Here is a 71,516-nt window from a genome sequence, read left to right on the forward strand (position 1 = left end):
TAAATCTAGAAGAGATATGTCATCAGCGAGTGTGGTTTCACCGTTAAACGTTATAATCCAAGATTCACATTTCCATAGGAGAATTGATGAAAGAGGTCGTTGACATGATGATGGGGACCCCATCTACAGATCACACAGAGCTGTAAAAACTTTAGCCAGTGGACTCCAGACACCAACAGATGTCTACAGGGCAGCTCTATATGGATGAAGTATACAGATTTGAATGTCAGACCCTCTTCTTGGGGCCCCAGACCCAGCTAGAAATGGCCAGGATGACATGGCTTAGCACTAGTAGGACAAAAAAAGCCTTAGGGATTTTCATCAACGGTGAATTCAGGATGAATCAACATTGTTTGAGGTCACCCTTGGCCACTACCTAACAGTGGTTGTCAAGGTGATGAGATTATAGTGATTTTTTTCTTTTCTTAATTTTCAGAGTTGCTCTACTGTGCTTCTAAGCCTTTGATTGTTCACAAAGGTCACATTTGGTATCGGGGGTATCATTCTGCTCAACTCCAGGCTGATCAGACCCAATAGGGAGTGTTGGGTTCAGCAGGTACCACATTAAAATTTCAGTGGGGAGTGATCGGGAGGGGGCGTGGACTCGAAATCCTGCCCATGGGAGAGGAAAGACACCTGGGCATCCTGTCCCTGTTGTCAAATGTCCACAAGGCTGCTCCTTCAAGAGGGCTTACGTGTCACTGGCAATGCTTGGGAGAAGAACAGGATATTCAAGATGCTGGGTTTCAGCTCTAAGTACCATAGCCCTTCCCACTGAACCAGCAGTTCTCAAAGTGAGGACCATGGAACCCTAATGGGTCCCTGGGACCCTTTCAGGAATCTAGGAGGTCAAAACTATTTTCATAAAGAAAGTAATTTTGAGATAACCAACAAGGACCTACTGTATAGCACAGGGAACTCTACTCAATATTCTGTAATAACTTATATGGGAAAAGAATCTGAAAAAGTGTGGATATATGTATACGTATAACTGAATCTCTTTGCTATACACCTGAAACTAGTACAACATTGTAAATCAACTACACTCTAATATAAAATAAAAATTAAATTAAAATTTTAAAGTATGAAGACATAATTTGCCTTTTTACTGACATAATTTGCTTGGTACAAAAGCAGTGATGGGTAAAACTGCTGGTATCTCAGCATGAATCAGAGGGGGGGCATTAAAGTTTACTAGTAGCCATTGAATTCTTCACCCCCATATGCACCCAGAGTAAAAAAAAAATTTGCTAATTTTACTTAAGCATGTCTTTAAGGAAGCAATTAAAATGATTAATATGATTAAATCACATTTCTAATGTGCACGAATTTTTAATATTCTACATGACAAAATGAGCAGTATAATATCGTAATAATGTATAAAACACTTCTGCTGAATATTGCAGTATAGTGGTTGCCTCTGGGAAGAGCAATTGTGCTATTGCTTGCTTTGCCAGCTGAACTAGTTGTTTTTTTTTTTTTCATGGAACGCCACATTTACTTGAAACTATGGTAATTCAGACTTAAGGACTGGCAGACAATTTTGTGAAAATCAATGAAGTGAGCTTGTCACTTCAGAGAAATCAACTGACAGTATTTGTTGCCAATGATGAAACTGGAGCTTTTAAGTGAAAACTGGAATTTTAGAAAACTTGTAGTAGCCACCATGATCTTGACAGCCTCCCAATACTTAAAGTTTCCTGATGGGATCAGAGATGATATTAATGAATGTGATTTTTTGTTACATCGTATAATGAAATACATCAACCTTTGGAAGATCTACATAACTCTGTGAACCAGTATGTTCCTGAATGACTGATGCGTGTTATTTCAAAATCACGCATGGATAAAAGATCCATTCAGGTGCAAGACAGACCAATGGATTTTAATTTAATAGTGCATTAAAGTTCATTGATATGATTTCAGATTCCATATTGCAACTAACCTTTAGAAATTATCACTTAAGTTTTGTAGTAGTGTCAGAGAAGACTATCTAAAATTACCTAAAAAGACAATTAAAATACTCCTTCTTTTTCCAACTACATATCATGAGGCCACATGTTTTCCTTATACTTTAACCAAAACAACATATCTCAGCAGATTGAATGAAGAAGCAGATATGAGAATTCAAGTGTTTTCTATGAAGCCAGACACTAGAGAGATGGGTAAACATGCAATACAATGTTACCCTCCCCAATAATTTTTTTTTGGTTTGGAATATATATTAATGTTTTCATAAAAAGTGTTACTTATGTAGATATGTAATGAGTTTATTGTTGCTATTTATTTACCTTTTTATTGAGGTATAGTTAATTTACAATGTTGTGTTAGTTTCAAGTGTACAGCAAAGAGATTTAGTTATACATATATGTATTCTTTTTCAGTATTGTTGCTATTTTTGAGCAAATTACATATTTTAAATTTCTCAGTTTAATTTCTAACACGGTAAATATGGACAGATATAATCCACATAAACAAAAGTTCTTTGGCGTGCTTGATAGTTTTTAAGAACATCAAGAGATCTTGAGACCAAAAGAGGTTGAGAGCTGCTGCCCTATTTGTGCTGAACGATGGCAGAAAAACCACACAAAGGTTTAGGTGGCTGCCAAACTGAGGAAGCTTTGGGAGATCCAAAGGTCTGGGGCGTGCTGGGGCATTGCCTCTAGGGTAAAGAACAAGCTTTGCACCTTACATACCCTACCGCTAAGAACAGCACAGTACACGGTGGACCTCTTTGGATTTTTTTTTTTTTTTTTTTTTTGCGGTACGCGGGCCTCTCACTGTTGTGGCCTCTCCCGTTGTGGAGCACAGGCTCCGGACGCGCAGGCCCAGCGGCCATGGCTCACGGGCCCAGACGCTCCGCGGCATGTGGGATCTTCCCGGACCGGGGCACGAACCCGCGTCCCCTGCATCGGCAGGCGGACTCTCAACCACTGCGCCACCAGGGAAGCCCCCTCTTTGGATTTTGGAACATATATCACCTTTGGGGATTCTGTTCTGACTACTTCTCACATGACCTGGGGAGCTGCTCATTCTGAGTGGGGCTCAGAGCAAGAGGATATTCTTGTAGCAGGTCCAGGCAGTGGTGCAAGCCATTGTGCCATTCTGTCCCTAAGACCCATACAGTTTAATCATGCCAGAGACACCAAGGCGGATAAGGATGCTGTGTGAAGTCTCTGGAAGGCTCCAATGGAGGAGAATTTGCAGCACAAACCTTTAGGGTCCTGGAGCAAAGCCATGACTCCTGCCACAGAGAACCACCTGTCATTTGAAAACCATCTCCTGGTATGTTACCGTGCCCTGGTAGAGATTGTGCCTGATGATGGGTCACCAATGACCAGGCAACCTGAGGGCCCGTCATGATCTGGGCATTATCATACACACCAGTTGTAAGATCTAGGGAGAGGGTAGCAGTGATTCACTGTACAACAGCTTCAGGCCCAAAGAGGCCCAGAAGGTGCAAGTTAGTTACATGAACAGAAGGTCCCCACCTCTGTGGTCTCCATGTTCCTCTTTTAACTCATGCCTCTGTCCTCAAGGGAGCTGCCCTTGTTGGAGGCAAACCTCAGGCTTGGTTCACAAATGGGACAGCACAATGGTTGTTACTAACTTGAAATGGACAGAAGCTGCCTTAAAACCTCACTTAGAGGTGGTCCTAAGGGATAACGGTGAAGGGAAATGCTCCCAGCAGGCAGAGATGTGAGAGTACAGTTGGTCATCCACTGCCCATGGAAGGAAAAGTGGCTGGAGGTGTGGATATACATGGACTCCTGGGCAGCAACCTGGAAGGAACATGACTGGAAAATCAGAGGTAAGGATATTGGGGTAGATGAAGAGGGACCTGTCTGTGGGAGTGAGCATAAAGCCTGCAGTTCTTGATGTCTTATGTTAATGCCCAGCAGGGAAGGTGTGCACAGGGAGGCCTCCAACAAGCAAGGGGGCGTGATGTCTTTTCCTGCAGGTGTTTCCAGCGTCTCTCCTTTGGCCACACCGGTGCTGCTGCTGTGGGTGACAGGAATGGAGGCCACATGTGGGGTGGACATTTCTGAGGACCATCTCATAAGTCTGAGATGGAGCACGAGTTGCACACAGTGTGGCCAACTCAGTGGTGCATCCTTTGACCGACTTTCCTTCTTTTCCGATTTCACTGCTTCTTGTTCCTCTCTCTGCTCCCTGGGATCCCATTCGCAAATAACCTACCTGCAAGCAAAGGCTCTATAAGGTATCACCCTATTTAAAATTATCACCTCTTCCTGGCACTGCTAACCTCCCTTACTCAGCGCTGTGTCTTTTCTCCATATAACTTACTTATTTATCATGTCTACTGTTTATTATGAGACTCTCTCACTAAAATGTGAGCTTTATAAGAACAGGAACATCTGTTTGTTTTGTTCAGAGCTGTGTGTCCCCAGCGCCTAGAACACATGATAAAGTTGTTTGAATGAATGGCTAAGGGATTAGGGCTAATGGCATGTACATCAAGGGGCTGAATATTTAGACTGTGGTAGAGAACTCTGGACCTTAGCAAAGACAAGGGCTGGCTGTGGCTGCTTTGAAGATTGTGGTCAGGGCTTGGGTGTCTCAGGACTTGAGACGCAGCAGCAGGCTTGACTTGGACTGGGGGCAGGGCTGGTCCAAAGTTCAGAGCCCCGCGGAGCCAGAGCCTTTCCTGGCAGAGGTGCTATGTTTCAGCCCAAGTCTTTATTGTTGTCTAGTGACAACTCCCCCCACCACCACCCCCAGCAAGGCTGAATTGCCTGTGGTTACAGGCAGGGTCTTGGGTCAGACAGACCTGAGTTCAGAGCCCAGCCCTACTACTCTTAGCTGTGGGAACTTGAGCAAACTACCTCTCTAAGTTCAGTTTTCTTGTCTGCAACGATGTGTTAAGGCTGGTACCTATTTAGTTGGGTTGTTGTGAGACTTGAGCGGGGAATCCCATGTCAAGTGTTTAGTACAATAGAAAGTGCACACGAAGTATCAGTTGGCATTAAACGTTCCCCTATGTCACATGGCGGGGGCTGCAGCCCTAGGGCCTCCCTTCCTTCTGGTCAGAGTCAGATTTCCCTAAATAATGTTGCTTGTTCTTCTCTGCTGGGCCAAGGGCAGGAGAGAGATTCAGTATGGATGAAAAATGTCTGTTTGTCCACATGATGCAGAAAGATAAGGTGTTCTTGCAAACTGAGTTTAAAAAGTCCTGGCTCCAAGAGTTCTAAAAATGAGCACATAGATTTGGGCAGCCAGCTGGGTACATCTGCCAGCTTCCTGTTCAGAGTTTTGTGTCCACGAAACATAGGCTACTTCAGGTGAATCATGTGAGTTCCCAGTGATGCTTCCACCATGTGGTCCTCCCTCGTCTTACCCTGTAACCTCTGCCAGGAGCACCCTTCCTGCCACCCTACACCTGTCTCTACCTGCTGAATCTACCCATCCTACTGTTTGTCCTGCCTTTCTTATTTCATTTCTTTTCCTTTCCTTTCTTGGTTTTATAGAAGGCTTTCCCCACTAATTGTTCCACATTTAACACACACATTTAATTTAACAAAGCTAAAAGCTACTCAAAAATTTGTGTTCCTACAAGTAATAGACCTTCTTTTTTTTAAAACTCTGATCACTCCTTAGCAATTCCTTTGCTATTGTTTCCTGGTTCTTTGTTTTTATCTTTTTTATTTTCCTAACCCAACAAATTAGACATTCTCACAATTATTTTATACCACTGATGCTTATTTAATTTATCTCCATGTTCAAATATTCCTTTGGTCACTATTCCTACTTGAATCTTATACTTTCCTTCTGGGATTATTTTCCTTGTCCTTGAAGAATATCTTTTATAATTTCCTTATGTGAGGGTCTGTTGTAAATGTTTTCGTTTTTTATCTGAAAATGTATCTGACGCATACTCAAGCTTAACAGTTATTTTCTCTTTGCACGTTGAGATGTTATTCCACTGTCCTCTGGTTTCAATTGTTGCTATTAAGAAGTCAGCTGTCTGTCTACTTTATAGTTCGTCTTCTCTTCAGTGATTAGCAGTTTCGCTACTGTAGGTGTTGGGTGCAGATTTCTTTTTACTTATCACACATGGATTGGGGGAGCTTCCAGGATCTGAAGATTTTGTCTTTCATCAACTCTGGAAATTTTCCATTTAGACCTATTCAAGTCCTTGTTCCATCTTCTACATCTCTTAAGCTCTGTTTCCCATTTTCCATCACTTTGTTTCTCTGTGTTGCATTTTCCATAAGTTCTTCAGATATATTTCCAGCCCATGAGTTTTCTCTGTAGCTACGTTATTCTGCTGTTTAATCTGCCCATTGGATTGCTAGTTTTTTTTGAAGATTATATTCATCATTTATAGAAGTACTATCTTGTTTTTTTTTTCAAATTTTCCTAGTCATTTAAAATAGTCTCATTCCTCTTTTTAGGATCAAGTACAAGGTTGAAATGTTCCTTCTTCCAGGTTTCATGCAGCATGGTCTGGGGAGGAACTGGGCACCGAGCGGGGCTGAGGACGTGACCCAAACCAGCAGGTCAGCCTAGCCCTGGGTCCAGCCTCAGCCTGAGCTCAACCTTGGTCCTCAGCATTCCACATGTTTCTTCCCCTCCTCCCCAGTTCCACTGGGAAAGTCCAAACCTCCAGATATACTTCTCCTTACAAGACCATCGATTGACCTGGCTGGAGAACCTGAGTGTAAATCAACATCAGTCCAGGGGCCCGGTGGTAAAGCAGAGCCCATGTCTGTCTGAAGTGCTTAGCAATAAAGCAGAGGTGGTGAGTTTTTTGTTTTTTGTTTTTTTTTTTTTTTGTGGTACGCAGGCCTCTCACTGCTGTGGCCTCTCCCGTTGCGGAGCACAGGCTCTGGACGCGCAGGCTCAGCGGCCACGGCTCACGGGCCGAGCCGCTCCGCGGCATGTGGGATCTTCCCGGACCGGGGCACGAACCCGTGTCCCCTGCATCGGCAGGTGGACTCTCAACCACTGCGCCACCAGGGAAGCCCAGAGGTGGTGAGTTTTAAAAATGAATGATAATAAAAAAATAAAATAATCTCATTCCATATATATACCACTGATAACTAACTTTTATTTCTTTAGGCATAGGAAATATCCTTATTTTATATTATGTATACCATAATTCCAATATGCAAAGTTTTTGAAGGTTTGAGTCTATTATTTATTGCTATGTGTAATTCTCACTTAAAATGACTTGTTGTGATGGTTAATTTTATGTGTCAACTTGACTGGGCCATATGCCCAGGTATTTGGTTAAACATTATTCTGGGTGTGCCTGTGAGGATGTTTCTGAATGAGACTCACATTTGAATTGGTCGGCTGAGTGAAGCAGATTGCCCTCCCCAATGTGCGTGGGCCTCATTCAGTCCATTGAAGGTCTGAATGGAACAAAAGGACTGAGTAAGAGAGAATTTTCTGTCTCTCTCTGCCTGTCTTTGAGCTGGCATACTGATCGTATCCTGCCTTTGGACATGGACTCAGACTGTAACTTACACCATCAGCTCTGTGGGTTCTTAGGTCTTCAGACTTAGACTAGAAATACATCACCAGCATTCCTGAGTCTCCAGCCTGCCAACTGAGATCTTGGGACTTCTTAGCCTCCATAATCACGTGAGCCACTTCTTACAATAAATCATATATACATATCCTACTAGTTCTGTTTCTCTAGAGAACCCTGACTAATACACTTGTATCTTGCATTTTATGATTTTTTTTTTTTTTTTTGGCATATGAACTCATGTTCCTGTGAAACTTTTCTGTGGGGGTTCTTTGAGGCCTAAGTTTAAGGTGTTACTCCAGAGAGGATTTTCCTATTTGATTCTGCTGAGTACCTAGGGAACAACTATCTACTTTCTTTAAATTCTCCCATTGTTTTTGTTTTTTGTTTGTTTGTTTGTTGTGTTTTTGCCACACACGTGCTGTGAATTCCACCTCCAGGCCCATTTGGGGTCAGGCTGGTGGTTAGGAGAATTCAGGGGTGACGTTCCTTTTTCTTTCACTCAGTATCAAGGCTGAGCTTAGCAAGTTCTGCATCAGCTCCCTTCCAGAGGTTTTCCTCTCCTAGGTCATCCACTGTGGGTGTTATTTTTCATCATTTTGCTTTAAGTGGGAGCTACTGATTCTGCTTTTCACTTTGCTCAAGCTCTAGGTTTTGACCCATTAAACTGAAGTTCTTGGCCACGTGGGATCAGCAGGTACTACAGAGCAACCTCTGCTTATGCTCTCTGGGATCTCTTTGGATGTTTGATTTTGTTGTTTCTGGCCTCTGATAATTATCCTTAATTTCTTGCCACCTCTGCTAGGCATTTCTAAAGATGCTTTGAAATATTTTTATCCAGCTTTTTTTTTTTTTTTTAGTGGTTTGTTTCAGGAGAACTTTCCAGCACTTGCTATCTCCTGTATTGCCAGAAACGGAAGTCTAGCCTTCTTTCCTGTGCAATCAAACATGTGTCTCTCAGGACGCTGCTTATCAGCAGGAGACCACCCCCTGTGTCCATCCTACCCTGGCCTGCGGTTGGTCACCTGTGTTTGTGAACTACCTGCTCTCTGAGGGCGGGGCTGTGGTTTCCTCTCTTCCTCCTGAAGAGGTCTCTCTAAGGGTCGGTTGAATGGAGTTGAGAATGGAAGTGGGAGGTATCCACCTGCTGCCTGTGCTACCAGAACCTTCCACAAGAGGGCAGCCTCAGCTCAACTCCCTCCACCCCGCAGGGACGGGCAGGAGGGGCCCAGGTCCCTGTGGCTCCAAAACCTGTAACTTCGGATACCCCCTCTCCATTCCACAGGGCGGGGAGGTGAAGACAAGCAAGGATGAGGGAAGTGTCAAGCCAGGCCAGGTGAGTCTGAGATGGCGTCATGATGAGGAAGGGTCAGGACAGAACCAACCTCCTCTGGACTCAACTTCTTCAAGGGTTCTGTTTGGCCGACCAAATTAAGTGATCTGTTCCTTCGTTCACTCAACAGCATTTGTTCGGCAACAACTGTAGGCCCCACAGGGAGTGCAGTGGTGAATTAAACACCCTTGGGGCTTCTCCGGTGGCGCAGTGGTTGAGAATCCGCCTGCCAATGCAGAGGACACGGGTTCGAGCCCTGGTCCGGGAAGATCCCACATGCCGCGGAGCAACTAAGCTCGTGAGCCACAACTACTGAGCCCACGTGCTGCAACTACTGAAGCCTGCGCGCCTAGAGCCCGTGCTCCACAATGAGAGAAGCCACTGCAATGAGAAGCCCGAGCACCGCAACGAAGAGTAGCCCTCGCTCGCCGCAACTAGAGAAAGCCCGTGCGCAGCAACGAAGACCCAACACAGACAAGAATAAATAAATAAATTAAATAAATTAAAACAAAAAAACCCACCCTTGGTCCCTGCGTCTTTCCCAGTGTCCACTGCAGCCCAACTGGACAGCTCAGCGTTTCCCAAGCAGCCCCGGGCGGCCTGCCCCCGCCCCTTTGCTCCTGCTGCTGCTTCTGGCCCAGCGGCGTCTGCCCGTCACTGCCTGTTGAAATCCTGCTTATCCTCCGGGGCCCAGCTCCCATGCCTGCTTCCACAGAGCAATGAACCCTCAACCCAGGACCCAGGGGAGCAGGGACTGGAGCCTTCTGCGCCGTCACTGGGGCCGGTTCCAGCCTGCAGAGGAGGTGGGGAAACCATCTATCAGACCCTTCCTGCTTTACCATTCTCTGAGGGGAGGTGGAGGTGCTCCCTCTTGAAAGTGCAAAGCCACGTCCTCCCTCTTCCCAGCCATCTTTGCACCTGAGAACAAGGTAAAGCTTGGGATTCAATCCCATGAGAGCCAGATTCCATGGACTAGGACAGAAATGGGTCACTCATCCTTTCTTCTAATATGTACTGATGGAGCGCTCTACTTACTATGTACCAGGTCTCCAGAAATGAGGCATGGTCCCTCTGCTTCCCTCTTCCTTAAGAGACCCTTGAGGCCCCTGTGTGTGTGTGTGTGTGTGTGTGTGTGTGTGTGTCTCACTCTGCGACTCTTGGGGTTCAGCCAGGCTTGGGGAGCTCACAGTCGAGGCAGCTGAGCTCTCCTCGCCTATATTACCAGCCTTGCTTCCTGGAGACCGAAACCACAAGTAGAGCACAGAGGCGTGAGAGACACTCACAGGCTGGGTTTGGCCGCATGCGTGCAAAGGGGTGCTGTCTCCTGCTGAGAGAGATACACAAACGGGAGCAGCTAAGGGCAGAGCCTCCGAGAGGGGCACTCGGTAGCCTGCCCACCTTCTGGCCCTAGGATGGTACTTCCCACTGGCGGGCAGGCATAGCGGTCGGAGATGACACCAGACATAATGCTCCTCTTCGTGGTTGCTGGATTGCTGACGGCAGCTCTCTCAGGTAGCCCTCTCCCCACCTCCTGCGCTCCTGCAGGAGAGCCTGGGACCTGCCCTCCTGGCCCCTTTTCTGCTTCTTTTCTCACACTCACCTGTCTGGAGCCTTTTAGCCAGGACTATACTCTGGTACCAGGATGGTCCCAGCTGTGTCAACAGCATTAGGGGCCCAGAGAGGGTACAGGGACCCCCGTGAGGGGCTGAGGCTGTGCCTGGGCAGTGCTAGGAGGACCCCCGAGGGTCAGATAATGCGGGTAGCACGAGGGTCAGATAATGCGGGTAGCACGTGGGGTGTCTTACCAATGGGCTCCCAGGCTCACAGGAGGGAGACGCCTCCCACCCACAGGCTCAGGAATCCCTGCATCCCTATTTCTTGCCAACTCTCAGGAAGGAACCGTTTGCCTTCCAGAGAACTAGGGCCACTGACGATCATACTTTCAACCCCAAAGCTGAGGCCCTGGGTTCACCAAGCTCGTACCGCTCACAGCAGAGCCGTCCTGAAACAGAATTCGGGAAGCTAAGCAGAGCTGGGGACAGCTGGCCGCTGGTTGCTCCACTGGGTGTAGTTTAGGGCACAAATGAACAGAAAAGCTCTGAGGCTCAGATCCTCCCTGATCCTGAGCTCCGTCTGGGTGCCCAAACACCCTCGCAACCTGGGCCAGGCATCGGGTGGCAGGAAGTTTGGGGCCCTGGGCTGTGCTCATCGGGTGCTTGTTGGCCCCTGTGGAGTGCAGGGTCCAAAGTGGCAGGAGCTGGGCAGGAGATGCTCTGGGCCCTCACACTGGGGGATAAGGAGATGGATGTGGAAACAGAATGCTGGGCCTGGGAGTCTGGGTCCACCTGGCAGTAGAGATGCTAAATGCTTTGAGTGTGGTGTTAGGGAGACCCAGGAAGGCCCCATCAGGAAGCCTGGAGCATTCGGGGAGCCGTGGGGGGCTCTTCTCCCTGACTCTGTCTATCTAGAGGCACGTGCTCCCAGCCTCCTGACCTCACACTGGTTCAAGGAAAGCCGTTTAGCTCTGGGATCAGGAATAGGTGCTCCTTCGGCCCCACATGGGCCCGGAAGAGAAGCTCTGCCTGTCTCACTCTACCAGGAGACCCTGGAGCTTGGCCGCTTTCTGCCCCCGAGCTGAACAGACAGATGGTCCGAGACTGGGGCCCTCGCTCTGCGTCTCCATCCTCTGTTCTCCATGAGCTGCCAGCCTCGGCTCAAAATTAAGTCTGGGTCTGAGAGGTCTGCGGACCGGCCCCTGGGCTCCGGGATCTGGTCTTGAACAGTGCCTGAAGAGTGGTGGGAACCTGGGCTGGGCAGAGCCCAGGAAGGTGAAGCGGAGGGTGCCTTGGGGCCCAGTTCCTCACACATCACCTTGTCTCTGCCCGGCCCACTCCACTCTCAGGATAGTTATTTACTAACTTCGTGTTTTCAAAACTGTACTTACAGTCAGTTGACTCACTTGTTACTAATACAAGTTCAGTTTTGAAAGGAAACTTTATGTCACAATTACAAATGGAAAACTGACATCATTTGCCACAAATAAAAGGTAAAGGTAAGCATAAAAATAAATGGCGGTGAGGGCTTCCCTGGTGGCGCAGTGGTTGGGAGTCCGCCTGCCGATGCAGGGGAGACGGGTTCGTGCCCCGGTCCGGGAAGATCCCACATGCCGTGGAACGGCTGTGCCCGTAAGCCATGGCCGCTGGGCCTGCGCGTCCGGAGCCTGTGCTCCGCAACGGGAGAGGCCACAACAATGAGAGGCCCGCGTACCGCAAAAAAAAAAAATGGCGGTGAAAACCAGTTCCTCTGTTGTGTTAGTAAAAAGTTAGAAGAATGTAACGGCCCTTGTGCCTGAAGCCTTTGGCAGCCCTCTTTGTTAAAGGGAAGATGAGGGGATGATAAAGACATCCTGCCTCCAAATTGTTATTTTCTTCTTGACTCTTCAGGGGGTCTGAAAGCCCTTTGGGCGGGAATAGTTTCCTCGCTATGCGATTTAATGGCATTAAATGCTGCTCCCTTCGACCCTCCTGAGGGTGCGCAGTGGTATAGGTCCTAGTGCTGGGAAATAGGGCCTGGCGGGAGGGGCACTCTGGGCAGAAGGGAACTTGAGAAAAGAAAAGGAAAGAGAGAAAAACAACTGGGAAGAGGGAGGAAGGAAAGGGAACTGGGAGAATGAGGTCCATCAGGGAGCTCCAGGGCATCACCCCGAGGGCTGCACGTGGCCTGGGCGGGTTACCGGGCCGTGCCCTCAGACCACAGGCACGTGGAGTCTGGCCCTCCTGGGTCCTGGTGGACCCGGCCCCCCCTTTCCTACTTCCCTTTGCAGTCTCGCCTCCAGGCTCCATCCTGGGCCTCACACAGCTGTTTCTCTGGCCAGGCCGGCCTGGATTCTGGGCCGGCCTCTCGGCAGGCCTTGGTTGGTGTTGTTGAATGACCAGGGCAGGGACCAGGGCCTAGAGAGCCATGCTTCCGAATTCTCTGCTGGCGCTCCCTGGAGGCCTGGGTCCAGGACCTGTTTGTCCACTTATCCTCCAGTTCTGCCTCGGTTTCCAGATCAGCCAAGTGGGGATGGAGAGGTGGAGAGAATGAACTAGAAGCCCCTGACCGGGGAGGTTGTGGGGGAGGGGAGTCAGGAGACCAGCCGATTCCTGCCACCCTGCCTTTAATTCACCTTGTGACGGTGCTTGTCGGCTCTGGACCTCAGTTTGGGTGGAATGGGGTTCTTTGGGCAGATGATCCTTAAGAGCTTGGTCAGATCTGACACTCTGCATTAGATGCAAGAGCAAAAAACCCGGCCGTTCCCACCAGGGCCGAGCCGGGGTCGGTGACTCGAATTCCATCCGGACCGTGGTTGGCGCGAGGTCCTCAAGGGCTGCCGTTGTGCACTTGAAAAGGCTATTTGTGGTTTTACTTTAAAAAAATAATTTCTTAAATTAACACATTAAAAAAAATCTGTTTTTCCTTACCTTGTAAATTCAATACACAGATCTCATTTTTTTTTGCAAGTCCAGTAGTTTTTAACAATGGCTCTCAAGGGGTCTTTGTTTAATATTTCAGCAAGTCGGGTTGAACAGAGTAAGCCTCCTTAAATAATAAATACCACTGACAAATGTAGCTAATTGAGCTCCCTTAGATCTGTGATGTCTAATCTAGCTGCTATTAGAATGTACCATTTGGAACGCGGTCGTCTGAATGGAGATGTGTTAGGAATATAAAATACACAGCAGAGTTTAAAGATGTGTTCAAAACAAGAATTGTAAAATATCCCATTAGTAACTTTTATATGATTACGTTGAAATGATAATATTTTGGATATGTTGGGTTAAATAAGTGTTACTGTTACAATTAAGTTTACCTATTCCTTTTTCCTTCTTAAAAATGTGCCTCTTAGGGGCTTCCCTGGTGGCGCAGTGGTTGGGAGTCCGCCTGCCGATGCAGGGGACGCGGGTTCGTGTCCCGGTCCGGGAAGATCCCACATGCCGCGGAGCGGCTGGGCCCGTGAGCCATGGCCGCTGAGCCTGCGCGTCCGGAGCCTGCGCTCCGCAGTGGGAGAGGCCACAGCGGTGGAAGGCCCGCGTACCGCAAAAAAAAAAAAAAATTGAAAAATGTGCCTCCCAGAAAATTTAAAATGACCTATGGAGCTCACCTTCCATTTACACTGGCTAGCACCACCTTAGATACCCTACACTACCTTTATAAATTTAATGAATTTGATTTTCTTATAAATGCTTCAAATACCTCTAAGAAACACAACCTTCCCAAGGATTTAAAAGAATGCTTATAGATCTAAAAAACTAACTTATTAAGAAAGTGAATATTAAGTTCTCTTAAGTAGTCTAATCAAGTTTACAGATTTCAACTGAAGTCAGTTAGTCAGTCACAAACATGAGAAACTCTATGGCTAAAAGTTCTTAAACATTAAAATACAGGATTTTATGCACCAACATACAGAACTTGACCCAACTTAAACGTAACAGAAAGGTACAGATACTATGGGTTTCTGTTTATTTCACACCTCTATTTTTTAAATTCTAATCTTCCTGGGCTTAAAAATCACTTACCAAGGAGAAAAGATTCCTACCATTGCACGTAACTTGGCTTATCCTGAGCAGGTTGGAGTTTCCATCTCAGTGGACTGAGATGAGGACAGCTTTTTGGTTGTTTTGCCAAAATATAAGATATGATTCTCTTGTGCTGCTGACGGATAGCCCATGGCCTCTGATGGGGCTGGTTGCTCGACCCACGATCCAGGTTTCAAAAACCTAGTTCTCTCTGTCTCCCCCCAGCCCAGGGAGTTTTACCACTTGATTGGATTAAACTAAACAAATGTTTACTATTCTTTTTTCCCCCCCATGTTCTTCCTGCCTGGCAAGACTCCAACTCATAGATCTATAAATAACGTATGACAGACACCTGCATATTTCTCCTAGCATAGTCTGGCTCTCTGATCGTATGACTGGTGGGGACCTTTAGCATGGCCGTGACCATGTGGTGATGTGGGACAAGGCAGCTCCTAGGGCGTTGGGTCTGGCATTATTTAGCCAAACATAGATGATTCCAGAGGGATCTAGAATGAGTGAGAAACGCTGCCCACAGCCTCCTTCGTTCAGTTCGCATTTATTGAGGCCTGCTCCGAGCCAGCCTCATTTCTCACAGGAATGCTCGAAAATTAAATTGGGCCCCCAGCTGTCGGATTCTGAGACTGAAGCATCAGCCGTCCCCCTGGGACAGGGAGGGGTAAGCAGGTGACTCCAGCTGAGGCTTTGGGACAGAGGCCTGGAGGAAAAGACCCCCCTGGCATGGGGCCCACCCTCCCCCAGCCTGGACCACAACTAAATCCCATGCCAGATGCTCAGCCCTGCACTGAACAGACGCTGGTGGGGCTGGAATGCCCGGGTCGCTAGCCTGCCCCAGTCTCAGGTCCTCCAGACCGTCCATCCCCCCCTCAGCACTGCCTCCCATCGGCCAGGTCAGGGCGAGGTGCATCAGAGGAGCAGCATTTCCTGGGGGCCCTCGTTCCTGCCCTTCCGGACGATTACTAAAGCTGCCATCCTACCTGACCGTTTGCTTGATACTCTTAATGGATGTTTTAAAGTATAAAGACATTTATTTTTAGAAAAAACTTTATATTGCTGCCTTCAACATAAAGCCATTGTAAATCACCTGATGGTAACAATGGTGAAAATAAACATCGTGGAAACAATGTGATTCATTTCTGGCCAGACATGTGGTATTTAATACCCTGTCAGTGACCACCTAAATGCGAGCTTATAAATGTTACACAGCCAAGACAAAGATCTCTTATACGTAAATACAGGATTTAGCGGTTCACGTGATGCCATTTGCACAATAAACTCATTTACCCACGTGACAACCCCATGGTGTAGGTGAGGAAACCGGGGGTTAGCAAGGCTGAGGCCTGTCCAAAGTCTGGAGCTAAGACGTGCCAACGCTTGAGCTGAGGTGTCCTGACGGGGAAGAGTGGCCCGGCCTGTCTCCTGGCTGGCTGCCCCTGGGGTTCCCTCTGAGGATGAGGCATCTCCCCAAGGTGTTGTACCTTCCGGGTTTGCAGCCTCAACATTGCATCCAGGGACAGCCCCGAGCGGCCTCTGGGGTCCTGGGACCCCCCGGAAGACTTCTCAGGATCGGATGGGAGCAAATGGGCTGCCTCTTTCAGCAAAGCCCAGCCTTCATGGGTTTGCTGGGCATTTACCCTGCCCACCCAGGCCAGGAATGAATGAAGTGAAGCTGAAGAGACGCAGTGAGACAAAGGAAAGCTTGTCTGGTAGGGGGCTCCCTCTACCCACAATTTATTTAACACCTGCTATCTGCCAGGCCCTGGGATGGCACTGAGATATGAAGGTTTGACCTTGAACATAATAAATGTTGAAGAAGGTGGCGAAACATACAAGGGTCATTCTGGGTTAGATGTGACAACAGGTGCAATCCCATGACAGCCATAACCACCATCCATTGCAGGGGACTTACATTCTCCAAGCACCTGCCATGTTTATCCTGTCCTACATTGACACTGGGGCACTCGTCCCCATTTTACAGGTGGGGAAATGGAGGCTCAGAAAGTTCTGTATTTTGCCCCAGGCTAGTGGGTGATGCTGAGTTTAAATCCATGTCTGTAGATCTCCAAAACCCATGTTCTCCATCACTGGGCTGCACTATTTCTGGGAGCCAGGAGTCAGAACAGGGAGAGCTTGAGGGTCCCGGAGAGGGGGATGTCCCTCTCCCAGAGGGCCTGGACACGGGGGACAAGAAGACTTTTGCATACGAAAGAAAGATGGCCAAAACATCCTAGGCACGAAGACATTTTTTAAATGTGTGCGTGCAAAGGCTGGTGAGATAGTCGTGTTGTGCCAGCATCAACTTCCTGGGTTTGGTAATTTACTGTAGTTACGGAATAGGTCACCGTCAGGGAAAGCCGGAAGATGAGTGCATGGACTTCTCTGTGCTATTCTGGCAACTTCTTGTGAGTGTATCATTTCAAAATAAAAAGTTAAGGCATTTCAGGCAAAAGGGCCCATTGGAGCAGGATCTGGAGAGCATGGTCTAAGGCCTATGGGGTAGGTAGGGCCCCAATTCCCAGACGAGCTGGGCTCCGGGCTCTTTTTCTGCTGACTCATCCAGACTGCCGTGTCATGAGGATGCAGTGAGCACGCCAGGCACAGAGCCCGGCACAAACCGTACATTTACATTCGCCAGGCCGACAGGTGTAAATTCATATACCTGTCTTCTCCTCATCACAGCCCTGTGAAGTATGAGTTATTGCCCCCACTTTACTGATTCAGCAACTGAGGCTCAGAGAGGTGAAGTGACTTTTCCTGGATGGCACAGTTAATAGACTGTTAAAAGATACACTGAGGCATATTAAAATTTTTAAACTGAGCAAAAATCGATTCAAATCGGCGGCATACGATCTAGCAGATAGAAAAGACAGGTATAAAAGGGGACTTTTATAGGCAGAAGGGAGTAGGAACCAGAAAGTTATACTAGGCAAAAAAGCAGATTGGTTATTGCAAAGTTACTCTTTTTTTGTCGTTTATTGTTATTTTAATTTTATTTTTTTAAATTGAAGTATAGTTGATTCACAATCTTGTATTAGTTTCAGGTGTACAGCAGAGTGATTTAGTTATACATACATATATATCTATTTTTTTTCATATATATAGGTTGTTACAAAATATTGAGTATAGTTCCCTGTGCTGTCTTTGTTGGTTATCTCAAAGTTACTTTCTTTTAGGGGATGGCGGGGTCTAGCAGGCAGATGACCTAACTAGTGCTGGTCAGGTGATTTCTGATTGACGGGTTTAAGATGCCATTTCTGGGAGAGCTGAAACCATAATTAAGTCTCGGCTTCATGATGTGCGGCTTTAGCATAAACAACTCCACTTGGGACCTGTTGTCTTATTTTTTTTTTTTTGCGGTACGCGGGCCTCTCACTGTTGTGGCCTCTCCCCTTGCGGAGCACAGGCTCCGGACGCGCAGGCTCAGTGGCCATGGCTCACGGGCCCAGCCGCTCCGCGGCATGTGGGATCTTCCCGGACCGGGGCACGAACCCGCGTCCCCTGCATCGGCAGGCGGACTCTCAACCACTGCGCCACCAGGGAAGCCCTGCTGTCTTGTTTTTAGCTAGTAGGCGCCAGATCTTTAACTTGACTTTATGACTCCAAATCCACGATGTTTCCCAGCCCTGGAAGACCGGCGGGGTTTGGAACTCCAGCCACCCCAAGATTTTTATAGGAAGGGTCCCCCATTCTCTGGGGAGTTTGCACCTCAGCTACCAACAGCTGGGCTGTCATGGAATTTGGGTGGAAAAACCCCTTGAAGGAACTTGTGTGTCAGAAGCCACTTCCTGGCCAAGCTTCCGCTCAGCCTCAGTTTCCCCAGCCATAAAGTGGGGTCAGTGGCAACCTCCAGAGCCCAGGGCTGGGATGAGGCTCCATGAGACGATGGTTGTGAAGTACTTGGGGAAACATGGGGCTTCTTGGGCGCCAAAGACCCCCGTGGCCACACCTACTGTTGGGCGTGGGGCCAAGGCAGGAGCTCGCGGAGGGAAGCCCGGGTTTCCGCCCACCATTTTGTAGATTCCTGTGGCCCAGCTGCCTCTGCCTGAAAGTGGCAGCTGAGACAGCCTCCAAGAGGCTGGGCAGGGAGGCAGGGCTGAGGGGCTGAGGAGGAGACTGCGGAGCCCTTGGGAGATGCTGGATTAGGGTACCATAATGGGAGAGTGACCCCCTTACTTTCCCCTGCAAGGGGGTTGCCCCCGGGTCTCCACTGAGTGTTAGGAGATGGCAGGGCACATTAGAAGTTCCAGCCTGTAAGTTTCCAGGACACCCCCGACCGCTCTATCGTGACCCTGAGCTGGGCTGGGCTTTCCAGGCAGGGCCAGCATAGCCCAGGGAGTCTGCACCCGGAGCTGGGGGCCAGGGCTGTGCGGGGACACAGGCTGTGTGAGTGAGGGGGGCTCCTCAGAGCTGAGAGCTTCTCAAGGCGTCCTGGCAATCCCATCTGTGTGCCCCACTTCCAGTTTGGAAGTCACCTACTGAGCCCCGAGTCAGGGAGAACACAGAGGTGAAATCGCTGTGTCGTCAGCCGTGTGCAAAGCCAAGCATGGGTCTGTCCATCTCGCAGAAGCACAAAGTGATACTTGGAAAGCTGGAGCCACACAGCGAGTTGCCGACAGAACTGTGACCAGAGTCACTTTCCGGGCACCAACCAACCCATCCCCGCCAGCTGCCTCTTCCTAAATGGGGCTTGGGGAAAGATTTTCTCTACACTTCAACAAAATTTTTGCTAGGATGTTCATCTCTTCCAGAAGGGGTGCCTGGGAGCTGGGCTGGGGCGGGGGCAGAGGTGGAGAAGCATGTCCCGGACAGGGAGGACGTCTACTCCCCATTCTGCTCAGCGAGACCAGCTTCCTCTCTTTCCTTCAGCGAAACTAAGCAAACACACTTGCCAAGTGAATCAAGCTCCTTGGAGAGATGTGCTGCACCCTCCAGATGGGGTTCTAGAAATACGGCAGCAGTATCTGAGCTGGAAGACTCCATCCCCAGAGGGCTGCCAGTCATTGACATCTACCCATTTGTCAGAGGAGGAAACTGAGGTGCAAAATGGGGAGTGAGGCACCCAAGGTCAGGAGCAGGGGTGAGAAGGGTCTGCAGGCTCTGCCAGGGGCCCCTCCCCACATTACCCAGAGGGTGTGGCGCTGGCCTGTGCCCACAGATGCGTCCTCAGCACCCCCCACCTCGATGTGGAGATGGCAGGAGAGGGCTGTGGTCTGACGTGGGTCTGAGGTGAACACAGCTGACCCTGGGCTCTGAGATGTCAGCTTTGTGAGGCGAGGAGCTGGCTTCCTGCAGCCACTTTGCCTCCACCACCTCCATGGCTCCCCGACTGTTTTGTTTAGTTTTATTTTAAAAAAATTTATTTCAGCACAATTTTAGACTTACTGAGAAGTTGCAAAAATATACAAAGATTTTCCATATGCTCTTTACTCAGATTCCGGACTAGTAATATTTTTATCATTTTCTCTATTTTTCTATTACATTTTTCTTGAACCATTTGAGAGTAGGTTGTAGACGTAACTTCCCTTTCTCCTAAATACTTCAACATGTCTTAAAAAAAAAAATAAGGTCATTCGCTTATGTAACCACCGTACACATATCAAAATCAGGTGATAAACATTGCTACAAAAATAATCTGTAGAACTTTTTCAGATTTTGCCAATTGTTCCAAAACAATTTACCTTAGAGGCAAAAGAAAATTCCATCGAATGTGTTGCATTTCACTCTCCTTATTTTCCTTTAATCTAGACCAATTGCTCAGATTTTTTTCTTTCAAGATACTGATCACTTTGAAGAGTACAGGCCAGTTATTCTGTAAAATGTTCCTCGGCGGGGCTTGTCTGATGATTCCTCATGATTAGTTGTGTTGTTTCTGGCAGGAGTATCACAGAAGTGAAGTTGTGTCCTTCTCAGACATGGTATCAGCTTGTCCCATTACCCATGGTCTAACTCTGATTGCTTGGCTAAGGTGACGTCTGCTAGGTAAAGTCACTCTTCTCCTTTGTGATAAATATGTCTCTTGTGGGCAGATTCTTTGAGAATACGTCAATTTTTTGGTTCCCTTCAAAGCTTTACCCACTCGTAATATTATGGCTGATTCTGGCCTGGATCAGTTATTATTGCGATAGTTTCTTGATGGTGATGTTGTGATGCCATTGTTCTCCTACAGATACAGTGGCCGACTCAGCTTTCTCTGCTGGCTCAGTGAGTGGGAACCAGCTGGCTCAGTGTCTTGAAGGCTGGTGCTGATGGGGCCAAGAGTGAGCTCTCAGGTTGAGCCTCTGACGGCCACCACCTTGCCTTGCCTCCTTGTGGAGCCTGGCGGGGCTCCTCCCTGCTCCCCGGCCCGTCCTCCCTCCACCTTCACAGCTTCCTGTCATTCATTTGTGGAGTCCTACTACGTGCTGGGCACTGTTTTTAGCCGCTGAGGATGTAAGACAAAGTCCCAGAATTCAAGGAGCTTATATTCTAGTGGAGAAAACAGACAAATGAATAAACGTTTAAAAAATAGTATCGTTTCAAAGCAGAAATAGAGACACAGACGTAGAAAACAAATGTATGGATACCAAGCGGGAAAGGGGGGGGTGAATGGGAGGAACTGGGAGATTGGGATTGACACCTATACACTACTGATACTATGTATAAAATAGGTAACTAATGAGAACCTACTGTATAGCACAGGGAACTCTACTTAACGCACTCTGGTGACCTAAATGGGAAGGAAATCCAAAAAAGGGGGGATATATGTATACGTATAGCTGATTCATTTTGTCACACAGTAGGAACTAACACAACATTGTAAAGCAACTATACTCCAATAAAAATTAATTTTAAAAAATGACTACCAAAAAAAAATAGTATCATTTCAGAGAGGTCTATGTGCAACGAGGGAAATAGAGCAAAGGAGGGAAGACAGAGAGACTGGAATGGGGATCCAGGTAAGGCCTCTGACGACACGTGAGCAGAGATCTGATTGATGGGATGAGCTGGGCGTGCCAAGATCAGGGAGCAGGACATTCCAGGCAGAGGCCATGGCAGGGGCAAAGGCCCTGAAGCGGGAGTGAATTTCACATGCTGGAGGAGATTACAGAGGGAAGGGGAGAGTGGAGGAGATGGAGGTGGAGAGGTTGACACGTGTCAGGGAAAACAGATCACGTACGGGCTTGGAATTAATCCAAAGGAAATGGGAAATCATCAGAGAGTTTTAAGTATAAAAGGATGTGATTTGATTTGCCCTTATGTATATACAATTATTTAACAAATATTTTTTATAATCAACTTCGTATGTAAGCCTAAGTAAGTTGATTTAAACCTAGACATCTTCTAGGTTTCATGTGTCTCAGACCAATGTTGCTTCAATAAATTGAATATATCTGTATAAACAGATAAGACACTCAGAACAACTGCGTCATTCACTAGCCCGCCAGCCAAGCCCAAGTCAGCTCTCCCTTTGTGAAAGGCTTGTAATCCCCAGGACTGAGCAATTGGAAAAGGAATCATCTGCTTACTGTGTGATTCAATACTATTTAATCTTGGATCTTAAATTGGTCTGGTGTGGGATATACTGCGTTAACTGGTGGAAAGACCAGTTTGGGGGAGGCAGTGGGGACAGCGGGGTCTGTGTTGTGAGGGAGGGAAGCAAAGTCTGCTTGGCAACCTCACATCAGGGGCTGTCGGAGGAGGGCAAAGGGGACAGGGACTCACCCAAGGTCATAGCAGTGGCTGGTCTCAGCTCTACCGTCTCTCCTTGTCACTCCCACCTGGTTCCAGCTGAAAATTCAGACACGATGTAAACATTAGTCATCCTTATTGTAAGAATGTTATGACAACCACATTAAAAGAGATCTCACCCAGCACGCACACACTGAGGCCCTTCGTTCCTGAGGGAGGGAGTGTGTAGGTCTCTGTAGCGTCGTGGGCGTTTAGTCGCGTCAGCGCGGAGGTGGGTGTGCGGAAGGGCACCGTGTTGGTTGTGATGAATATTTGTCAGAACGGCTGTGAGAACGTGGATTCTGGGGTCTCGGAGACCAGCATGGGATCCCAGGCCGCACCACCTTCTCTGTGACTTTGGGCACGTTTCCAAACCTCTCTGAGGGGAAATGGGTACCACCGGAACGTCAGCTCCCCAATTCTCGCTCTCTAGATAGACTCTAAAGCCATCCCTGAAGGTCTTTAGAGACCATTTTTCATCACCTGCATCTGTGGGGGCTGGCTCGGTTCCAGCCACGTCCATGTAGCCATGAAACTCAGTCCCACAAAGCACTTGTGGAATTTTTGACTCTGGCGATCTGGAAGTGGAGGGCACAGCCATCCGTCCTGCGGTTCCCCCACTGCCCCCCGCCTCTCCCAAGACTCCCCAGAAGCAGCTGTGGGCTTTTGTCAGCTCTTGTCTCCCAGAGGTGACCTTTGTTGCAGGTACGTGCGTGACTTAGTTTCCTAGGGCTGCAAAGTACTATAAACGGGTGCATGAACAACAGAAGTGTATTGTCTCACAATTCTGGAGGCTGAAAATTCAAGATCAAGGTGTCAGCAGGGTGGGTTCCTTCTGAGGCTGTGAAGAAGCATCTGTTCCACGCCTCTCTCCTAGCTTCTGGTGGTTTGCTGACAATCTCTGGCATTTCTTGGCGTCTAGAAACAAATCCCCACCTCTGTCCTCCTATGTGCATACGTCTGCCTCCAAATTTCCCCTTTTTATGAGGACACCAGTCATACTGGATCAGAGCCCACACACTAGTGACCTTATTTTAACTCTGTGCAGACCCAATCTCCAAACAAGTTTGCATTCTGAGGTACTGGGAGGTATGGACTCCAACATATCTGTTTTGCTGGGACACGATTCAGCCCATAGCAGTGCATGCATGAGTGTGCGTGTGTGTACATGACTCAGGAGTGGAATTTCTGGGTCACGACTATGGAAATGCTTTCTAGAGTGGTTGTGACAGTTTTGTTCCACCCCGCCCCCCTCCAGCAATGTACAGAGTCCCTACTGATCCCCATTCTCAGCAACACTCCATATTACCACCTTCTTAATTGTCGACAATCCAGGGCCTGTGAAACAGTCTCTCCCTGTGGCCTGACGTTGCTTTCCTCTGCGGCTGTGTGGCTGGGTTTTTCATATGTTCAAGGGTCCTGTGTGTTTCTTCTTCTGTGAAGGGCTTCTTCCTGCCTTTTGCCCATTATTCTATTGCTTGCCTTTTCCTCACTGGTTAATGGATGAAGATTCTTTTCTGAGGAGGGTTTCCACTGGGGAAGGTGAGGAGAGAAGAAGATAAAGGGGGAAGTTAGGTCATCATTTCTGGCCTTAAATTTCGAGAACTCATCCACACAGCTGCTCCTTCAAGGGAAAGACAGGAAACCATTTCAGGCCCTGAGTCTCTTTCTGGAATCTCCGGGGCCAGGTTCAAATCAGAATCTAGAATGTTAGGATTTTAGAAAGGTGACATGTTTATGTGATGTAATGTCTCAGCAGGGGCCTGAGCAGCCTCTGTAACCAAATACCTTAACATTTCTGCAACAAAATATATGATTTTTCACACCATGTAGAATAAATAAAGACCATGGACAAACCAGCATCTTTTCAGGTCAGGAAGGCCACCCACAGAGTTATGAAAAATCCAGGGGTATCTGGGGCTTCAGAATTGCATTAAAGATTGTGCAAGCGTGTTGCCAAATAGCTATTGAGAGTCAGGCCCCATCACGATCATTTTCTCTTTTAATCTCCCAATAGCCCCAGGAGGTGGCTATGAACATCACCGCTTACTTTGACAAAGGTCACTGATGATACTAGAGTTTAGGAAAAAGAGTGCATATATGTATATGTAAAACTGATTCACTTTGCTGTGCACCTGAAACTAACACAACATTATAAATCAACTATATGCCAATAAAAATTTTTTAAAAAAGAAAAGAAATCCAGATCCTGGTATTAAGAGGAAGAGATGGGATTCGAACTCACATCTGTCTGACTCCAAAGCCCACCTGCTTCCAACTCTGCCGTGCTGCCCCCAACCCTATGGAGGTGGCTTCTTGACTTCTCTGCTCCCCAGGATTCTGGAGTTTAGAAGCAGAGTCACCAGCCAGAGGAGTGGATTGGGAGGGCGGGATGCGGTGGGGAGTGAGTAGGTGGGAGGTCTGTTGGCTGAGGCAGACCCTCACCCCAAAGCAGTGGGTGCTGGTTGCCAGAGTTAGAATGCCCACCTCAAACCTCTGCAAAGCTTCCCAAGGGTCCATCGTACTTTGGCATTGACCAAACATTCAGCTGGCTCTCTCCTTGCCCCAGTTTGAAGCCCTCTTTAGACACCGGAGGGGGAGACACTGATCAGAGATCTTACCTGTTGCTGCGGTTCAGGGACTGAGAAAGCAACAATGTCTTCCCAGCATTTAAGTCAGAGCTCGAGCACCTTTGCAAGGAAGGATAGGGAAGCCCAGTGGTGTCAGACCACTGGTGGGGAGAAAGGGTGGCATGGAGAGTGGTAGGTCACTGCCCCACATGATCTCTCCTCTGAGCCTGCTCACCCCCTGGAAAGGTACAAGTTAGATCTCCCAGGTTGTTTGGCAAAGGCTTGGATATTTCCTGTTCTCCGTCATGTTCTCATCCTTGAGAACTCCTACACATCCTCTAAGGCCCCTCCCAATTGTCAGAATGATTCCCTCTCACCTCTACTCTTCCCAGAGCACTTTATCCTGACCCCTGGGGTAGCACTTCTACCTGATCATAATCAACTCTGAGTATATCTTCATCCTCTGCCATGGCTTGGGACCTGGCACAGAGCCTGGCCAAGAATGAGGAACAGATGAATGAATGAAGGAAGGAAGGAGTGACTAAGGGCTAACATGGGCAGAAACGTGAAAGATTTTGAGCCACTTCAGAAGAGCCCTAGACGTGACTTATGGAGGGGAGTGTGGGCTGACCATGTCTCCAGAGAGCCAAGAAGTGGGCTTGAATTTAGAGAGACCGGAGGTTGAATTCTGCTTCCACATCTTAGTAACTGTGGCCTTGGGCAAGTCGCTCAAGTTTCTTACCTGGAAAACTGAGACTTCAGTGGGCCCAACGGAGAGTCATAGGAGAGTGCGTGCTGTATGTAAAGCCGGGACACACACATGCTACCTCTTCCCAGGGAGCCCAAATTTATTTCCTGAACTTGAACTCATGGGCCTGGTTGGCCTTGTGGCCGTTGGCTACTGCCGGCCTTTAGCTGCTAATGACACAAGGTGGCCGTGGAGATTCAGGCTGAATATCCCCCGTGCCTCCCCAGTTTCCCCTTTGAATCTGGATTTGGGCCTGGATTTGTTTAGAGAGAGGAGGTGGGTAGTGAGAGGGGAGGGGCCCCTTGGAGCTGATGGGCACAGCTGCTGAGCCAGGGTTGGTCCCTACATCCCAGGAGACATTCTGGTCCCAGCCTGCTTGGGAAGGGCTGTGTTTCCTTCCCAGGAAGGATGATGATGACTTCCAACAGCTGCTAGATGCCTGATATTAAGGGGGCCCTTCTCCGAAGGGGGCTTTCGGCCACCTCAGGAAGGCGTCAGCATCACCCCTGAGAGCTGGGGGGATTTTCACCCCTTGCCCACACTCAAGCTTCCTTCACCCAGAAACTGCTGCTGCAGCAGCTCTCGGAGACTTCGAACCAGAGCCACTCCTGAGAGCCGGTGGGTGGGGACGGGCCCCCTGGAAAATCCTGCATGGCCAAGCAGAATTTCAGCTTCCACTGAAACCCGGAAAAACCCAGCCCTGCCCTTCGTACAGAGGCCAAACTCGGGGGAATTTTATTCTTGAATTTCACATACTTGAGTTTCTAGCTTAACACAGCAGGCCCTGTCCTGCCTCCGGGCCTTTGCATGTGCTGTACGCCCTACCCAAAATGCCCCTCTGCCTTCTCCTACTTGTAGAAGCCGCCTGACACAGTGGAAAGAGTGAATCTGGGGAACATGCTTGGATTTGAATTCTGGCTTTTTCACCACCAAGCTCTGTGACCTTGGAGTAGTAACAATTTCTCTGAGCCTCTTTGTCAGTTAAATGGGTTTCATGATAGCACTTCCTCACAGGGTCATCATGATGCTTCTGAATGACGTCTATAAAGCTCTCTGTTCAATAAATCTGGATCCGCTCCCTCTGCCCCACTGAAATGTTCCTAGACCCCAAGCCCTGGCCCAAAGGTCACCTCTCTTGCAGTAACTTCCTGAACAGGTGTAATCAAGGCAGCCCAGGAAATCCTTTGTCTGGGTGCAAATCCTTCTTTGCCTTTATTTATTTATTTATTGGCTGCATCCGGTCTTAGTCGCGGCACGCGGGATCTTTCGTTGCGACGCGTGGGCTTCTCTCTAGTTGTGACGCAAAGACTTCTCTCTAGTTGTGGCAAGCGGGCTCCAGAGCACGTGGGCTCTGTAGTTGTGGCACTCGGGGTCTCTAGTTGTGACGCGCAAGCTTCATTGCCCCGTGGCATATGGGATCTTAGTTCTCCGAGCAGGGATCGAACCTGCGTCCCCTGCATTGCAAGACGGATTCTCTACCACTGAACCACCAGGGAAGTTCCCCTGCTTTGCCTCTTATGAGCCCTGTTGTTCTGGAAAGTTCCTCCACACCTCTTGGGCCCTATATTTCCCCATTTGTAAAGTGGGGATAATAATACCTTCCTCTGAGCATCATGACGGAGATGAAAGAATTTAAAGCTATTAAAAACCCATGTAAGCACACAAGACTCCTTGGCAGGGGGCATTGATATGATTCAAGCAATTTACAAAGGCTTTTTCACATATGTTGTCATTTAAAAAAACTGTTGTTTTCAACACTAAAATTATATATAATGTAAATAGTACAGAATTTAGCAACTACAGGAAAACAAAGAAAGAAATTTACCTGTAATGGTAACTGTTGTTACCACCCTGTTATAGAATCTTCCAGACATTTTGTTAGAGAGAAATATTGAAAAACACACAGAAGTACAGAGAGTGTTTCAAAAACTCCTAGGCATCCCCACCACCCAGATTTAAGAAATGTTTACATTTTCACATATTTGCTCAGATCTATTTTAATAAGAAAACAAACCATACAGATGCTGCTGAAATATTTCCTTATCCCTCCCTCCCCAGAGCACTCACGCTCCAAGGTGTGGTGTGTGTACCCTTCTTTTCCATGTTTTTGTACTTTTATTACATAAAAATATATCAATACCCAATAGATAGTACATGTGCCGTATTTTCTATAAATGGCATCATATTGGATGCATTGTTCTACAGCTCACTCCTCCTGCTCAATATATGTTTCAAAGATCTATCCAAGTGGCTAGATATAGATCTAGTTCATTCTTTTAACAAAATAATTCAGTCTATAAATATAACATAGTATCATTAATTATTTTCTGCTGAGGAACTGTTAGATTACTTCTAATTTTCTTTGATTACATACAGTGCTGCAGTGACAATCTCTGCATATGTCTGCATGTGAACTTGCCAGCGAATAGTTTTCTAAGCTATATATAGAAGAGTATTGCCGTGGAGTCAAGATAGCAGCACCCTCAGCTTAATGAGATCTCTGGCCATTTCTCTATGCATTGTATTTACAAGAATATGGTCATCCTGTGTATCTTGTTTATAATCCTTTACTGCCTATTACTCATATGCACACGCACATCTATCACATATATTCATTTGTGCTTGTTGATTCTGCAGGATCTTCTTTGCTACTTACTGCGGCCAGGTATTGGATTTTTGTGTGATCTTGTTTCGGTCCTGTGAGGTTTTTATACCTGTGAGGTGAGGGAGGCAAGTTGGCCATATGAAGAGATTTGCCCAAGGTTTCCATAGTAAGGAAGAAGCTGGTTTTCAAACCCAGGCTTGTTCAGTTCCAATCCCATGCTCTTTCTGCTGCCCAAGACCTGGTAGACGGTTCTACGCAATCCACATTCTAGGGTCCCATCCAAGACGTACTGAATCGGAATCTAGAGGAGGAACCCGGATGTCCATTTCCTGCACGCAGTGGTCTGAATCCTTACGGGGAGATCAAGAAGATGGGGCTTGTAAAAGGCCAGTGTCTCTGGCCTGCTGGGCTCACTTGGAGAAACTCAATCGTGAGTTGCTCATGATTCTCTATGCTTGGTGGTATCCCACCTTACCATCTGGTAGCTGCAAAGAAGGTAGAGTCTGGCATGGGAACCTGAGCAAGCCTTGGGGCCAGGTCCACAGGAGCCTTTGCTTTTAGAGGAACTCCTGTTACCATGGCAACTGCAGTCCACATCTCATCTCTAGGAATGCTGGATGCCGTGTTTGTAGGGCCAAGGAAGGGAATAGCGAGTTGTGAGTGTGAGGCAGCTCTGCTAAGCTTCCTAAGAAAGACAGGGAGGCAAGAGGAAAGAAGGCAGCTTTGGGGGAACTGGAATTGTCCCTTTGCAGAGAAAACTGAGGCACCCTCAGAGCCATCTTTATGCCTGGGGTGAATGGATAGATAGATAGAGCTGCCCTCCTATGTCCATTGGGGATTGAACAGGAGAGAGCAGGGTGGGGGGACATAATGGCAGCGGCCATGTACCACGTCCTAAGCATGTTACATATGTTATCCATGCACCCCCTCAAAGCGATCCAATGTGGCTTATGTATTATGCCCAGTGCCAGGTTAAAACTGAAGTCTAGCAGGGCTCAGTGACTTTCCCTAGGTCACACAGCTAGTGATCGACAGAGATGGGTTCGGATCACTATTCTGTCTGTCCCCAAAGTCTCTGTTCTAAATCATGAAAAGAGAATTTCCTGTTTGTTTCCAGTTTGGCTATCACAGATAAGTTTACTATGAACATGTACATAAAATTCTTTATATGAACATATGGTTTCTTGTTCTAAATGAATGACTGTACCCATTTGTATTCCCATCAAAAGTATGGGGAGCAGTCCAGTCCCCCTGTATTCCTCACCGGTTCTTGGTTGGTATGATCAGTACTTTGAATATTACCTGTTTTAAAAGTGTGGAGATGGGGCTTCCCTGGTGGTGCAGTGGTTGAGAGTCCGCCTGCCGATGCAGGGGACACGGGTTTGTGCCCCGGTCCGGGAGGATCTCACATGCCACGGAGCGGCTGGGCCCGTGATCCATGGCCGCTGAGCCTGCATGTCCGGAGCCTGTGCTCCGCGACGGGAGAGGTCACAGCAGTGAGAGGTCCGCGTACCGCAAAAAAAAAAAAAAAAAAAAAAAAGTGTGGAGATGTATCTCACTATGGTTTGATTGCATTTCCCTAATGATTCATGATGTTGAACATTTTTGTGTTCATTTGCCAGGTGTATGTCTTCTTTGATTAAATGTCTGTTCTTTTATTAGTAACTGAGAAGACAATTAAAAAAACTTGAAAATAAAAATAATTTCCCAAGAGTGGCAACTGTGAAGCTGATGCATTGGTGCTGGGAAGGCTGTGGACTCTCCTACTCCCGGGATCATCTCATTTACGCTTACTTCCCTAATACGTACTCCAGGCCCCAGCACGTGGTACAGGTTCAGCAAGTGTTAATGGAATTGAATGCAGAACAGCGATAGACTCTTTTCTCAGCTTTCCGGAAAACATGGCTCACACGCCCTCACTTTCCTGAGCATGAGAGTAGGAAGGGGAGTTCCAGAAACAGATCATACCCCAAAGCCGGTGGTGTACCCTGATTTCATCTTTGAGTTTCCTCTCACTGCAGATTACGAACTGTTGTCTTTTACCTCCCCTGGGTTTGGTGATGGAAAGGAGGGGAGTTCAATCTGGCATGTAGGGAGGATGTCATGCAGGTGAGCATCCTCTGTTATATAACATGGTGACAAATACAAGCTAAAAAGTCTGGATTTCTCTGACCTGCGTGACTGAGGACCTTTGGGGCTGGGACTCTTGAAACTTTTGTCACCACTTTTCTCTGTCAATCACGTGCTGCTTTAGCTTGGGCAAAATACCATAGACTGGGTGGTTTAAATGTTTGTGGCTTAAACAACAAATATTTGTTTCTCACGTTTCTGGAGGCTAAGAAGTCCAAGATCAAGGTGCCAGCAGATTCCGTGTCTGGTAAGGGCTCTCTTCCTGGTCTGCAGACAGCCGCCTTCTTGCTGTATCCTCACACAATAGAGAGATCTTATGTCTCTTGCTTTTTTTTTTTTTTTACATCATGAGGGCTCCACCTTCATAACCTCATCTATCCCAAATTATCTCTCAAAGCCCCCACTTCCTAACGCCATCACAGTGGGGATTAGGGCTTCGAATATGAATTTATTCATATATGAATAAAATACAAAGTTTTAGAAAGACATACACATTCAGTCCATAGCCTGTGCATTGAGCTTTCCTTGTGTCCCTAAGCCCTTCCTAGGTATGATGAGAGAGAATGAAAACAAACAAACAAAAATCCTGTAAAATAAGTTAAGTAAGCCTAAGACACCAAGTTGCTGACTTTCTCTTGGGTTCCCAGGGGGGAGAAGTCAGCCCAACCTTCCTGGGTTTTGAAAGTCCTCAGTGGGTACAGCCTGGTCTAGTCACATAGACATTGATGCCAGTCACCTCTGGAAGCGAGGACCACACTGTCCCACCAAGCCCCCAGGACAGCTTCAGTCTCTGCGACAAAATAAACTCAACCTAACCTCTCCAAGTCCCTTCAAAGACAGGACACAGCTATTCCCTCTGAATCAAGTCATAAGTTATTTTTGCGAGCCAGCGCACTGCTTCTTTCCAATTTTAAAGGAATTATAGACTGTCTCTTCTTTCCAGTTGTTTTAACAATTGCTCTCCATCGAGTTTGGGACTGCTTGTACACACTGCTATATTTAAAATAGATAACCAACAAGGACCTACTGTACAGCACAGGGAACTCTGTTCAATACTCTGTAATAACCTAAACGGGAAAAGAATTTGAAAAGGAATAGATATATGTGTACGTATAACTGAATCACTTGGCTGTACACCTGAAACTAACACAACATTGTTAATCAACTATATTCCAATATAAAATAAAAATTAAAAAAAAAGCATTTCAGAGGTTTACTGTTCCACTGAAGATCACTAGCTATCAGTAAATAAAACTAGGATTAAACATAAAAAAAATTGCCCTCCATCAACAACCTCAAGAGAGTCTTTCAAAGAAAAACATTCACTGTAGTCCCAGCACCTTCCCACTCGGGGCTCCTCCTCCTAAACTCCCTGGGGCTATCAGTCCTTGACTCTTCCAAGTAACCGGTTTCTCCTCTGGCCTCAGAATTGAAACAAGCGGGTTCAGGGAGTGCCGGAGCCAGCCTGTGTGGGAGAGTCGGTGGGGAAGTCGTGGAACAGCTCATGGCTGGGCTGCCAGACCTCATCTTGTCCTTGTTGGGGGAATGGCGGGCAGAATGCCATCTCAGGGGCTCCTGACCTAGGGAAGGACAGCTTCCTCATGGCCGCACATCTTTAGAATCAGGGCCCTTTTGGGAATTGGTCCCTGGGGCTTGACTGAGTACTGAGTTGTATCACCCTTGGAGGTGGGCTATCTAAGTTCAGGGCTGGCTGAGTGTGGTAGAGCTGGAAGGAGTTTGGAAGACCACCCGGGCTGTCAGAGCTCCCTGCCCCTCGCCTTTGGCATGGTCAGTCGCTGAACCAGAAACCAGGATGTGGGATTCCAACCCAGTGGAGTAGAGTGGTTAAGAGTGTGGGTTCTTGAACCATGCAGCCTGGGTTCGAATCCTAGCTTTGCCATTTTCTTGCTGTGTCATCTTGAGCAAATTACTGCTAAACTTTTTTGCACCTTGGTTTCCCCACTTTGTGGACTTGCTGTGAGAATTAAACTGGTTAATTCATCTAAAGTGTTTTAAAAAGGCCTCGTATGTGAAAGTACTGAATACATGTCAGCTATATCGCTGAGCTGTGCTAGGAAGTTGTGGTGGGTACCTGGCATGTCTTGGGGCCTCCCCTTTCTCCATCAGAGCAACGGGAAGAATCAAAAAGTCCTTCCCTTATCTCTCTACATTTCGGACTCAAGATGCCTGAGATGGGTAACGGCTCCCATCGGTGTGGGATGGAAATAGAACACTAGTTACCCATCTGGTTGTCTCCCAAATGTCCGTCTGCAAACTGGGAATGGCAATCCAGTGCCCACCCAGTGAATCTCAGGAGTATGGGCCAGTGGATGTTTCTGGACAGCTGCCCTCTTTGAATATCTGGGCCCCAAGCTAGAGCCTGGGAGGCAGGTCCTCCTGGGTTCAACTAGCCTTCGTCATCCTTGCTCAGGACATGAAAGGCTGGTCTGCATGAACACAATTTGTGGTGATCTCCCAGCCAACAGTCCCATGCCACTCCCAAAACTTGTGGGCACTGCAGTCCCTGGGGCCTGGTCCCAATCCTGGAGAGGGGCACACCCCACCCCCGCCCCGGCAGTGCCCTGGAGCAGCGGCCGGGCCAACTTGGGAGACCACTGCACTGGGAGTCTGTGGGCCTTGGGATACACATGGGGCTATGTGTATTCAGAATTCAGTGGGACTGACAGCCACCAAACTGCTCATAAATAAAATACGTAATCACCTGTGGCTGGGGTCACAGAGGAAAAGTCCAGGGTACGATGAGAAGCTAGAACGAGGCATTGAACTTGGGTCCCTCTGGGTCCTGGAAGACCTTCAGAAGCTTAAAGCCAAGGCTGGGGCAGGAGCCCTGGGGAGAGAGAACTGTGTATCCTGCTTCCATCACTGAACCTTGCAACATGGTCTTCCCCTCACATCCTTAAAAACTCTTGGTAAATTTCGTTTTTTGCAAATATTTTTAACATGCTGTGTTTTCCTAACCAATCCTTCGATCCCTTTTAGACAATTCAGTTGTCTCCTTGTCTCCAGTTTTGTTTTTGTTTTTTAACTATTGGAAGCCACGTGGCCGCAGGCTTTTTGTCTAACAAGGCAGCCACTCAGGGCGCCCCGGCTACACCATCTCTCTTAATCCTCACGGCAAGCCCGCAACGTGGGTGCTTGTTGCTCCCGTTTTACAGGAGGGCCACCGAGGCTCAGAGAGGCCAATGATTTGCCTGAGTCACACAGTTAGAAAGGGGTTCAGCTAGCAAAAAGAATCGAGAACTTTCCAATTCCGATGCGTGGACACTAACCGCTGTGTAGTGGTATTCTGGATCGTTTCTTTAGGACGGGTTCCCAGAAGTGGGATTACTGGATCAAAAGGGGCTGGTTTGTTCCTTTTTTTTTTTTTTTGCGGTACGCCGGCCTCTCACTGTTGTGGCCTCTCCCGTTGCGGAACACAGGCTCCGGACGCGCAGGCTCAGCGGCCATGGCTCACGCGCCCAGCCGCTCCGCGGCATGTGGGATCTTCCCGGACCGGGGCACGAACCTGTGTTCCCTGCATCGGCAGGCGGACTCTCAACCACTGCGCCACCAGGGAAGCCCTCCTTTTTGTTTTTGAGGCTGTTGACACACGTGCTCACAAACACTTCGCACTGATATTAAGGAGAGAAAGGTGAGCTTCTGGCCAATGCTGCCTGCCCCGCTCCCCTCACTGGCTCTTGTTGTGGGTTCCTCCCCCCGTAGTTCTGTAGCCCTGCTCCACCGTGCCTTCCCCTCTGTACAGCATCTCTGCATCCATCGTCCATTGGGTGAGCATTTACTATGCGCCTACGTGCTCCTCGGCACATCTGATGGAGCCAGGGCCGAGGGTGCCCTCAGCGGTAGCTGCTGTTTATCTCACCCCCATATGGGTGTGTGGCCAGGCCGGCATTCCACAGCCCCTACAGGGACCTGAAACTCTCTGTGTCAGCCTTGCTCTGACACTGGGCTGGCCAGCTGGGGCCTTGGCTGGGAGAACAACCCCCTTTCCTTCAGTGTCTGTGCCTCCTCCCTCCCTGTGTCTCTCACCTTCCAAAAGCTACGGGGAAATCCCATGGGCCTGGGTGACCCAGGAAGGGGACAAGTGGCCCATTTTTTCCGGTTCCTGGCAAGGTGGCTCTGCAGTGCTTTCATTTTCCCCATGCTCTGGTCTCCTTCACTTCATCCTCCCCTGGCATCTTCCTCTTGCTGCCCTAGCCAACATCCTGCCCCACTCTGCTTGGGACCAGCCTAAAAAAGCTGCCACCTTCCTTGGGGGTGCTGGGTAGCTCTCCCAACTTCTTTCGCCTCCCAGTCAGCAACCTCCCCTCCCTCCCTTATCCCTCTTGGTCCATAACTTTCCAGAATGTGAGGCTCAACCCAAGATGGTTTTCTGGGCACACAGGAGAATTTCAAGTGGTAAATGAACTGAGCATTAAATAACACTGAACAAAGTGGTAAAAAAGGTATTTAGGGCTTCCCTGGTGGCGCAGTGGTTGAGAGTCCGCCTGCCGATGCAGGGGACGCGGGTTCGTGCCCCAGTCCGGGAAGATCCCACATGCCGCGGAGCGGCTGGGCCCGTGAGCCATGGCCTCTGGGCCTGCGTGTCCGGAGCCTGTGGTCCGCAGCGGGAGAGGCCACGGCGGCGAGAGGCCCGCGTACGGCAAAAACAAAAAGGTATTTAATTATTTTATTTTCAATGCTCTGTCATCCTCAGAGATCATCTGATCTCCTCAAAGAGTCTCTGTTTGATGACGACATGTCTTTCAACATTTCTAACTTGGCTTTATTTCTAGTATACTTCTTTTTACAATTCCCTTGTATTTTAGGCAAGCAATACAAAAAGCCCATTTATCTTGTTATCTTTTCTAGTTTTTCTGCATATCTACCTCTGTACCTAATCTTATATAGATGGAATCTATATAAAATTATGTATAATCATCTGTATATGTGATTTTTCTTAGTACAGCCTTTCATCTCTCCCTTTCACCACTTGTTTCTTCTCTCTCTCCCGCCTCTCTTCTCCCAGTGGCATGACTCACCCCCAGGACCAGCAACATAATTTGCAGGGCCCAGTGCAGTATGAAAATTCAGGACCCTTTGTTCCAAAATTATTAAGAATTTCAAGATGGAGATGGCAGAGCATTAAACCAAGTCCAGGACACTTAAGTGCAGGTCACACGGCCACGGAGCTGGCCCTGCTCTGTCCTTCCCTTGAAGCCGTCCTTTTTTTGGGGGGTGTTGCCTTTTTTTGGCTTGCAGGATATTTGTTCCCCGACCAGGGATTGAACCCGCCCCCTTGGCACTGAAAGCACAAAGTCCTAACCACTGGACTGCCAGGGAATTCCCACCCGCCTTTCTAATTTACCCATTTTCATAACTTGGTCTGTGTTCTTCCATAATTTCCTCCATGTTCACATAGTGATACCAGTTCGTAAGTGTGGTTTTTTGGCCATTGTTTTGCAAAAGTTGTATCATATTATTTTTTCTTCTTTGTATCTTGCTTCCTTACTCAACAGAGCGTGGAAATCCCTCCAACTGGTATAAGCCTATTTCATTCTTCATAAAGGCTGCATAAGAGGCCATGCTGTAAATAGACCATATTTATTCTGCAACTTTCCCAGCAGATGGGCATTCACTCTTTCCAATTGTTTGCTGTTCAGAAAACTGTAATGTATACTTTTACGTTCGGGCATCTTTGCGTTGTAAAGCAAATTCACAGGATAGGGTAAAGGCTCCTTTTCAAATAACTTTGTTGCAGCAAACATGAGAATTAAATTTATAGAAAAGTCTGAAGCACAGGGCCGGGCAAAGGCAGTAACAAGGTCTGGGAAGGGCAGATCCTGCGCCGGGTTCTCTGTGAACCCAGGCCCGGATGGAAGGAGGCTGAGAGGTAACTTCTGTTCCTGCGCACAGAAGTCAAAACACAAAAGCCAGTCTCCCTTGTTGGGATAGGGGACAGGAAGTGCCTGTGACACAGGAAACAAACCCTTGAGTATATCTGGTATCAATGAACTGCCTCGGCAATGGCTGTCCTTGGAGCTGGCGGCCCCTGCTCACTCTTTCATTCATTCAGTCAATCAGCAAACACTGTGTTGGGCACTCAGGGGGTATGGGGCTGACCCGGCCTTTGGCCCTGCCCTCCAGGGTTTTCTGATCTAGCAGAAAACATGTGTGCCTTTATGCATGAGAAATAGTTTCTCAGACCAGAGATAGGTATACAGAGGCATGTAGAGACCCCCCACAGACACACAGGCAGTCACAACAACACACACACTCACATATACACGCAGAGACATACACATACACACTCTCACAACCACATACACACACACCCCCCACAATCACACACGCACGCACCACAGCCAGCATCCCAGTCCCTCCATTCCCCTCCCCACCCCAGCACATGCAGAAATAATAACAACTGCACAGCAGCACCGGGACCATTGCTGGGGGAACTGGGACTCTGAAATCCTGACTTGGGAGCATTTGAATCCTCTATGACATTAGCTGCAGAGTTTGTGCTCTGAATTCTGAGTCATTTCCCATTCAGGGGGTCAGGCTGGGCAGTCAACCAGGGAGTTGGTGAGGACAGGCAATTAAAGGCTTGATTACTTCTGTCTGAGTGATGGAGTAGCCCAGTTGGATGCTTGTAGGAGAGCTGTGTCTGCAGGTGTGTGTGTGTGTGTGTGTGTGTGTGTGTACGCTCATCTAGGTGTGAGTCCATGGAATATTCTCAGGTGAGGCTGGGAATGTATAGCAGTCATGCCTGAATCTTCAGCCCCTGCAGCACTCAGGCCAGGTCAGGCTAGGCTGTGATAATAAGTACATCTCAAAATCTTCAAGGCTTAACACTAGAAAGGCTCACTTCTTGCACAAAACTCAAGGTGGGTCAATGTCCCCCTCCACCTCGTCTTTGCATTGGGAGCCCAGGGCTTCTAATTTGGCCACAACAGAGCAGGAAGAGATGGAAGAGGCTCACTGCCTCTTACCTACCTTGGTCCAGCAGTGGGTACACGTCCCTCTGCCTAGACGTCAATGGCTCCAACCTAAGGGCAGGAGAACCCAGAAGTGTAGCGGAGCTCCTTTATGAGCACTACAGTCCTAGCCACATCCCTCCTTTCATGTTTCTGCCAACCGAAATATCCCTGCCCGGCATGGATCCAGTTCCTCGGAGACAGTTCAAATCCTGGCCTGCTAGCTTGCTAGCTGGGCACTTGCTAGCTGGGTGGCTTCAGGCCATGTAGCAGCCAGGGTCCCAACAGGAAACAGGTGGCACGCTCAAAATAGGAGTTTGAAGGGGTCTCAGTTAGAAAAGGACTACTTAGAAAGGCTAATGTAGTAACCAGGAGCTCGGAGCAGCTGAGCTGCCATCACCCTGAGCAGACAAGACCACAGAGTGGTCATTGAGACCCGGAAGGAGAAAGTCGAGGAGAAGTGACCCCGTGGAGAGGACCAATGACCTTCAGATGAGGGACACAACCTGCCCAAGGGATCCCACCGGGAGGGAACCAGGAGGATAAACACCACGACTTCACTCTCTTCCTTCCCTCCTCTCTCTGCTGGGACTCCCCATTGGCTGAGCCCAAGTGCCCTGGAAGATGCTGATTTAGTTGAAACAGGTCAGCCTCCCAGGGCCAAGCGGACAGAGGCTCTGGAGGGACAAATGGACACAATCCGGCACAGTCAATTGATTTCTATTCTCTGGGCCTCCCTTTCCTAATTTCTAAAAAGTGGATGCTAATACCTACCTCACTGTGTTGTTGAAGGAAAATGGAATAACATATGCAAAGACCTTGGCGTATAATCGGTCCTCAGCAAATGTTAGCTTCTTAGTGTCTGAAAGTACTTCATAGCCCAATGGTTCCCAGCTCAGGACGCTCCAATTACCCTAAAGTCTGGTGTGAATTTCTCAGACAAATTTTCCAAACCGAAAATGTTTTTCCTGATAATAACTCCCATTTTTTAACTTCTTCTGTATGTGAAGTGTTTTACAGGTACCGCCTCCTTTTAGACTCACTAAACCTTTGTAAGTGTTATTGCCAACAAATTGGGACTCTGGCCGAGAGCAGTTAGTAAGCCCTCCGCGGTCACTCAGCCAGTAAGTGGGTCTGGCCCCAAAGCCACAGCTGTTCCTCTCTGCTCTCCTCTCATTTCTGAGGGCGCGCGCACGATTAGTAGATGACGTGCAGGACGCTGCAACTCCAAAGCTTGAGAATTTCCCTACCCCGGAAGGAGGTAAGTGCACCCAAGGCCGAGGACCCTGTCCCACCAGAGGCCCCATGTAGCCACAGAAGGATCCGGAAAGTGCCCCCTACCCTTCAAGGCACCTGTGTGCCCTCCAGGCCTGAGCTCACTCACGGCTGTTGCTGGTTAATTTCAGGTCACCCAAGTCCAGCCCCATCTGGCCAGCCCAACACCACCAGTGAAGAGAGCCAGCTCCTGGAGCCAGGTGAGGAAACAATCTTGCGGGGCTCACAGTCAGCTTTCTGAGACCAAGTAGGTGGTCTGTGGGGGTGATGGGAAAGGGAAATGGGTTTTTATGGTACCAGGGAGGCTCCCTGACTTCAGACAACACTTCTCCTTCCTGACCCAATGCCTGAAGCTCCACCACTAGATTCACTTTGAGATCTTAGAGCTGCCATCTTTGGGAGGCCACTGATGAAAGGTCATGCACATGTGGGCAAGGTATTCAGCGGGCATTTAAAGGGGATTTGTTGAGAACAAGCTAAAGGACACTTGGTAGGAGTGGTGGGGTTCCATCAGATGGGTCCTCAATTAACTCAACAGATATTTAAGGACCTACTCTGTGCAAAGTTGTGTGCAACCCTGGGCAGAAACAGGAGGTGATTCCCCAAGGAGGGGCTCTGGGGAAGGGTGGACCACCATCCACTGAGGCCGCCCACCTTCAACCCCATCACCAACCCCATGTCCATCCTCCAAGGTTCCGGTGTCACAATGGCAGCCTCCACGGTTGTACCCTCAGAATAGCAGAGGGGCCTGGGAGGGGCAGCATGGCACCCACAGTAGCGGGGGAGAGGGCCTCTCAACCCAGAACCCTGCCCTCCTTTCACACAAGGGTGACTCTGGAGACAGAGGCAAGAAAGAAGGGTCTGTGGGGACTGGACACCCCAGGGCTAACCCATCCTAACCTCCAGTCACCTTCGGCCCTACCTTCTCCTGTCTCTAAGGAGGACCAAAGGGTCAGGCGATGAGGCAGCCCAGCCCCATTTTGCAGACTGGAAGGCTGAGGCTCAGAGCGGGTAGGGTATGGTCCAAGGTCACGCAGCAGATCAGTGGTGGGACCCTTGGCAGCTGTCCGCCTCCACCTCCATCCCTGAGGTCGGCAGAATCCGAATCAGCCGAGGCTCAGCTAGGGTCTGGCCCTTCCAGGGGAGCGACTCCAGGTCCGCCTGATGAATGGGAGCAGCCGCTGCAACGGGACGGCGGAGGTCTGGTTCCGGCAGTCCTGGGAGCCCGCGTGCGGGGCACTCTGGGACCTCCGCGCCTCCGAGGCTGTGTGCCGCTCGCTGGGCTGCGGCCGGGCGGAGCCGCTGGAACAGCCCGTCCCGCCGACCCCGGCGCTGCCGACTGGTGCAGCCGCGGGAAACGCCAGCTGGGCCCCGAATACCACGTGGGTCCTAGCGCCCACCGTCCAGTGCAGCGGCCCCGAATGGCAGCTCTGCAAGGTGGTGGAGCACGCGTGCAGCAGCGACGAGAGGCCGGTCCAGGTCACCTGTGCAGGTACGAGCGGACCAACCCGCTCCCGCCGCCGGCCTCCTCCCTGTCCTACCTCCCAGTCCTTCGGCCACTGCCCCGCATGCTGTCCCCAGCCCTGGCCACTGGACCCAAGTCTCGCCCTCCGGACTTCTACCCAGACCCACCACCGACGCGAATACAATTGGTTCCCTCACCGGAGGGCTGCAGCGCCTCTACCCCCTGGTACAGAAATATGCCAGGTTCCCAGGATCTCTTAGCGCTGCCGCTCCCCAGCCCCGAAACCTGCTCTTCAGGCTCCGCCCACCCGGTCTCTTGCCCCACCCACTAGTCTGCCGCTCAGCCTACCCCGCCCGCAGCCCTGAGCCGATTCCTCAGCACCGCCCACCAGGTTACTAGCCCCTCCCAAAAGGCTCCCAGCCCCTCCCACTAGGTATCCAGCACCGCCCCTGGGTCCCCAGCCTTGACCAGTTCCCCACCTCCGCCCCACCCCAGGTCCCCAACCCAGACAGGCCGTGTTCCCCAGTCTTGCCCACTGGGTTACCCGCCCCTCTTTCTCTCACTGGGTCCACAGCCCCAGGCACAGCTCTCCTGCCCAACGACCCTCCCCCTGACTTCCCTTCCTTTCGCCCCTTCCTCACATCCACAAACCCCTTCTCCTCCTATCCCCAGAAAACCTCGATTTGAAATTGGTGGGTGGTGGCAGCCCGTGCGAGGGCCGCGTGGAGATGCTGGAGCACGGACAGTGGGGTTCGGTGTGTGACGACACGTGGGACCTGGACGATGCCCACGTGGTGTGCCGGCAACTGAGCTGTGGCTGGGCGGTCCAGGCCCTGCCCGGCTTGCACTTTGCGCCTGGCCAAGGACGCATCCACCGGGACCAAGTGAACTGTTCCGGGTCGGAGACCTACCTGTGGGACTGCCTGGGGCTGCCGGGAAATGGCTACTGTGGCCACAAGGAGGACGCCGGCGTGGTGTGCTCAGGTCAGTGGGCGATGCTGCGCCACGGTTATCCAACACTTACTGCAGGCCTGCTGGGCGCCAGGACTGTAGTTAGTGCTGGACAGATGGTCCCTGCCCATGGGAGGTCATAGCCCAAGAGGGAAGATGAGACCCAGACAGACATAATCCAGGAGAGAGAGTGGCAAATGCCTTACGAAAGGAAGCCAGGTGGAGTTAAGAGACAGCAGGCAATCCAGAGCTGGGGGGCTAAGCCTGCCCACCTCCTGGAGTAGGTGACATTAGAAGTGAGGCTTTTTCTGAGTGGGAGTTGGTCACCTGGTTCAGAACAGCAAGAGGAGATGGAGGCTGGGAGGCCCTGTGGAGGCTGTTGGAGCCCAGCTGAGGACAGGAAGTTCTGGTCCAGCCAGCGCTTCTCTTAATGTGCCCAAGAATGGGGAGGGAGGCAGGTCTCGTCCAATGTACATTCTGATTCAGTAGGTCTGAGGCAGGGCTTGAAATTCTGCGTTTCTAACAAGATCCCAGGTGATACGGAAGCTCCCGGTCCAAGGACCACATTTGAGCAGCCAGGATGTAGACAGCAGCAGGGCCAGCTGGAGCAGGTGGGGCAGATGAGAGGAGGGATGCAGAGGCAGGAGGGAGAGCACACAAGATCTGGAGACCGATTGGCTCTGGGGAGTTTGCATTTGTGGGTCGGGGCTGGTGAGGGTTTCTGCCCAAAGGATCCTGGCCTGACTCTGATCCCCCCCACCCCCTGCAGAGCACCAGTCCTGGCGCCTGACCGGGGGCGCTGACCCCTGCGAGGGCCAGGTGGAGGTGTACTTCCGAGGGGTCTGGAACACAGTGTGTGACAGTACGTGGTACGAACCAGAGGCCAACGTGCTCTGCCGGGACTTGGGCTGTGGGACTCTGGCCCGGGTGCCCAAGGGGCTGCCGCACTCCCTGTCGGGCAAGATGTACTACTCATGCGAGGGAGGGGAGCCCACGCTCTCCGAGTGCTTCTGGCGGTTCAATAACTCCAACCTCTGCAGACAATCACAGGCAGCCAGGGTCCTCTGCTCAGGTACCCCTCCTCCCACCCACCCCACTCCCCCCACCCCCAGATTTGGACTAGGAATTGCATCTGGATTTATAGCCCAAGGAATACAGCTTGCGCTAGATCAGGAACGGCAAATACTGGCCTAAGAGGGACCATTGCCCTTACCATGCCCAGGCAGACATTACTGATGAATCAGGGCAATCTTTTCCTCAGTCCTAGAATCATGAATCCAATCTTTATTGAGGCGTTATTATACGCGAAGCAGTGCTCCCTCTTGACTGGAGCCGGCTCAGGAGATAAAACCAATGTGCCATCCCAGGGCTGGTGATCATCATAAAAATAGCATTAGGAGACACTAATAATATCAGCCACAGTGTCTGGAGCCCTAACCAGGTGCCCGGCATTGCCGGGCACTCAGTATATATTTCAGCAGAGCCTCCCACCTGCTCTGTGAATTGGGTTTCACGAAGTCTAAGATGGCATTGATGACGAGTCACACTGTTAGTATTTTATGTACCAGAAATGCTGCCAAAATAAACTCTTGACGTGCCATCAGCTGTAACGATAGATGTCATCACCCCGATTTCTGAGGTGTTAACATGTGAAAAAGCAAGAGCGTTAAACAAACACAGCGTTAGCATCTCTATGGAGTTCAGACACCAGGCTATGAATTCCAGCTCTGCCAGTCACCAGCTGGGAGGCTTCGTCTTGTGAATATGTGGATGCTGACACCAGGCACGTCACAGGGGAGCCGGGAAGTCAGATAATATCCACCAAGGGACGTTGTAAGCTCCACCCCTTACCAGTCAGATGGTTATGATAATGACAAGACTGTCAGATTCCCACTTCCTGAGGCAGGTGTGCAGACCAAATCTAATACTAGATGGAAAAGGGAAATACTTGTGTTCTATAGCAGATTATGCAGAAGGAAGGGCTAATTCTTTCATTAGCCCTTTATTTAAACCAAAATACCTTCCTAGCATTAAATCCATGAGATCCTCCTTATGGTGGGGTGTGGGAAAGACTCCGCCATGGGCCCCGGTGGGAACACACCCCCAGTTGCAGGCCACTTGTCTGTCTTGTCCAGTTTCTAGCACAAGGCCTGGCCACGGTAGGTGCTCGGGCACGTGTGCTGAGTGAATGAACAGTGCTTTCTGACAGGTGCCCGGAGCCTGCTCAATCTGTCCACTTCTGAAATCCCTGCAACTGGTCAGCCGGTCGCTGTGGGTGAGTGTCCCTGGGGATGCAGTTTCGCAGAGGCTCAGGTGTGCACGTGTGTGTGTGTGTGTGTGTGTGTGTGTGTGTGTGTCTGCAGGAGGGTTCTGACGGTTTGTCCCCCATCCGCTACCTCCAGACAGTGAACTTGACTCCCCCCACCATCCCCGGGGCTCTCTGGCTGCTTCGTGCTCCTTTCACCTCGCCTGCCTCTATCATGTCAGCTCCACAGCTCCCTGAATCCTGATATTTCTTGGACAGGAGTCCTCTTCCCACTCTCTGTGAGCTCCTATAGGGCAGAGGATAGAGCTGTAGAGAACTGGAGCTGATCTGACACCAGCTGGGGGGTTGGGGACGCCGAGGGCAACAGGCAGTGTGTTTATAATGTTCTGGGCACCGGCCAGTGCTTTACAGTCATTATTTCCCAACCCTTTAATCTTCCCAGCAGCCCCCTGGGGGAGGTCTTCTCACAACCCTTACATAGAGGAAGAAGCTTGGGCTCAGAGGGTGAGGTGATGGCCAGCAGTGTCGGCTAGAATTTGCCTGCAAGGCTGTGAACTCTGAATCCACACTTGGTCTGTCCTCCACTTGTGTGTAGCCAACTCCTGGGGCCCAGCCCCCAGCTGTGCCTCTTGCTAGCTGTATAATGTTGGGCAATTCTTAACCTCTCTGAGCCTCAGATCCCTTGACTATAAAATGAGGATGATAGGGGCTTCCCTGGTGGCGCAGTGGTTGAGAGTCCGCCTGCCGATGCAGGGGACACGGGTTCATGCCCCGGTCCGGGAGGATCCCACATGCCGCGGAGCGGCTGGGCCTGTGAGCCGTGGCCGCTGAGCCTGCGCGTCCGGAGCCTGTGCTCCGCAACGGGAGGGGCCACCACGGTGAGAGGCCCGCGTACCACAAAAAAAACAAAACAAAACAAAACACAAGGATGATAATCCTAGTACTTCTCTCCTAGCATTGTTGTGAGTCTCCAGTAAATTAATTTTTAGAAAGTACTTACAACAGGGCTTAGTACATAGTAAGCACTGTCTGGGCCTCAGTTATTCTTATTTATTGATTATTTAGTCCAGGCAGGGAGCCCCGTGGCAGCTCCGAGATAACCACAGGGGCTGGCCCAGATCCACAGGCTTACCCCTTCCCCTGGCTCCTGGCTCCCTCTCTCAGACCCTCTCCAGAGGTGGGTGGGCGGCTTGGGGAGGGGACAGAGGGGCACCAAGTCCTCCCAGGGAACCTGGCAATGGCTGAGGGCACGGAGAGGGTATGAAATGCTGGGGACTGTGCAGGCTGGAGGGCGAGTTCCTGCCAGGACCCACACACCCTCGCACACTCTCAATTGCTGAGTTCGGGGCGGGGAGCCACGTCGCCCTCAGAAGAGCAGAGCTGTTATGGAGAGCCGGTCTCCAGGGAGCACACTGGGAGCACACTGGGAATGGGGCCCACATTCACGGGTCTCCCCACAGCCCCCCACAGTCCAGTCTCTCCCTTGCACCTGCTTGCTGATGCTAAATCCAGTCCCTACCCCAGCCCAGTCTGCCCCGTTTGCAAACAGAAAGGGAGAGGGGAGAAAATGAGGACGGGGTGGAGGTGGGGGTAATCTCCCAGGGGGAGCAGACGCTGCCACCAGCCTCCCGCGTTACTGTCGCTACCCTTCCTCCAGCTCTGTGGCCTGCGCACCCCAGGCTTTCTGAGCAGGAGATAGTTCGTGTCTCTGGGATGATGAAGGTTAGGGCCTCATTGCAGCTTCCATCCATTCTCTGCTTTGGGCTCTTTTCAGCAGGGGTGAGGCCAGGAGGGAGGGGAAAGCAAGAAGTCACACCAGGGGCTGCAGAGCTGGGAGGTCTGGGATCATGCCCACCCCCCCACCCCCGCCCTCAGGGCGCATGTCTGGTAAGAAGGACGCATCTGGGGCAAGGAAAGGAGATCTCGCTCTCCTGATGGTCTGTTCCCTGCCAGCAGATGCTCAGAGCCACCTTCTCTGGGGATCCAGCCTTGGTCTCCCCTGTAGAGAATCAGGTGCCCCTTGGAGGGCCGCACGGCTGTCTATACCTTCATCACAGCAGGAAACTTGCTGAATTGGATTGAGTCGGCTTGTCAAACTTCCCACTAGACAGAGACCCTCAAGGCCCGTGACACTGCCGTCATATTTGTCTCCCCAGGTCTAGTGCCTGGCACACAGTGGGTGCTCAATAATTGTTGAGCAGAGACAGATCTCCTGGCTTCGTGGCCAGGAGAAAGTTTCATTCAGCCAGTTATTCATTCAATATGCATTTCTCAGGCATCTACTATATACCAGGCACCTAAAAGCAGTTGGGAAAATTCAAAAAAAAAAGAAGGGAAGAGGAGTATACGTCCAAAAGGGAAGTAGGTCGGATGCAGAGAAGAAGGAGAGGTGAGAATGGCAAGGAGAAGTCCATGTCCCTTCCTTTTTCTCCCTGATTTGGGGTTCTTGCTTCCAGAATCTTCTGTGACGGTGAAAATGAAGGACTGGGAATCTCGAGAGCTAATGCTTCTCATCCCTTGCATCGTTCTGGGAATTCTCCTTCTTGTCTCACTCAGTTTCATAGCCATCATCCTCTTGAGAATTAAAGGAAAATACGGTAGGTGCAGAGTCCCAGGAGCCATGGGAAAGGCCCAGGGATGAAAAGAAGCAGAACTGAGACAGTCCTCCCAGGGGGACATGAGCCATGGGGAACCTCAGCAGGAATGGCAGTGATCTGGCAATGGCCACCCAGCCCTGGCCCCAAGAAGCACCTCCTGATGGGAAGGATTTTCCCAGCATGCCCCCCAGAAGTTGTCCACAGGAGGACCAAGATTGTGTGTGTGTGTGTGTGTGTGTGTGTGTGTGTGTGTGTGTGTGGGTGTTTGGGGATGGGGAAGGTGAGGAGGGAGGTGTCCCCATGAGAGCAGAGCCAGGAAGACTGGAAGGTGCAAAAAATGACTTGCAGGATCTCTGCCTCCCCTTCCTCAGCCCTCCCCGCTATGGTGAACCACCAGCACCTACCCACCACCACCCCAGCGGGGACCACAAGCTATCAAGAGGTTCCCATCACCATCGCCAAAGAAGAAAGTAGGATGTCACCCACCCTGGGGGTGAGGAGGGCGGGGGAGGACAAGAAGGGGATATTTTCCGGAGGGTCAGTACTGCTTAGGTCAAAGCAGTGCCCCAGCTGGAGATGAGACCTGGGCCAGCCCACGAGTGGCTGTGGGACCTTGAGCAGGTCCAGCCTCAGTCTGGGCCTTGATAGGCTGATGACTTTCCAGTGCACTCATTCTAGAACTCGAAGCTTTTGAATCCTGGACCAAAACAGGCCCAGGGCATTTTGGACCTTGGTTCTCAAAGGAAAGCTCTGTTTTGCTAATTGGCCAGTAGGTTTGTAACACCATTGCCTCTTCCAGTGGTCTGCCCAATCAGCCTCCCTGCAACGCCCCATCAAGATCTTCCTGGAACATAATCTTATTTCATATTTTCCGAGTCAAAAAAAATGGGATCAGTCACCCATCTTTAATGATACATCAATGCATTACCTCTTGAGAGTCTTGTGAAGAAGCTTGAGTTTAATCACACTGCATTACGAATATATTAAATCGCCTTTATTTGAAAGAGTTCAGGGACACAAAAACCAATACAAAACACAGACATATGTTATAAAGATTCTTTGCACACAGGATATCCAGATATTTGAGAAGAGAGTATGAACACAGACCTAGCACGAGAGTAGGCACAGAGCAGCCACTCACTGAATATTATGGTCTAGAGGTTAAGAGCCACGTGGCCTGCTTCTCTAGGCAATGTGAGAATGTCTCTGTGCCTCAGTTTCCCCAGCTATAAAATGGGGACGCTAACCTCGCTACCTCACGGAGTTCTTATGAGCATTAACTGAGATAATATTTATAAATGTTGGAATAGTGCCTGGCCTGCAGGGACTACTATGTGTTTGTTAAGTAAAGAAATGTTATTTAGTTCCCCGTGTTTGAAATGGACGCGGGGGAGCTTGGAAAACCCAGGCCCGACGGTCTTGTACGAGATGGGCTGCCTGGCGCACTCCCTGCCCCTCTGTCTCCGGCCCCCACGGTCCGCGCTCTCTGCCGCCTCTCTCTGCAGCTTTCTGCCCCCTGCCTTGCCACGCTCCCCACTCTGTTCTCTCCCCAGTTCCCAAGCTGCCCATCCAGGTCCAGGCTCCGCCCCCTGAAGACTCGAACTCCAGCTCGGACTCAGACTATGAGCACTATGACTTCAGCAGCCAGCCTCCCGTGGCCCTGACCACCTTCTACAGTGAGTGCCCGCGCCCGGACTCCCGAGGGCCCACCGGCCCGCACCAGGGAGAGGGCCCAGCTGGCCGGGGGGCCTGCGCTAGTTTCCCCCCTTGGTGACCCCTGCACGATGAGAGGGGCATCTCCCTCGCTGTGACCACTGGACTGACGCTCAATGGTCCCGCACTGAAGTTTTCAAAGTGCTTTGTGACCCTGGAGACATCTCTAGTCATTTCCCCTTGGACCACCTTCTCTCCCGTGCTTGTCTGTGGTCAGGCAGGTCTCAAGACCAGTCCCTCGCCAGTCACCTAACTGTGGCTGCGTCTGTGTCCGATGCGAGGCACTCCAGTTCAGATGGCTTCTCGCATGCTCTCACCCCTTCTGTGTCCCATCCTGCCCCGTCAATCTCACCTCCTTGCCCACCTCCACCATGAGCCCAGCTCGCACTTCTCATCCGGCTTCTCCAGCTCTGCTCTCTGCCTGTTGGGGATATAGAAGGAGGAAAGCCAGTGCTCAGGCAGGACCCACGTGAGGCCGGGAGGTCGGACGAGAGCAGAGACTCTCACATCTATTGTGAAATCCCTTGGGAGCTCATCGAAACTTCCTGAGCCCCACCCGGGACCTCCTTTATAAGCTAGGATGAGAGTTTGGCTGTGTGTGACACAGACTCCAAATGACATCATCCGGAGAAGTTGGAGGGGGCCCGGGCTCCTTTCTTGATACTCTGCAGTCGCTAAGACGTTGCCCGGTCCACATGGTCCAGAGTGGCTCACCACCGTGTCTGCATTCTAGGCTGCCGGAAGGGGGAAGGTGAGGCGTGCCCTACCCTGTATGGCAGGACGCCAGGGATGCTCCCACAGCTCCCACACACTTTCCACCCGTCAGAACTTAAACCCAGCAGCTGCAAGAGAGGCGGGGAGACGAAGCCTCTGTCCTGGGCAGCTGTGTCCAGATAAAGCCCAGAGGTCTCCTAGTACCGGGAGCGGGGCAGTAGGATGGGTACTGGGGGCAGCAGCCATCTTGGCCCCACCTGCTGAACCAGGGCCTCTGGGGGGCAGTGTGGATGGTTCCACTCTGCGGGGCCGTGGTCCAGCATTTGGGAGCCACAGAGATGAGTGTCCTTAGAACCTGAGATTCTGAGTCCAGGCATGTAAGATGCAAGACCGGGAGTCCAAAATCCTGTGACACTGAGACTAAAAGTCAGCAGTAACACATTCAAAAAGCTGATTCCCAGATTCCAGACACTCAAGTTCTTAAGATGCTATGAATCTGCACCGCTCTGATTCTGAAACAGAGGTACCGCAGAGCCCAGGATACAAAGATACCAGACCCTCAGCTTCACTCTGGAAGGCTCCTCAGGGGCAACATCTGGCCTTTTGCTGCCCTGAGCTGCCCCAGCAGAAGCACTCCCCGTGTTCCCTTAAGTGGCAGGAGGGACGGCTGGGGCTGGGGAGGTGCAGGGCACTAGGGTTTCTGTCCAGAAGCAGCCTGTCCCCAGGCCGGTTTCAGATTGAGGCTTGGGGTCTGCCTGGACTAGAACTTGAGCCTGGGGATCTGATGAAAAAGACTAAGCCATCAGGGTTGTCCTGCTGCCCTGTTCAGCCTCCCGAATCCCACAGAACACCAGCTCTGCTCCGGACGCCCCAGACAAGGGGGTGGAGCCTACCCACCTCCTTCCTCACCGCCATCTCTGCTTGTAGATTCCCAGCGGCACCGCTTCACAGATGAAGAGGTCCGGCAGAACAGGTTCCAGATGCCCCCCTTGGAGGAAGGTGAGTCAGGCTGGGGAGGGACGTGGAGGGGGGTGACTAGGACGCCAGCCCTGCCTCCAGACTTAGCAGGTCACTCGCCTTGAAATGCATCAGCGCCACCTCCCTCAACAGGTCTTTCCTGACTTTAACGATTCCCATTGGCAGTAAGTTCTTTCTCAAGTTTAACTTAAAGCCCTCTTGCTGCACTGCATCTTCTTTATCATGATTCTGTCTTTCAGGCCCAGGACTCGAAGAGGTGCATGCCTCCCGGGTCCCACCTGCCAACCCTGAACACTGCATTGCAGACCCCCGCTCCACGGGCCCTCAGCACCACCCAAGGAGCAAGGGCGGCTCCAGCACATCTTCAGGGGAGGGGTGCTGTAATAGCCCTGGCAGCAGGCTGCCTCCGTGGAACTCTCAAGTGTTTTCTTCAGAGAGGAAGCCCCTGCTGGGGCAGCCCCTGAACTTGGAGCTGGCTGGCTCCCAGGCAACTTTTCCAGGTAAGGTGGGCCCAGAAGGGTTGTGTGCCAGCTCCAGCCTCCCATCCTGTAGCCGACCTGGCCAGAGGAAGCGTAAAGCTGGGAGCCCTGAGCCAGTCTGAGTTCAGGACTCTAGTCCCAGCTCGGCAGCCACGTGCTGTGTGACCTTGGACAAGTCTCCTCCCCTCTCTGGGCCTTCATTTCCTCAGGTGTCAAGCTAAGGACCTGACTCTACTGAGTCTTGAGGGCCTCCCAGCTCTGGCACTTTGCGAACTAGCCTGGCAGAGGGTGACTGGCTCTGGGGGTTTCCAGCAGGGCCTTCGGCTGATGACAGCTCCAGCACCTCCTCCGGAGAGTGGTACCAGAACTTCCAGCCGCCGCCCCAGCTCCCATCTGCTGAGCAGTTTGGATGTCCAGGTGCCAGGGGCAGGGGAGGGGGCACAGAGAGGGACTGGAGGGTGGATGAGTGGGGTAGCTCTGGATACATTGGCCCATGGGGGAAAAAAAAGAGAAGTAACGGGATTTTTTAAAGCAAACAAGAATATAGGGAGGTAGGGAAAATGGATGTAGGTGGGGCAGAGAAAGATTCAAAGAGAATGCCTTGAGAAGAAGTGAGCTCCCCATTAGTGGAGGCATTCAAGCAGAAGCAGCCAGATGGCCCCTTGGGGGAGCTGGTGGCAGCAGAGGGGGTCCCAGCACTCAGGGACTATAGCCCTGAACTACACAGACAAGGCTCTGCCTTCAGAACTGACATTCTAGCAAAGGAGGTAGCCATGAACAAGATTATAAGATGGTCTCACACAGCATCCCGGGGGAGAGGAATGTGGACCCAGATCTGCTCAGCTCTGTCCCTGCTCAGCGGGCGCAATGACTGGGCCTCCCACTGACCTGAGTCTCCCACCGCACAGGGTCCCTCACTCCCCAGCCTGACTCCTCCTCCAATGAAGACTATGATGACATTGGAGCAGCCTAGCCTGGGCCCGGCGCGGCTCCTCCCCCTGCCCTCCCCCCACCCTCCCCCTCATGCCCCAGGAGCTGAGAGTCCTCCCCTGGAGACGTGAAAGGAACCTCCACACCTAGTATGGCCCAGCCGCCATCCATCAACAGGACCTGCCAGCACAGCCCTCCCCCAGCCCCAAACAGCAGCCCTGAGGAAGAGGTGCTGCCTCTGAAAGGGCCCGAGCTGTCTGCCTCAGGGGTGAACCGGCAGAGTCTAGGCCACTGCTCGGCAGCCCGCGTGGAAGGTTTGAACTGGGAGATTCCTGAGGCCCCTTCCGACCCTCATGTGTCTGAGGCTTTGGTTGCCTGAGTCTCTGACAGCTCAGGGCCCAGAGGAGCTCTGCGAGGGGCAGGGAGGCCCCATGTGCAGGGGCCGTTGGACTGCTGTTGGTCTGACAGGTGGGTGCTAGGGCTGGCTGGGGGGAGCCGCCAGCTGACCCAGGCTAAGCTCAGGTTGGTACCTGCACCCAGCAGGGAGTCCAGCCTTCCTGGGCACAGCCCAGGATGGGACAGGGAGCTGGATGGCTGCCCCCCGTCGACCACCCGGGGCCGGAGGCCAGCCCTGCCTCTAGAGAGCCTCGGAGCCCACCAGAGACACAGCCCTGATCTGCAGTGACCATTCCCGGGCAGCAATCCTTATTCTGAGCTTCCAAAGATTTACAAGGATGGTCCCATCCAGCCCCGCCAGAGACCCAGAGTGGGGCTCCGTCCCCGTGGGGCAGAAGCACAGAGATGTCTTCCAGGAGGGGCCCAGAGGCTGCACTAAGCCCCGAGTCCCCAGCTGTCTGCTTGGATGTATGGGCTCCTCCCCGATGAACACATAAATATCAGTGTCACTCCTAGAGCCATAAACGTGTCCCAGGCAGCCTCCAGGGAGAGGCCTGAGGGCTCAGGGCCAGCTTCTGGTGTCTTGCTCTGAGTATCCCGAGATTAAACCAGTTGCGGAATGAAACCAGGGGTGGAGTGACAAGTCTTTGAACTCACAGAACCCAGGCTCTGCCTCTGTGTGTGTGTGTGTGTGTGTGTGTGTGTGTCTGTGTCTGTGTGTGTGTGTGTGTGTGTGTCGGTGTGTGTGTGTCGGTGTGTGTGTGTCGGTGTGTGTGTGTGTCTGTGTGTGTGTTGGGTTGGAGGCAGCTCTATCCATCGAGGTGCAAACGTCAGGGTGAATTGGAAATGTATTGAGTACTGTGGCCCGGCACCATGGAACATGCTGGGGATGCAGCGACAGGAAGGCACAGGGCCTGCCCTCCTGGAGGTGATGGACAGATGCCTGTGAGTTCAGCATCCCCTTCCTGATTTGCCAGTGCGCCCTGGATCAGCGAGGCCAGCCTTGCTGCGCTGAATGCATTTTGACCTGGGCCTCCATAAGCTTCTGAGGCAGGGCAGGGTGAGTAGATTTTATCTCAGGCCTGCCTGGAAAAGGCCTCGATCCCAGGTTGCTCAGAGGCTGGGGTTTTAGCCCAGCTGCACCAGCCCATGCCCAGCTCTGCCTGCAGGGAGGAGGCTGGGGGTCAGCTTTCCTCTGAGCCCTCCCAGAGCCAGGGATGGTGGAGAAGGCCACTCAGTGGATCTTGCCCTGAGCGGCTGAGCGGGGCCTGTTTTCCGTTCACCTCTCCCAGAGGTGCAAAGAAAGCTGGCATTCCCCAGGGCAACCGTCACAGGATGTGGTTGCCCTGTGATGGGGCCCCCTCCTCCGGCCCTCTGAACCCTCATGGGGCTGCGGGGGATTCCTAGGGGGGGAGCTAGTGCTGGGGTGGGCGGGATCAGACTCCCAGGGTCTGTGGGATTTGTGGAAAGCCTTTTTTTTTAGACAGCCAGGGTTGAAATCCCGGCTCCACCCTGTCCTGGCTGTGTGGTCTCCGGCAAGTCACTCTACATCTCTGAGCCTTTGCTATAAAGTTTGTCCGTAAAGTGCACACAGCAGTGGGCTAGAGGCTTGGCAATGAGTGTTCCCTCTCATTGGCAGATGAATCAGTAGAGGCAAGAGATCTCCGTAAGAGGAGAAAGGGGAGAAGAGAAGACAGCGATTCATGGGGTCTTAGCACATTGGTGCTAGAGGAGGTTTGTCTCACTCTCATTTTACAGAGGAGGACGCCGAGCCCTGGCAGGGGAAAGGACTTGTCCAAGGTCACTCAGAGAGTTAGTAGCCAATTCACAATTTGGCCCTACCCCTCCCCACCTTTGCCCGTTGGGAGTCAGACAGGGAGATGGTGACACCCTCTGAGTTCTCCCTCATTTCTCACCAGAGCCACCACCCCATCCCTGGGCCCCTCTGTTCCATACACACTGACAGAAATTGGGGAAACTCTGAGACATGTCTCCCTTGCTCCCTCCCAGCCCCCAGGCAGCCTGGGACCACCAGGGTCACACATGGCAGGGGACTTTCTGAGGGCTGGCATCCTGAACCACAAGGTCTCCTGCCAGGTCTCCTGGGCCTGGTGATGGGAGCTGCTCCCAGGAAAGACCTTTCCCGCATCTCTACGCGTCCAGAGCGCTCAGACCATTCCTTACAGAGCCAGGCCTTGAGCTGGGACTGGAGAGGCTGGGATGAATGACATCACTGTGACCTGAAGGAATGGAAGCCCGTCAGGGGAGTTACAGTCATAAGCGGTGCGCTTACCCTCCACTCTTTAGAGACCTTGCATTATATATGCCTCAGTGATCTGGGAGAGGAAACACAAAGACGTTAAATGGATGTGGCAGCTGAACCCCGATTTCGGAAACACTGATATGGGGGAGGGGCTATATCTGAAATGAAGGCGCTTCAGCAATTGTCCGGCTCTGCGAGTGCAGTGAGAGAACGAAACACAGGGAATGCGTGGGGCCCACAAGAGCCCCTGACCCTGCTGGAGGCAGGCCATCCTGGAAGGCTTCCTGAGGAGGTGATGCCTGAGCTGGGTCGGGAAGGGTAGGTAGGAGTTAGCTACGGGAGTGGAGAGAGATGGGCATTCCAAGTTGAAGGAATAGCGTAAGCAAAGACAGAGCAAGAAACCAGGTGTCTTTCAAGGTAAAGGGTGGTCCAGCCTGAGAAGAGGCTGAGGACAGCCAATTCTCACACCAACTCTATTTCATAGGTGAGAAAACTGAGGCTCAAAGCGGTTAAGTAAAGTGTCCAAGTCACACAGCTAAAAAGCAGCAACACTGGGATTTTAATATGTGCCGTCTGGCTTTGGAGTCTGAGCGTTAACCATGGTACTTCCAGTGGAAACCCATCCCTGTCCCTGTGCCCACTGGAGCTACACTGCTGGGTACAGAGCCCCAGCCAGCTCTGAGGTCTGGAGACACCAGCCTGTCTGTCCACCGACAGCACAGGCACCTTCTGGGTGCTCAGATGCTAAATTCAGGGATGGGATAACTCACTGCCTGGGCACTTGTATGTGGCCAGGCTCTATGCTGGCCCTGGGGCACGGAGAGGAATGAAACCTGGCTCTTCCCTGCGGGAGACAGATACAAAGATCAGTAACTGCAATATGTTCCATGGGTGTGGTGGTGGTGACCACGATGGTGATAATGATGACAGTGAGTGGCAATTACTATGTGCCAGGCATGTATTATTTCTTATAATCCACAAAAGAGCTCCCTGAGAAGTTAGTATCATCCCTAATTTATAAATAAGGAAACTGAGGCCCAGAGAGGTTAAGTGACTAGCCAGAGGTCACACAGCTTGGCAAGTAGTACAACTTTTCTACCTAACTCCAAAGCCCAATGTGAAACCACCACACTGAACGGTGGGGGCGCATCATGGGCATATTTAAACCACAGGAACTTAAGTGTATCTACTCAGCCGCAGAAGAGAAAGAAAAAGCACAACTGAGCCCATCATACCCCTCAGTGAACAAACACCCGGGAAGAGAGATGAGAGATGGGAGCCGGGACTCTGTTCCCTCAGACCCTGAGAACCATTCACTGAGTGGGCATCTTACCACACTGGGTGGGATCTTGGTTATTAATGATTCACATTTTTCATATGTGATGGGCTTGAAACACAAACCCGTTGCTTCTTCTGGCTGCTCTGACATTGGAGGGAGAAACATCTGGTTGGAGGCAGCACAGGACAGACTCAAATACAGGAGACTTCATAAGGAGCTTGCATTTTCTTTTCCTTCCTTCCTTCCTTCCTTCCTTTCTTCCTTCCTTCCTTCCTTCTTTCCTTTGTTCCTTTCCTTTCCTTCCTTCCTCCCCCCTTCCTCCCTTCTTTTAAATAGTAAATATGTTCACATGCTTCAAAACTCCAAACATACAAACGTATATCATTAAAATCTTGTTACCCACCCATCTACCCTCTCCCCTCTCTTCCCCATCCCCAAGTAAACACTTATTTCTCTGATGCAAACACCAGCAAATAGGAATACCTCTTGCTTCCCCCCCACACCCATCCTTATACAAAAAAGGGCATTCTATCCACATTCCCAGGCGCCTTGCTTCTTTACACCTCTCAAGGGATTTTCAAAAGTAATATTGACCGTATTCAAGTTTTGTCCCATGTGCTACCCAAGCACGTAACCTCTGCCTCATTCAGGACTCCAGCACATTGTAGAGAGTGCTGTGTGGACAGAGGGGAAGAAGCCACCAACTGCCAGAGTTTGTTGGAGATAGCATGACAAAAAGGGAACAAATGAATAGGCTATTGAAGGATGTATAGGAGTTTGCTGAACAGTTGTGTGGTGTATGTTGGCTGAAGCCTGGGACTGGGCAGGGAGGGCATAAGTGGGAAAGGTCACTGAGAGCATCTCAGAGGGTCTGTGAAACTTTCCCAGGAGCTTGGTCATTGTTCTAGAGACACTGGGGAGTCATGAGTAGTTTCTAAGGCAGGGAACTGATCTGATGAGATGGATGCTCGAGAAAGATCTCTGCTGCAAAGTGGAGATGGATTTGAGGAAGGTTACCTGGGCGATGGCCATGGAACACTGGTGGCCAGGACTGGAGAATGGGGAATGAGTCTAAGATTTGGAGGGCGATCACATACATGGGAGGTGATTTCCCAACACAGCAGCCTCCAGCCACGATGGTAATAGGACAGTGACATTAATAATAGCTTCCATCCCTGAGTCCCTACAACGCGTCAGGCACCGTTCTGGGCATGACACAGGTACCGCCTCATTTGTGCTCACAACAGTCCTGTGAGGTGTTATTATTGTCCCCGTCTTATGGTGGAGAAAACTGAGTCTCGGGATGCTTCTGAGTTTCTCCCGTAGCTGCCAGCTCATCATGGTGTGGCCGGGCCCTGCTGCTACTCCCCGCGGCCTCCTGAAGTGGTCGGGTCCACACTCAAGGCTCGATTCTGCGCTTACAAATCGGAAGGCCTAGCCGAGCATCTCACTGCTCTTCAGGCCCACAGTTCTGTGGCCTCCAGATCTGGGTCAGCCAGGGATGAGGCCAGCAGGAGACTAGGGCAGGATACCCCACCAGGGTCCCCGGCTCCTGTCCGCTCTATGGGCCGCGCTGGCGTGGTTCCAAGGCTCTGAGACCACTCCCGGCCGGCACAGGCTCAGGCTTCCCAACCCTGGCGGGGCACCGCCTCCTGGTACCTTTTCCGCTAGAAGCCTCGCCTCCGAGGCACATCCGCCGAGCCGCCGCTCAGCTCCCCGTCCCTCCCTGTCACCCCACCTGTGGTGTCCACTTCCGCCCCTCCCTGAGACCCTCTCGGAGGCTCTGGAGCCGGGCAGATGGGACTGGAGCCCTGTGTGGCCAGTTGACGCAGCTGCCTCTTGGCCGTGGCCCCAGGCCCTTGTCCCCACTTCACGAAGGTGGGATGGAGTCTCCAAAGCGGGGAGGAGCTGGGGAGACCCATCAAGGAAGGGATGAGTTCAAAGCAGCCTCAGTGGAAAGTTCATCTCCCACCACATCCTTCAGCTGTTTACCAGTTTGACGGGGTTCTGCATCCTGACATGAAAAGAGGCTCATCCCTCGCCGCCAGCACCGAGGAAGGACCAAAATAGCAACAGAGGAAGACAAAGAAGAGAGAGACAGAGAGAGAGGAGAGAGAGGGTGCGTCATGAGACAGAGGCGGAGAAGCGGAGGCAGGGCTGGTCTGAGCAGACAGTGGAACAGACAGCAAGGCCCCACCAAGCTGCCGCCTTTATCTGTGCTTCCCCGAGCCAGGCGCCGTCCCGCATCCCTCACACCTGTGGCCCCACCTACTCCTCACACCCTCCTAGGGCAGTGAGCTATCCTAATTTCCACTGTTTTCCAGGTAAGAAAAGTGTAGCCCAGAGAAGTCAAGGAACTAGTTCAAGGTCACCCAGCTGCGGCCTGGGAGCCGGATTCTCAGCCAGTCAGCAGGGCTCCGCACAGCACGCGGGAAGAGGAACAGAAAAGAAAATGGGAAGGTTGATGCTGGAGAGCAACGGGGATAGGACGGAGGCCGAGGGAGGATCGAGATGCATCCTTTCCTGGGGGAGGATTCCTCCCCCACCCCGACCCAAGGACCGCAGCCCATCCTGGCTGAAGGCAGGTGCCCCTTCCTGGCTCCCTTTCCCCCGGCCCACACACCCGGCCACCCACAAGTGCAGAGGCAGGGGCAGCTGCCCCCCAGGGCCATGGTTCTGCTGGACATTCAGCTTCCTTCTGGGGGACTGGTTCCCAAGCACCCTCCCTGCCTGTGAGGCCTCCTGCCCTCCAGGCTGAGCAGAGCTAGGCCCACAGTCTCCCCTCCACCCTCACACGGCGGGCAGAGAAAAATGATCTACGTCCTGCACTCACGAGCACGTTGTCCCCCACGGCCCCCAGGCCATGTATCGCTCTCCCTCCGGAATATACGAGAGTCCAGCAAATCCCGGTCTCCCCTCTGGGGCATGGCCACCCCTCCCCTGGGCCTCACTCAGACTCCCAAGCCCCACATGGAGGCCAGAGGAGGTGGCTCTCATCTGAGGATGAGATGCTGCAACACCCAGGGGTCAGTAACCACCACTACCCCAGCTCTTCTGCGCAACCTGGACACAGTGACACCCTTTGTGTCACCCTTGTGATGGTCACCCTCTTCTCCTCCAGCCCCGTGGCCCCTTCTGTGGCAGGCCCTGACTTCCCAAAGTTTGCTGTGTTCTGCTCTTGTCCTCGTGCATTACAGGCACCCAGCAGCCCCAAGACGTAGGCCTGGCTCCCTGTGGACCACCTGGCTCATGCCCACACTCACCCTCTGGCAAGAGCAACCCATCCCTCGAGAAGGCCCTTGCGGGGTCCAGGGCCACAGAAGACCTTCCTGGCCGTCAGTTCCCAGGCCACCTATCCTGGGGATAGGGCCAGAGATAGGCTAATCACCCTGCATCTCCGGCTGTGGGGAACCTCCCAGAGCGTTCGGGTGACGGCCACAGCACGGACTCTGGAGCCCTGCCCAGTAAGGATCCTGAGATCCCCCACTTCCGGAAACTCACCTCTTCTCCCGTCCACACACGAGTCTTCCAGCTGCTTTGTCAGGCTTTCTTCTCCATCCCTGACTTTATGGCCTGTTCTCTGGTGACCTACACAGCTGGGATTTGCATGCACCGTGGACCCACACTACAGCACACCTTCCTCCCAGCCACTCGCCAGCACCCAGGAGAAACCCAGCACCCACTCCCTTCCCCCCGAGGGTGAGCTCACACCCAGAGTCTGGAACAGCCTTTGTCCCACGCTTTACCCACCATCCTTTACCCAGCGTGCCAGCCCTGACCACCCCAGAATGAAGTTGACTTAAACCAGCAGTTCTCAAACCTCGGTTTTCTGTGTGCTTTTCTTTTCTTTATCTGTGAAAGATTTGTTCTCTTGCTTACTTAATAGTTTTTCTTTAAGTAGAGTCATGTTTTTTAAACTTTATTTATAAAGAAATCTTAGCCATTTTATAAAATATCTAGCATGCACTTCAAAAATGCTATTATCACAAAATACAAAGACTCAAGAACTGTTCAGATTAAAGGAGCAAAAGAGACACAGCAGCTGAATGCAAGGCATGAGCTGGGATTTTGTTTTGCTATGAAGGACATTACTGAGACAGATGGTAAAATTAGAATGAGGTCTGCAGATCAGATAATAGTATTGTATCAGTGTTAAGTGTGCTATAGCTATGTAAGAAAATATTCTTGCTTTTAGGAATTACAACTGAAGTATGAAAGTATTTAGGAGTGAAGGGACAGCCTATTTTTAAATGGTTAAAAAAAATAATCCGGGCTTCCCTGGTGACGCAGTGGTTGAGAGTCTGCCTGCCGATGCAGGGGACGCGGGTTCGTGCCCCGGTCCGGGAAGATCCCACATGCCGCGGAGCGGCTGGACCCGTGAGCCATGGCTGCTGAGCCTGCACGTCCGGAGCCTGTGCTCCGCAACGGGAGAGGCCACAACAGTGAGAGGCCCGCGTACCACACACACACAAAAAAATAATAATAATCCGTGTGGGGCCAGGGAAGGGGGAGGGGAGAGAGACAGACAGACAGACAAACAAGAGAGACAGAGAGTGGGAAAAGCAGTAAAACATTAACTCTAGGGGAATCTGGATGAAGGGCATCCAAGAATTCTTTGTGTTATTCTTTCAACTTTTCTCTAAGTATGAAATTGTATTAAAATTTAAAACACATTTAAAGGAAACTTTATCGTTGCTATTTTAAATGGAAAACCAGTATCACTTGCTACAAATTGAAGGCAGTTCTAAAATAAAGCAATGTTCTTACTCTTGCTACGTACATTGGCCTAAGACCCACCTGTTCTTGGTTACATGTGGGGATGGGCGACGGTGGGAGTGAGACGTTCTCCTTGATGTCAGAGTAAGGCTGGCACAGAGTTTAAAAGAGCATCCCTTTCTCACTGTGTGATCCGATGGTGTTTGGAGTCCTGTCTTACGGCTACGAGCTCAGGGATGTTCATTTCATGACATTTTAACGGGCACCCTTGGGGCCGGGCCCATTGGGAGCCCTGGAACCGAGAGAGGATGGGGTCGATGCCTTCAGGAGGCTCACAAGCTGGGCAGAGACAGTTACAGGGGAACCTGGCATGGAAGTGTGTCCGGGCAGAGCTCACGTCTTGAATTCCCAACATTCCTGGGCTCCCTGGAGTCCAGAGGTGGCGACCCAGGGCTAGCAGGTGCCCGGGAGCGGGCACACAGCGGGGGCAGCTCAGGCTGGTGAAAACAGGGGAACATCATCAGTGTGAGGGGAAGGAGGTGGCAGAACCCAGCCGCCAGTCCATCACACCCAGGAAGACGGAGCCAGCTCAGCCTGTAGCGTCTGTGCTGATTGCTCCTCCAGTTCCTTAGGTCTGGCCTGCTCTCTGCTCAGGTTACAAGCAAGGCTTCTTCCCATTTTTCTTATGGCATATTTCATTTTTAAAAATTAACTTTTTATTTTAGAATAGTTTCGATTTACAGAAAAATTGCATCGATAGTACAGAGTTCTACACCCCACACTCAGCTTTCCCTCTTATTAACCCCTTACATTAGCATGCCAAATGTATCACAATTAATGAGCTGATGTTGATACATTATTATTAACTAAAGTCTGCATGCTATTCAGACCTCTTTATTTATTTATTTATTTATTTATTTGCGGTACGCGGGCCTCTCACCGTTGCCGCCTCTCCCGTTGCGGAGCACAGGCTCCGGACGCGCAGGCTTAGCGGCCATGGCTCACGGGCCCAGCCGCTCCGCGGCATGTGGGATCTTCCCGGACCGGGGCACGAACCCGTGTACCCTGCATCGGCAGGCAGACTCTCAACCACTGCGCCACCAGGGAAGCCCAGATCTCTTTAATTTTTACCTAATGCCCTTTTTCTGTTCCAGGACCCCATCCAAGATACCAAATGACATGGAACCAACATGTCTCCTCAGACTCCTCTCGACTCTCACAGTTTCTCAGACTTTGTTTTTGATAACAATGACAGTTTTGAATACTGGTCAGGTACTTTGTAAAATGACCCTCAATTGTGGTGTTTCGTTTTTCTCATGCTTAGAGTGGGGTTATGGGTTTGGGAGAAGAAGACCACAGAGGTAAAGGGCCGTGTGCGCCCCACTCCATCAACGGTCCATCTATCATCACGACTGTTATCACTGCTGACGTTGACCTTGATCACCCGGCTGCAGCAGTATTTGTCAGGTTTCTCCATGTAAAGTTCTTCTTTCCTCCCCTTTCCATACCTTCCTCTTTGGAAGGAAGCGTCTATGCACAGCCCACATTTAAGGAACGGGGAGGAAGGATTCACCCCCTTGGGGATGAAGTATCTTCATAAATTATGTGGACGTTTTCTGCATGGGAGATTTGTCTGTTTTCCTCTATTTATTTACTCGATCATTTATTTCTGTCAGTGTGGGTTCATGGGCTTCTCCTTTGGACTCTAATCCAACACTGCTTTATTTTGTTGGTCAAAGCTGCCAGCTTTGGCCCCTGGGGGCCTCTTTCCATTGGCTCCAGGACCGCTTCACTGACCCCATCATGGTATGTTTCTTTGCCTGTGGAACACTTCCTCACTTTTTGGCTATAAGATGCTCCAGGCTCATCTGGTATAATCCCTGCACCAGTCCTAGAATCAGCCACTTCACTAAGGAGCCCTGGTTCCTCTTGTTGGAGAAGAATCTTAGAAACCAAGCTATGCACTGGGTACTAGGTGTACTCGTTTAGCTATGCACTGGGTACTAGGTGTACCCGTTTAGCTATGCACTGGGTACTAGGTGTACTCGTTGCCCCCGGAGCATAGATGTCTCTAGGCTCACGTAGCTGACAGAGCAAGGAAATTGTATGTGTGTGCACTAACCTGTGTGCATATACAAGTCCCTAAACCCATCCACCTGCAGCCACCTGTGTGCATATTAAGGTAAGCGTGAGCTCACACTAATGCCTCCACCTCTAATCCAGTACCACGTGGATACTCCAGCCTCCTCCTGTTCACCCATAACCTGCCTCTCCAGCAGGAAGAAACCAGGCCCCACCACCCACTATCCATTTACTTTATTGTTCGATTCTCTATATTATTTTACTTTCTTATTTTTTCATATTTTCTCCATCAAGATGATAAGTTCCTGCTCTATACCTGAAACTTACACAATATTGTAAATCAACTATACTTCAGTAAAAAACTTCTTTTAAAGATTATAAGTTCCTCAAGCTGTTTTTTTCTTCTGTCCTCACTGCCCCACCCCCGACCAATGTCTTTATATATATATGTGTATATACATATATAAAAAATTAATATTTTATGAGTGGCCACTCTGGGTCATTTTCTCTGCCCGTCTCTAGGGATGCAAGGATGGGTAGGACATTGTGCTGACTCTCCAGTTGCTCCTGGTGCTAATAAACACTTGTTAAACATTCAGTGAAAGATCTTGGCACCTGCCTGGAATGACGAGACTTACACATCACAAGCAGAGGACCACATAGAGAGGAGAGGCAGGCTGGAATGGCAGCCCCACACGGGCGGGGATTTTTTTGCCTACTTTGTTCACTGTTGTATCCTCAGTACCCAGAACAGAGTCTGGCAGGTAGTAGCTGCTCAATAAATGTTTGAGGAAGGGAGGGAGGGAGGGAGGGAGGGAAGGAGGGAGGGGTCACTTCAACTTTTGTCCGAGTGCCTTTCAGGCCCTCTGCACTTGCATTCCTTGTCCGCAGACACCTCTAGACATCCCCTCTGGTGCTGAATCTGAATCACCCACATCAGTGGATGAATAAGCATGGGCGCTACCACTGCCTGCCACCCACCTTCCTAGCGTGGTGGGCTTGTGCCATTCTTTGACACTTCATAGAGCATTACTCTGTCAAGATGAATGGAAAATGGAAACACGAAAGGGCCAGCTGTAGCGAAAAGAGTAGGTCTCACTAATACATTTAAGGCAAAGTGGAAACCCTCTGGGCCCCTTGCTCTGGGAAGATCCTTGAAATGGGTCCCACGCCTGTTCCCATGGCGTGGTTTCTCCCTGTCCTGGGGAGGGGATGGAATGAAGAGGCCCTGCCCAGCTTTTGGCCCTTGGAGAAATCGAACTGGCAGCCTTTACACGGCATCAGAAGGTCTTTGGTTCATCACCTGTCTGAGAAGATGTCGTGCTCGTTCCTTTGACGTGCGTTTCTATAAATAGCTTATGCAGCGAGCCGAACATCTGTGTCCCCAAAAGGTTTTGTATTAAGTTGTAAAAAGTTGTCGCCATCACCCTTCCTTTCTGCCCCAATTTAAAGCAATGAGAAGACTCCTGCCCCACCCACTCCAGCACACCCCGTCACACCCCCATCAGAGCTGCTAGCGCTCCTGAGAGGCCCAGCCCAGCCCCGGGTTGTTCTGGCTTGTCGGTGAGCCCAGACCCTGCTCATGGGGCGAGACCACCCACTCCGGCACAGAGTCCTGGGTGGGATGTGAGCGACACTCCTGAATGCCAAGTCCCTCAGCATATTACTTCTTAATGAAGCAAGATGAGAAGATGAAACACAATTAGAAAGCAAGTCTGTGGGGCGTGGCATTGGGACTCAACATACACTGAGAGCAGAGATAAATCATTCTTGTACAACCCATGGTTTAGAACAAATGTTCCTCCTCATTCATTTGTTTTTGCTTTCATTCCATTGGCAAATCTTTATCCTGTTCCTGTTCCAAAGGCTGCCCTTCCACGTGCCGGCTCCATGCAAGCACTTTACCTACATGATGGCATTTAATCCTAACAGCCCCGCGTGACAGCTACTGTTATGATCTCGTTTCTACGGATGGAAAATATTTAGAAGCTTGGGGACCAACCGATGACTAGCAGAATGAATCCAAAAATCCAATCGTGGGGTCCAAGGCCTTGCTCTACATCCACACCCGCTAGGTTCTCGTGATGGGGCCCCGAGCCAGGGGCTGCAGGCCTTTCCTCCGGACGGCCTCACACTGGTTAGGGCACCCTCAGCAGGGAAGAGACGACTCAAGGACACTGAATTTTCCTCTGAGGGGAATACGCCCGCATGGAAACCGGAAAACAGTCTGTGTGTGCCGAGCGACGAGGTTATCAGTGCTATCTCAGCAGCCAACCCCTCCCCAGGGTCTCGATCAGGGAGATTTAGATCATCTCTGGTCTGAGAGGCTTCCTTGGGTGGGGGAGGGCTGCCAGACAGGCCTTTGCAGCACCTGCAAGGGCAAAATGAGACGGCCAGCTGGCACCTTGCCCTGGTAAGTCTAGCCCTTCCTTCCAGCAGCCACGAGTAACAGAGCGGTGGGCAGAGCCTCAAACCCACCAGATCACCGGCCCCAGCTTCACTTCTCTTGTCATCAGGAAACACTGGCAGGTTTCCCACTCAGGAAAGGAAGGACCGTCATGAGGCCTTCCACACACACATGTGACCTGACCACTGGAGGTGGTGCTACCCCAGGAAATGCCTGCAAAGGCCGGGACCACGATCCCACTTTGGAGATGGGAAAGAAGGTGCTTTGGTGACAGGCCCATGGGCCGCGCTGTCAGTGCCAGGCTGAGACAGGAGTCCCAGCTCCTGAGTCCAAAAGTTCAGATTTCCCTTCTTAGATTCTCAAACCAGCAGCCTGGAACCCAAATTCGACCTACAGATGTGCTTTTGGAGGCCAGCTTGGTGTTTTTAACTTTTTGGAAACGAACCGCCAACATTTGAAAATCAGGAGATTTCACATAGGATTCTAGATTTCTGATTTCTTTTGAAAAATCAGAAACTTTTGCCATGCCAGGCCTGGAACCTCAACAGCCAGCTACAATCGGCTGGGGCTGCAGCAAGGAGACGTGGCCCTCTGTGATGGGGTAGGGCCACTTGTCCCCCAACTTGTCACCCTCTTGGCACTAGGTGCACCCCTCTCCCCCCTCCCGATTCCTCAGGGCTTCTCCCTCCACAAAAGCCGGCGTGGCCACGTTTGATACGTGGGCAAGCAGAGCATGGCTGGTGCCCTGGCCAGAGGAAGTCGGGGGGAGGCAGAGGGAGACCCTGAACACCCAGCCATCGCCCCTTTCTGTTTATTGCACCTCCCTCTGGCCAAGACCCCAGTGCACAGCTCACTGGAGTGGGTGGGGTGTTGCACAGTATGCTTCCTGGGGACCTGGAGCAGCTCCCCTGCCAGGTGTGGTCCGTCCCTGGTCTGCCTGTAACTCACGAGGCACCTCCCACTGCTCCTTGCAAGCCTGCTCAGGAGGGGAGCTTCCCATAGACAGAGACAGAGCCCATCCTGCCGCCTAGCCTGGCACCAGAGCAGGGACCAGCTAGAGCTCAGTGCTGTTTCTGGTCTATTCTGTGCCTGGCCTTCCCTGAGGCATCTACAGGGCCCGGGAAATTTACAGGCTGGACCAGGATTGGTCTCTGGGGAAGGTGGCGAGTGTTTGTAACTGGGCAGATTGATTTGTTTTGTTCACAGAAAGCACTGAAATCCAGTGATGCTGAAAGGAGCCCCTTTACCAACATCACCACCACCAACCCATGGTGCCTGAAATCCTGACATTAACGCTTTATCCCTTTGGGTTAAGGTCTCTTCAGGTGTCGTGTAAAGGCAAGTCCTCCTGGGAAGTATCAGTCATTAACACTTGAGTATGAATTGCTCTCCCAGACTGTCTTGAATTTTTAGAGCTGGAAGAGAACTCAGAGACCATTGTCCAAGCAGCACATTTTTTTTTTTTCAGATGAGAAGCCTGAGGCTGGAAGGGGTGAAATGATTTATCCATGGTTAGGAGCAGAGCTGGAGTTACAATGAGGCTTTCCTGAATCCACGGTCTAGGGCAGCAGTTGGCAAACTTTTCCTGTAAATGGTCAGATAGTAAATATTTGAGGATTCGCTGGCCACATGGTCTCTGTCGCAACTGCTCCACTCTGCCGAGGGATGGGAAAGCGGCCACAGACAAGACATAGATGAATGAGCATGAATTAGCATGAATGAGCTAAAATGTGAATTTCATAGCATTTTTATGTATCACAAAATATTCTTCTTTGTAGTTTTGTTCACCCACTTAAAAATGTAAAAACCATTCTTAGCATTCAGGCCATACAGAAACAAGCACCGGGTCGGATGTAGCCCAAGGGTGGGAGTTTGCTCGCTCTGAAATGCTTTTAAGAAGGCTGCATCCCAGGCCCGCACACATTCTTAAGTCATTTTCTAAAATGTTTCACCCAAAGTCCGATGAAGCAGGATGTGACTCACATTTCATATTCAATGTCACATTTTAAATACTGACATTTTAAAAGAAAACGGTTAGATCGTCCTTTTAAATCAACCTAGTGTTGATATCCACCATCATCCTTTCTTTTTTTTTTTTTCAAATTTTTAACGGTGGTAAAAGAGACTCAACGCAAAATTTACCATCTTAACCATTTTTAAGCGTACAGTTCAGTAGCATGAAACACGTTCATAACGTTGTACAGCCACCACCACCCTCCATCTCCTTAGTTGTTTTCATCTTGTAAAATTGAAACTCTGAACCCATTAAACGATAACTCTCCAGCCCCTCTCCCTCCAGCCCCTGGAAACCACCATTCTACTTTCTGTCTCTATGATTTTAACTACTCTAAGTATCGCATATCAAGGGCATCATACAGCATTCATCTTTTTGTGACTGGCTGGTTTCACTTAGCGTAATGCCTCAAGGTTCATCTGTGCTGTAGCATGAGACAGAACCGCCTTCGTTTTTAAGGCTGGATAGAATTCCATCACACGGATGGACCATACTTTGCTTATCAGTTCACACCCATCAATGGATTGCTTCTCCATTATAGGTATTGTGATAATGTTGCTGTGAACATGGGGGGTGAAGGGTGGCAGAATACGCCGCCCCCACATCTGCCACTTTGGCGTAAGTATTACTTTGAGTTAAAGGCACTTGAAAAACAACAAATACAAGAAAAACACTCTGACCTTCCTTCTTTTTCAGAAAATCAGAAGATGAAACTCCCATATGAAAGATGTCCTCCTACTCCAGAAGGAAAGTAACGTTCTTCTCACGTCAAAGACAAGAAGATGAGATGGAGAGAATTCTATACAAACAGATCTTGTTAAAATACTGTAATTCTTACCTTCCTTCCTCTCCCATATAGCTTAGTTCCTTTTCCACAATTACCTCCCTTTGTTCAAGCTGCTATAAAAGCATGTAGGGAGGGGCTTCCCTGGTGGCACAGTGGTTAAGAATCCGCCTGCCAGTGCAGGGGACACGGGTTCGAGCCCTGATCCGGGAAGATCCCACATGCCGCGGAGCAGCTAAGCCCGTGCGCCACAGCTACTGAGCCTGTGCTCTAGAGCCCACGAACCACCACCACTGAGCCCCTGTGCCACAACTACTGAAGCCCGAGTGCCTAGAGCCCGTGCTCCGCAGCAAGAGAAGCCACAGTAATGAGAAGCCCGTGCACCACAACAAAGGGTAGCCCCTGCTCGCCACAACTAGAGAAAGCCCGCGCACAGCACCAAAGACCCAAAACAGGCATAAATAAATGAATATAAATAAATAAGTAAATGTCTCTCTCTCTTAGTGGGGTGTGTAAATTTCTTCCCTCTCGTTGAGCCGAAGTATCCATGGATGGGTATTATTTATTGCTCAAACAAGACAGGCATCAGCACGTTGTTTTCCATTTTTATAGATGTGAGTGACTGGATGGAACTAAAAGGAAAGTTTTTAGTGATGCCACTCAAGTTTTTCAACTGTGTCCAAGTTAGATGTCAAACATCACAAAGCAATCTAGCATCAAGTTACTTCTTAATTGTTAAGATGCTGTTGAAAATAAAAGCTAGAAACCATACGACTTGTAAGATGATGTGTTATCTAAGAGTCATTTACTTCCTTGTCACCAGATTGTCCCTTTGTCGGTGCCTCAGTGGTTTTTCCCCACCGGAGGATCTGGAAAGGTGGGGTCTGCATGGTTTTAGTAAAGTGGAAGAAAAACAATTATGCAAGGGGATGGGAAGGACTCGGCCTGGGAGGGGTACGGGACATCAGGGACCCGGAAATCGATTCCCCTACAACCACCTGGGCCCCTTCCCATCTAAAGGCCACCAGCCTAGCACAAAGGTGAAGGAAGGAAAATCCTCTGTGTTGAGAACTTCAGAAACTCACGGCATGAACTACTCGGTCCAAAGCCCTGCCCTAGGAGACTAGACCAGGCTCTAGCATGGCTTCTAGAAGCCTAGCACCACATCCCTGGGATGGCCCAGCCCCACTCTGAGTTCCTGTCTGGGAAAGCTCAAGGCGCCAAAAGAATTTACTGTTGGTTGTTACCGACCAGAGTTCTTGGCCTTCCCCAATGAATAGAAATTGACTAGAGGCCAGACAAGAATTTCAGGCAAGGCTTTACTGGGGCCCCCGCTGCAGCAGCGGGGAGAGAGAACAAACCACAGGTTCCCTTGCTTGCCTGCTCCCCAAGGGGGGCAAGCTTGCTTTTCATATGGGATGAGGGTAGGGGTGTGTCCAGGGGTCAGGCCGGAGGGGTGGCTTAGGTGTTTTGCCCACCCCTCTGGTGGTATTGTGTGCAAGGGGACATGCGCAGTACCCAGCTTTTGCTCCCGACACCCTGTTTTTTCTCCAGGCTCTTCAAAAGTGACAGTTGGGTTTTTTGGTCTCTTTGTATCTTTGGGGTCCAGAATTTGCCACAAATAACCGAGCATGCATGCAGTTATTTTTAGTCTCATACAGTTTCTTTGTATTTTGTTGCCTGAGGAGAGGTGTATCCAGGTGCAAGTGTTGCAGCCCTGCAGCAAAGGGTCCCAGGTCCCAGCCTGTCTCAGTTCCAGCCAGCACCTGAGGATGGACCCCCAACCTCCCTTTCCATAGAACATTTATTTTAAAAACATACAACTGTAAATCCTTTCTCTGTCCCTTTGAGATGTGCACGTATCTCCCGCCACATTACAGTGTCTCTCTCAAGGACCAAGAGCCATTCCTTCAAATGTTATCATCAGGAAGGATGGGGCCTCTGTCTCCCTGTCTCTGGGGGGCCAGAAACCTAACTCCATAACTGCCAGCCAGCAGACACAGCTGGCCTAATCACGCAGACGCTGACCCACCCTCTTACCTGCTGCGGGCGTATTTTCACTTCCCAGACTCTGCTATAGTCCCCAGAGTCCCCCCAAGCTCCACCTCAATCTCCCTTTGAATCGCCCAGTCACCACTGTGCGAATCCACATGGAGCCTAATCAACGCTGGACTCCCTCCCCAATGCAGGAGTTATCACCAAATAAAATCTTTATCACCATCAGTGTCCGGCTTTGCTTACGGCTGACAGTGTACGTGTCCCTTCCCCCAAAGAACCACTGATCAACTACAGTGATCACCACTGTGGGGCAAGTTCTGGACCCAAAAGATACAAAGAGACCAGTGATCAGTGTTGAGGGACCTGAGTCCAGATGGGGCCTGAGATCCCTTCTCTGGAATGCTCTGGGCGAGTAAACACTGACCTACCCATCCAGCCCAGATCAGACAGCGGGTTTCACGGGTCAGCTGCTCCCATGAGAGCCTACCCTGCCCACCGGAGCGCCCTCCTCCTCCCAGCAGGACAGACTGAAGTCCTACGCTATGGAAAGTGCCTCCCATTCTGGATGTGGAGAGCCAGGACCCTGACATTTTAGGACCTGGACCAAACCTCAGGGACCCTTAAAGATCACCTAGTGCAGGGATGTCATTGTTCAACAAAGGTGGACACCAAGGATCAGGTGACTTTCCTGGGGCCATGAAGCTGATCAGAGGCCATCACTCACCTCCATGTCAAACGGCCCTGATGGTTGTAAACAAACGTTGGCCGATGTCGCTGCGCCCATCAGTTCCTCTGACCCTGAGGGCTCGGCAGACCCTCAAAGCCAGTGGCAGGATGCCGGAGAGGCTGTTGCCAGCAGGTGTGGGAACCAGCATCAAGCTGTATATGGTAAAAACATAGGTTGAGACTTTGAATGTGGCCGTATCCCTCCCCAGTGAAGATCTAAGGCAGCCTTGTGGTAGATTCTGGAAATCCTGAGTCTGGGAACCCTTCCCAAGTGTGGCAGGGCTGCGGGAAATGCAGCAAATGTTCAGTGACAATCCTACCAGGGCAGAGGCATGGACTGCTTGACCCCCGGAGCCCCATGGCAGCCTTGATTTCTAGCCTGGGGACTTCCTTCAAGGTCCCAGGAGTGACAAGGCATGGTTCAGGTTCAGGCATGGTTCATGGTTCAGGGATCCGGTCCCACGGGCCCCTGGAGGGGGAGGGGTGGCAGAAGTCTCTGAGCTGAAGAACGCTGATTAGAGAGACCTACCCACTCTATTTAAAGTTCAAGAAAAAGAAAGCAGGAAGGGAAATGCAAAAGGCAATCTTTAGGCACGTCAGAGATGGTGTCCTATGTGGGGAGGGGCCGGGGCTGCTGGGAAAAGGCCTAGAAATGTTTGTGTACAGAGGCCCATACTGTGTGGTGGCTGGGTGATGATACTGTGAAAAGTGGAAAAGATCCTAAAATGCTTTCAAAAGGAGATGGTTCCTTCTGGGACACACCACAGGGCAGTACTCTCAGGAGAACGAGGTGCAGCTAGATTTATTGGCTGGGAGAGGTGACCTCAGCACATTATTGAGTTAGAAAATGAATTTTAAAAGTGTTTGTAGGGAGATCCCATTTATGTAGCATAACACACACACACACACACACACACACACACACACACACACACGCAGAGTATGTGAAAGTATCTGAAAAGTCAGGAAGCAGAATCAGGGCCAGCTTCATGGGTGTGGGACCCATGCAGGACCGCACACGCAGAAGGGCCCCGTGCACAGAATAAACTCACTTTTACATACAATAAAATGTACCCATTTTAAGTGGACAATTGAGTTTTGATAAGCGTAACCACCATTTGTCATGTAACCAGCACCACAATCATGACACAGAATGTCTCAAAAAAAAAAAAAAAAAAAACTCCACCATCCCAGAAAGTTCCCTCCTGTCCCATGCAGTCACACCCCTCCCCCCAGCTCCAGGCAACCTCTCTGTTGCAACACCTTACTTTGTCATTTCCAGAATTCTACAAAAATGAAACTGTACAGCATACGTTTGTGTTTCTGGCCTCTCCCCTCAGTGCCATATTGGGAGATTCATCGTGTTGCTGTGCTACTGGTTGTTTGTCCTTTTTTATTGTTGTGAAATATGGACAGACCCCAGTTTGTCTCTTTACCTATTGATGAATATTTGGGTCATTTACAGTTTGGGGCTTTTCTGAACTGCGCTGCTGTGAAGATTTGTGTGCAAGCGTGTCTGGACATATGCTTTCATTTCTCTTGGGTAGATACCTGGAAGTGGAATTCTCATGTTGTATGGTAAGAAATTGTCAAGCAGTTTTCCAATGTGGTTGTAATGTGTTTATATCCCCACCAGTTAAACTATTTTTTTTTTGGCCGTGCCACGCGGCATATGGGATCCCAGTTCCACGACCAGGGATCGAACCCGCGCCCCCTGAATTGGAAGCATGGAGTCCCAACCACGGGACCTCCAGGGAAGTCTAAACTTATTTTTAAACATGCTAAAATTTCAAATACTATGTTCAATATGTTTTCCTTCATCCTCCAGTGCAACAAATACATTACAGAGTGTCCAGAAGGTCTGGAAACATGCATGAAATATTGATTGTTTATTGCACTTTTTTCAGATTAACAATTGGACCCATTGCTTCAAATTTAGAGGTATTTCATGAGAAAAAGTGTCTAGAGATTGAAGAGAACAGATTGGAAATGAAACTAACAATGGTTTAAAATAAATTTATCCTGTTTCCTGAGTTTTGAGACACTGAAATGCAAAAATGACTGGAAGGGTCACTTAAACATTTCAGGCATTTTATGGTAATGGATGTGGGTTACTTCCTGGCTAAAAAAGCTACAGTTATTTGTTGTCGAAAATTTAGAAAATATGGACAAGAATAAAAGTACAGTTCAAAATTTGAATCATCCTGATGCTAGTAAGTATTCCTTCCTGTGTGTTTTGTTAATTGCACTTTTTATCTTATGCTATCTTCCTAAAATAGCTCCTGTTTACAAAAGCATTACTTCCTCATAGCAAACTTTTCAAAATAAAGTACTGGTTGTAA

The 71,516-nt window shown here is 50.4% G+C and overlaps 1 protein-coding gene across 1 annotated transcript; it reads left to right on the forward strand.

Moving 5' to 3' along the window:
- Nucleotides 1–10,282: 10,282 nt before the first annotated feature.
- On the forward strand, nucleotides 10,283–50,552 carry CD6 (CD6 molecule; the record flags this gene model as incomplete). The annotated part of the gene is made up of 13 exons (XM_082661265.1): nucleotides 10,283–10,343; nucleotides 38,548–38,616; nucleotides 39,558–39,908; nucleotides 40,554–40,865; nucleotides 41,602–41,904; nucleotides 43,042–43,107; nucleotides 45,555–45,695; nucleotides 46,067–46,165; nucleotides 47,249–47,371; nucleotides 49,050–49,121; nucleotides 49,340–49,600; nucleotides 49,892–49,996; nucleotides 50,488–50,552. The coding sequence occupies 13 exons, from the start codon at nucleotides 10,283–10,285 to the stop codon at nucleotides 50,550–50,552; spliced, it is 2,028 nt and encodes a 675-aa protein (XP_082517391.1).
- Nucleotides 50,553–71,516: the final 20,964 nt, after the last annotated feature.

This window comes from Grampus griseus, assembly GCF_964374135.1.
Source record: "Grampus griseus genome assembly, chromosome: 8".
Taxonomy (NCBI): Eukaryota; Metazoa; Chordata; class Mammalia; order Artiodactyla; family Delphinidae; genus Grampus; species Grampus griseus.